The 72,089-nt window shown below is 41.6% G+C and overlaps 1 pseudogene; it reads left to right on the forward strand.

The window, feature by feature from the left end:
• The first annotated feature begins 17,444 nt into the window (after positions 1–17,444).
• On the forward strand, positions 17,445–41,923 carry LOC147635682 (uncharacterized; annotated as a pseudogene).
• Positions 41,924–72,089: the final 30,166 nt, after the last annotated feature.

The following is a 72,089-nucleotide window of genomic DNA, read 5'->3' on the forward strand; positions in this document are numbered from 1 at the left end:
CCTCTCAATTTGGATAATTCTATGAATCACCTCACATATCATGTGTTGTTGCTCCTCTAGATTAGTGGCGCTAGATGTAGATCGTAGGACTTCTAACCAACCTACATGGTATGTGTAACCCGTGTATAGGTCCGTTAGAGTCTCTGTGTGTAGATCATATTCCCAATTTTCATTGAGAAATATCCCATCTAGACTTGGTGTGCCAAACGGTTCTCTTGAAGTGGACGCAATGTCACTTCTTATGGATTGGCTTCTAGGGACCTCTACTTTAGGAAGAGCATCGGAATGTGGTAGCTCAGTAGGGCCCTCATTAAACGAAGTGGGTAGAATATCCACATGGACACTCTTTGGGAGGGTAGGGTCCACATAAGATGTGAATGGCGAATCTACTACCCCTCCTTCCTCATTTACTTCGCTTGTCGCATGCTCAGAGCGTGTAGCTCTACTAAAGGTCTCTATTAAACGACTAAACATGCTAGATCCGGGCTGTGGGGCCCACACTGGCATGTTTTGGCTTGTCTCCTCAGGGTTCTTGGTAGGGTGCCCTTCCATGGCTTCTGAGTCGGAGGATGAGTCACTATCCACTATTCGTGGATCTTGGGTTGCACTCCCTTGGGTTCCAGCCGAAGGCCAAGATGCCAACGTGGAGGGATGGTGTGAGCCTGCGTAGACTGAAACGCTTTCTAGTGGTTCAGGCTCTAGCACCCGACCAGAACGTAGATACATGTGACGTGGATACCCTACGTGCGTTGGTAACTACCCTTGAAACTCACACAAGTGGTTTCTTAGGTGTTTCGCACCCCGTTTTTACTTGTTTCTGTGTTGTTTTTAACCCGTTTTTGACCCCCTTACTTACGGTCAAACTTGGACTAGGGCGTGTGATAGCTCGAAACGAGCGTATCGTTTAAAGGGTCCTAGTGTGCTTTACAGCACCGTGTTCGCCTATCTAGAGCTCCTGTAATCCTCAAAATAGTCCATTTCCTTTGGGGGGAAAGGGCAAAAGCCTATTTGCTTGTGGAGGAAAGGGTGAGGGCTTTATCCCACATGCTCACTTTACTCCTTGGGGAGTGGGCTACATATAGGGCACAACTTCCCATAAGCTCTCACTTGAGAGAAAGCTATGGAGGCTCACTCTCCTATATATATATATCAAAAGACCGAGACCGAGACCGAGACCGAGGCCGGGGCCGTGGGCCAATTGGGGTTCTTTCTTTTCAAAATTTTTTTCTCCAATTAGAAAATCTTTCCTCTCCACATGTTTGGTTCTTTCTTTGAAAATAAAATTTAATTTTTTCTTTTTTACTTTTTATAATTTTTTTATTTTTTATTTTCTGTTTTTTTTTTGTGAGATAAGTTTTCTAGGGTTTCCTTAGGGTTCAGCCTTGGCCGCGGTGCAGTTCGCACACACAGCGCAGATCTGGGGATTCAGAAATCCCTCTCACACGCGGAAACCAGATAACAGAATGCACGCCCACACGCGGAGCGGAAAAATAACAAAAAGAAACAGAAATGCAGAAGACAACTTGCAGAAACAGAGATTGAAAACCACAGAAACACCACAACAGCAACACAGACGCCTTTCCTACAGTAGTGTAAATTAAACTTCATGCAGCAGCAGCCGAGCTGCAAACTGGAGCTTGGTGCAGGGCAACTCCCCGGCAGCAGCGCCAAAAATGTGCGCTTTTGCCGCACAGGTCGTAGCTGGGGACTTGGCGGACACCGTATGCGAGCCACGAATGGCTGCAAGCATACAACCAGGAAGGCAAGCTCAAAACAGAATGCAAAAGGTGTGTCACTCACCGCTTAACTGCCGCCTTGAAGGATTCCAGCGTCGCAGCCGTGAAGGAGGAGCCGTCGTCGCCGCTCTACCGCCTCTCCGCCGCCGCCGTGCCGCTACACAGTGCTCGATCGCTCTCTCACTCACTCTCTCTCTCTCTCACAAACGCAGGAGAAGGAAACCAAAGAGATAAGGCAAGAGCACTCTTGTATTCACAACACATGAGAATGAGGATTTTAGGGTTACATTTGACTCATATAGGTGACTTGGCCGTTCACACTTGGGCGCCCATACATGGCCGGCCGACCCTAACCCTTATCCTACTGATATCCAAGGTGCGCCTCTCATCGGCGATCACCCAATCCCTTCATCCTTAACATATGGTGCCGACAAGCCCGGCCCATGACTCAGAATATTTAAATTAATGACGTAAAATATAGTATGTCGCAATGTCCGCCATGGGTCAACAGCATCACTTTGTCATACACCCAGCGATCCTGAGGTATGCAAATCCCATCTATAGTCGCGGAGGTGTCGGCCCTGGGGTACCGACGAACCAAAATAAACGGATCATCTTCAACTTTTCAATCCAACGAATCTGCTTAAGGTTGGCGGTGAGGTTCCCAATTCGATCTGCTCGGATGAAGAAATATCTCGGTCCATGACTCTAGAAATCTCTACCCCATCCTCTTTCAATACGAGAGAAATGAGGGAGGGACATCTTCTCTAATATCTGCACCATGATGTCACGGAACTCGAAATTCGAGGAGTGAGCAGTCTCGAAGATGCATTGGAAAACTAGAAACTTGGAGTAGGCATCTTCCTCTTCCTACAATCATTCAAACATCAATTCAACTTATTTGTTTTAGTAGGATGTTTTTACTAATTAGCATTATGTTAGGTAAAACATTCATTGCAAAACAATCCTTAAATGGCAATTCCTAGGAGCTAAGATCGGCTCTGATACCAATTGTAAGGGGCCTCCCTTCTAAAATAGAGGAAACACTTAAGATAGTCCACTAAGTCTTAGCTTGGAGAAAATTTCCTATTTATCGACACCTTGACCATGTAAAGATTCAAGGATACGATTCATAGGTAAGACCTAGTCCTATCTCAAAGGGGAAGCGTGATCTTCTAAAAGTCAAATCACCCATAGGGTAATTTATCATAAATTGGGCAACTACTAGACTTGATTTCTAGAGGCAACGCTTTTTTCCTCATCCATGCAAGGCACAGCCGCTGACCTAGTCTTCTAGAATAGAGTTGCCCAAGAACCTAATTATCTAGCGTAGGGCTTTCACTTAATCTGTTAGAAAGTTACTCGACTAATCGGGTCCACCCATCCGTAGGATGGTGCCATCGGGGCATTCCATCCTCCCACTTTCCACCCTACTCACGTGTCAATTTGTTTTCTAATTAATCCTACCACACTGTTTGACATAAATAAACATGTTCCTTAATTATGGCCAGGTTTGTTAAAACAGCCTTTTTACACAATGCAATCATGCCAAAGACAAGATATATTTAAATAAAAAGTTTATACATGAGTCAATTCCATGCAAGCCAAACTGGCTCTCTTATTCTTTTCCTTTATTCTGCCGATGATCTAGAATTCGGCCTTCCAGTCTCTACATGCTGGGCAAAACCCTATGGGACCATACACCTCATCGTCGGCCGCCGCCGCTGGCAAGGACTCAAGCCGGCCTGTCGCCCTCTTAGGCTCCATCGCTTGATCCTCCTGCCCCTCAGAGGGATGTCTACACACTAGGGTGGGCTTATTTACTGCACTAGCCTGGGCCCTTAGAACTAGGCAGCATCATAATCTCTCGCCTCAATCGGCGAACCTTAGTCTCCCAATGGTATGAGGGATACCTTGGGCCAATCCCGGGCTTTGCTAAACGACGCCGCCCGGCTACACAAGCACGGAACGGAGTTAGCGTTGAAGCCAGGAAAACTGCACTCTTTAACGATAGCAATTTCAATGCAATTTATTGAATACAACAATACACAATTCATAACTTCATACAACTTTATGTCATTACTTTAAAAGGAAAAGATACACATTTATTAGCACTAATAAGAAAAAAAATGCTTCTTTAAAATATAACCAAGCTAACTTGGCCACCATTTACTTGAGGAGCTTAAAGCGGGAGGGTTGGAGCCGCATCGGCGGGAGCATCTTCCCTAATTTCGTTGTTGTGTGCTCCTCTCGGGGCAATATTCTGACATTTTCGGGATGGGGCCATTTTGGATGTCGACTTGTAGAGCTCGCTCTGCTGCGATCGAAACGCTTCAGTCAGATCTCAATTCTGAGATCGTTTGCTCACCGTATGAGCAAAAGACTATAGCGTATGAACTCTATCTAAAGGCAAAAATCCCTTATTAATGTCTACACAAATGGAGGGGGGGGAATTGTGAGATGTCCCTAAGACCAAAAACGTGGAGGAGGGCTGAGAGGGCTGCTGTAAGTCTATTCACACAGGGGGGGAGAACAATTAAGGACACTGCCTCCTAGCAAGAGGGGGATGGAGGAAAATTGGCTTATCTACAAAGAGGCAAATGAGGGGGTGTGAGAGGGGTGGCTGCAAGGGCGACTGTACTACAGCAAGTACGCTACGCAAGGACAGACGACGGCACAACAGGGCATACGCTGCACAGGAATGCGTGCTACTTGTGGAGCACCCCGAGGGTTTATATAGTTGAGGGGTGAGGGTACGGGCGTTGCGCAAAGCAAGGACGAAAGGACAGTGTACCGTCAAAGGCTATGGATCAGTGGCCTGCATGGGTCTAGGGGAAAGGTACGGTGTCAGTTGTCTGGGAAAAGAGTGGTACGCATGTACCTTATCTGGTCTGGGACAGCATGAGTGTCCACGTAAGGGTACGTGTGGACCATACAATGGGCGGCCGTCCTTTGGTTCTTGGGCGGCCATCGAACGGGCATCCTAGTAAGTGTGTACGGCCCAAATTTTGGGACGGGGTACCCAAATTTGGGACGCCCGTCTCGATTTGCATGCCAGACCGCCCCGGGGGGCGATTTTTTTTTTTCTGAGAGGTTCTCTTGGTCGTTGGGGTTCAGACCGTTTGTCAATCGGACGCCCGGTCGTGCATTTATTAAGGTTTAAAGGTCGCCGTTTTTTTAACTAAAATGATTGAAATTTGCGTATAGGCTTGATCCGGTGTCCGTTTTGGATGCTGTAAAATCCAATGCTAGGATAAAATCACGCGCAGATTCCAAATTTGGGCTCAGAATTTGAAGATTCTAAGTAGAAATGACTCAAATAATAAAATCATTGATTTTTATACCATAAAACTCATAATTACATGGACATTTCTTTATTAGTGAAAATGGGTATGTTACACAAACTTTGGTTGGAGCATGAACTCATGTTGAGATTGAATAACATTTATAGTTTTGTGCACTACCGTAAAAACATCGCTTCAATCTTTCTTATTGAGATCTTGATTTTCTCAAGGATTGCAGGGTCTAAAACAAGGTGCTTCAGTGTTTCTCATTGATGGTTCTGCAAGGAAGGCATGCGGGGTTATTTATTCCATCATTGATGCATCTCAAACATGTGGTTTTCAATTCATTGGTGAGACATGTGCAGCAATATATGTTCAACAAAGCTTTGATGACACATTTCTCATTCCATTTGCCACAATGGATGCAAGAACAATGTCTCAAGCAATTGGAAGCATCATCAAATGGCCATTGGTCAACCTTGTTACGGACAAAGACATTACTAATACCAAAGAGGATAATTTTGCAAAACTTCTTGTTGATCAAGAAGATCACTTTATAGATAGGGAGAGCTAGAGAAAAGTGTCATCCTCTGGGATGACAACAGATCTACAAAACTTGGCAATGGATTAGTATTGCTGGTCCACCCATACGAGGCTATAAATTATAGAGAACTAGGGGAGAGTAGCTTGGGTGTCATTATAGAAGGATCTTTGCATCCAAGCTCAACTTATGTTTCAGGTCTAAGTTTGGTTAGTTGGCCGATCAGGCAACTCACATTTGAGAATGGTGAACCATTAGTGGACACAGAATCTTCTTCTATTGATGAGGGTATTCAAGATCACTTCATGCAAAAAAATATTGAGAGCCTAAACAATTCAAGTGATGAAAAAGAGGATGATGATGTAGAGGGCAATGATGGCAATAGTTCTATGATGAGATGACAGACACCATGATGCCATGATCACTGACTATGATATCATTGAAGAAGGGACAAATAAGAAAAGGAGCTATGTCCATAGGGTAAGGGTAATGAAAAATTACGATAAAACCCATGGAGCTAGCAAAAAATGTGATGTTGCAAACATTCACAACATCACAACCATTGGTTGTTGTGAGAAGCAATGTTATCAATTTGGAGATAGATCCAAAATCATGCAAGCTACGGTACACTTTTGGGGACAGAGCTATAGTACATGATACACATTTGTACTGGATTGCATTGGCATGGCCTATAGACAAGGTCAAGATGACGAGGGCTTTGAGTTCACATTTGATGGGAAGAAGGTTTGTAGTAAAGCATGGTATGTAATGCATGGAATTGGTAAGTCAACATTCTATAGGCTCAAAAAGAAGTTTTTGAATGGTGCATGTAATGTCAGTCATGGCAACAGTGGGATAATACGGAAGGGCATGACACATGTTGAGATGGCAAAATCAATCATACAGGGCTTCATACATAATAATGCCGATCAAATGCCACATAGGTCAAGGACAACTATGCATGGAGCCCGCGAGACCCAATGTGTTCTACTAGCAATGTAAAAACACGTGGACATATTGCGTGAAGTGAATGACACACTTGTCTCATTCGAATATAAGCCACTGTCACAACCATCATTCTTAAGATTGTGGAACACAGAGTTCAAGACAGTTAGTTTATCAAAAACCAGCACCTTCTCAAAATGCGACATTTATACGGAAATCAAGGTCAAGTTGGAATCAACAAAAAATCAATAGGAGCGTGCCAGATACATGGCACAAAGAAGGGCACACATGTTGCAGAGCAAATGAGTTGTAGAAATCTATACTATGCTTGGAGGAGCTCTTCCAAAATGAACCCAAACAGGTATTTGTGTATTATGCATGATAAGATGAACTAGAGCAAGACTGTCATACCACAAATTAAACCAATTCCTAAATCTCTCAATGGGATTGAGAGGCTTCCAGTATCCTTAATAGGAATGCTCACTCGTGGACATGGACAAACAGGGTCACTTTGCCTTGGGGTTATGGCCAAGTGATGCCAACTTCACAATTTCATCTCTCTCAAAATGTTTAAGAAACTTAGAAAGAGGAGAGCAACACATGTATTGTGAGTCGTGACTTGAGCTCACAAAACTCAGATGCAGAACCACGAACAGATCTTTTTGATTGTGTTTTGTCTACTATGGCCTTGTATCAGCATATGAGTGCTGAAGGAGAGAAACGCATATTGCAATCAGAGCATTGAGGATGCAGATGCAGAGACACATGTAGAAACAAATGTGGATACAGAGGAAAATTGTTCTTCACATATGCAGTCAGTCTTTCATACTAACACACATGTGCAGGGGATAGGGGCAATGGCAATGCCTCAAGTTTAATGCAATAAAATTGAAGGACACTTTTCAAGAGATTGCCAAGGACGTTGTTGCAACTCGTTATGTATTTGCCTATCTATCCCTATTGGTTGCACGAGGAGTGTTTGACACGGTGCAGCTTGGTTTTTTTATGGTTGGTCATGCTCATGAAGATATTGATGCATTGTTTAGTCGCTTCTCTGAGAAGTTGAGGAAACAAACCATTTTCACATTTCCACATTTGATGAAGATCTTTAATGAGTGTGCTAGCATGCATCCAGCACCGTTTCTCCTACAAACAGTGGTGGCAGACTTCAAAGGCTTTGTCAAGGGATGCTTACATGATGGATCCGATAGCTTGATTGGACATTCAAAGCCATTGCAATTCAGGTTTTATATGAGTGATGGAATACCTTTGATGCAATACAAAGTACACCCCAAAAATGTTGATTGGTTACCAGAAAGCGGTATAGAGTTATGGAAGAGAAATGACCAGGGAGGACCCAAGCTTCCTGAAGGTTTTCCAAAAGTATTGCCACCCTTTGAGTATGTTAAGGAAAATGAGAAGGTTGTGGAGGGCTTAAAAAAACATGTCAATTGGTGGAAAGAGCACTTGCAAGAGAAAGGAGACCAAAGTGATTATGCTAAGTGGATCAATCCGGTCCTTGCCTATTGGGAGAATCCTATGCTAAACATGCAAACCCCTAGTGCAAGGGAAGACATTGGATTTCATGACTTTTGGCCAAGGAGTGTATGCAAAAAAGCTAAGCCTCTTAACCTTCAAGTGGAGGATAATGTAGATGAAGGGTTTGATATAAATGAGGACCATTATTGTGGTCCAATGCGCAACAGACATGCCGAAGAGTTCAACCTGACTCTTGATGTGTCTAAAGGAGATTTTGTGCTTGTACAACCTTGTGATGCAAATTACCCAATATGGTTGGGAGTGACAACAAGTGATGTTGATCAAAACAACAACTCGATAAACTACCTATAAGTTCAGATACAATATTGGGCACCAATTTCAAAGAAGAAGAATGCAAGTGATGTGGAGGTTTATAAGGATTGCTGGAACAAGTATTGGCGAGAGAACAGAAATGATCCTCAGTGCTGGGAAGACACTAGTTGCATCATTTGGGCATGGAAGCCCAAGGTTAGATGACTTCAAGAGAAAATCAAGATTCCAAAGGCTATAATACTCAAGGCCAAACAGAATCAATTGAATCAACATGAAAGTAAGGCACTATCACACGTCAGTGCAGTTGAGCAAGAATGATTTGTTAGCACATGGGCAACTAACTTCGTAATCTTTTAGCAATGTTGTATGAAGATACCAAACTCATAGTTCAATCATTATTCAGATTGTAAGGCTTTCTTAAGCTTTTAGATTTATGGTTCACCCATTGTTCAAGAATTTTGATTCAATACAGATGGTGATCTTTTTAATTCTATCACCTAGTCTTTCTTACAACGTAAAGTTACATTGAATATCCTTTCTTTGTTAAAGTTTCTGTGTTTGATGGTCAACTGGAGGCTATGTGATATAAACAAACTTAATTCTTGGTGTGCATGTGTGTGTGTGTGTGCAGGTAAATTTACATCCCACCAACATCATATATACTTGTTACAAATGTAAAATAGTACATAAATCATATCGCATTATTCAAATGCTTGTTGAGAACATCCAATAATAAATCTTGCATATCGCACAGTAAACATTGTATTGGATCTAACAAAGAATTGTCCCTAAATTGTGCATAGTTTCCAAAATTCCTAAATTTGAGTTCATAAGGCTCTATGAGTAGGCTTTATGTATGAGGATCTATGTGTAGAGCTTTATGGCTCTATGCATAGTCTCTTGCAAGCTCTATGCAGCATAAAGCCTATGCATAGAGTCTTATGCATAGAGATTTATGCATAAGACTATATGCGTAGGCTCTATGTATAAAGCAGTATACATAAGGATCTACGCGTAGAGCTTTATGCATAAGGCCTTAGTGAATTCTATTTATGACTGTTTTATGCGTTAAAAGCAGTTGATTCTTATGCATGTATTTGGGTTGGGTTGTATGTATAGAAAATGTAGATTGACCCATCGTAGAGCCCAAATGTCATAAATCTACTCTCTATCATCAACGAACAATTGATACGGGTAGCATGCTTCGTCACAATTTACTTAGGCACATGTATGGTTTAACAAACACAAAGTTAACCCTTTATGTGTTTTAAAAGTCTTATCATTTAATCTTATATGCATGCAGGATTACCATCGGGCCAGATGAGCCCTTTGATAGGTACATGTCTGAGTGGCACGGGTCCGAGTGGTGCAGGCCCATCACCGTGTGACTTTGATGAGCCTACACCACCTACCTCAACTAAACCCACCCTCGCACCCTCACGTCCATCTTCACCACGATGACCACCTAGTAGGGACTCTAGAGGGGGCTAGTAGACATGCTATCGAGGGGTAGCAGCCTGTTTTTATTTTGGCAAAAGTAGCACTGGGTCTCCCGATGCATCTCCCAGCAGAGGGACTCTTCATCTGCTCACTTTGAGCCAGTCCCTAGGAGACGGATTTCACCATTTGATCCACACACCCTACCATACAACATGGATGTGGATGGTGCCCTCATGATGATGGATGCACAAGGGAAGCAAGTCATGAACCGCATGCATGTACTTGCTAACTTGGATTTCATGAACTCCTTCAAAAAGTGGAAAGCACAAGACAATTGTTCAAAGCAATATGTCACATTGATGTGCTTAAGTCAAAGTTACATGTTCCACATGATGCGGGACTTTTCTTCTTGGACGAGTGGATAAAGAGAAGAATCAAGATTTTTCTCTTTAATAGGAGAGCAAACATTGAGAGAGCGGCAAAGAATAATTTGGAAAAGCCCAACGTTTGCACGTAGCTTTATGAGAAAGCACCAACATGCTTTTCAAACAACAAGCGGCTGCAAGTGCTTCTTGACAACCGAAGTGAGGAGCTTCACACTTCGGCTTAGGAGGAAAGTCCTCCTTCATTGCTCGTTTCATAATTACCTATTTACTAATGATTTTCTTCTCCTCTTTCATTTTGTTTTGTACTGTATTGTTTTCCTTAAATAATTGTATATTCTTTTATTTTTTTTGTGTGGAGGGAGGTTGTTTGGCCGCGCGACCCAACAAAGGAGGAGTACGACTATGGCTACAGAGCCTCTTGTCTGTAATTATGGGCGTGGATGTGTACATGAGGCATACACTTGGATGAGTCTATTTTAGGGACTCAAGAAGACGAGGTAAGTAGTGAAACAACTCCTTGTCTTATCTAAATCTAATTGTCTTTTCTTGTATATGACTTATCTTGCACTTGATGGCATGTATGTAGGATGAAGAAGATACAGGTTATGAGCATGAAGCGGTAGAAGGAAGTGAAGAGGAGGATGAAGACGATGATGATGAGCACTCTGAATCTGATGAGGATTCTTATTAGGCACCTCTTCTTTGATATATTTTCTATATGTATGGCTAAAGGCCCAACAATTTGTGAAATATAATACATTTTGGGCTCACTTGCATTCTTCTCAATCTATGTATTTTTCATATTTATGTTTGTATCAAAAAACTTTGATTGTTTTTTAATTTTATAAAAAAAGAGCTAGGGCAGACTGGGAAGTCTTGTGCAGACTTCCCAGTCTGCCCTAGCTTTTTTTTATTATGCAATAATTCCATTGCCTACTGAGCAGCTAAAATAGTAGTAAAATATTACTACTCAGAAGCAGCGATATTTTGCTGGCATTCTCGTTGCTTAGTAGGCGATTCCGTTGCAACAAAAATAATATCTTTTTTTGGAGCGAAATGGGCAATTTTTGTTGTTACACCCTCATTCTGTTGTAGCAATAGAAAGCTTTGGCACCAAAGAAATTGTTAATACAAGGAGGCCTGTTTTTTTGCATTTACAAGGAAAGAGAGAGTGTGATTTATGTCTGTTGTGTAAATGTGGGTGATCATTGGGAGACTAATTGTACAATTGTTGGTTGGGTGTGTGTTTTGTGAATTTTTCATATAGCATTAAGAGCCTACTCAATTATATTCGCTCATTATACTAAATCCTCACATCAACCTCTCATCATCTTTCTTCCTCATTTTCTTATTATCTATTATGTCATTATTTATTGATGTTTGTTTTGGTTTCAATTGTATGTTGGTGATCATCCAAGGTTGTTGCTCTTGCATGAGGGAGTAGAGAGGTGTTGTATAAGAGGCTAGTTCCCTTTGGGACTATCTCCAGCAGAACCCAACACCCACTAACTAGGAATGATACGTAATATATGTGTTGCCTCGACATCTTGTGTTAACATTACTATTGGAATATGTGTTATGTGTGCATCTCCTTTTGTGAGTGTCCGTCATTGAAGAGAACAATTGGTGGAGAGCATGATAGCGTGTGTATGATAGCGTGTGTATGGTTTGGAATGTTAACATCCTCCTAGATAGTGGGTGTGAAATCATGGGTTTTTCTGTCTCGGTGGAGAGCATGAGAGCACGTATATGGTTTGGAATGTGAACATCCTCCTAGATATAGTACGTATATGGTTTGGAATGTGAACATCTTCCTAGATATAGTACGTGGGTGTGAAGTCGTGGGTGCGTTTGAAGGGCCTTGGAGATTGACATTAAGGGATTGATCTCCATTGCATTTTGAGAGCTGGCAGAGCTGCGTACATGAGCTAAAGCCTAGCTAGCCAACTGAGTGGAGCTTGTGTTCGGTGTAGCGGTAACGACGCTTGTAGGCGACTGTTTTCGCTAGAAAAGGCGGATCTTGGCTGAGCACAGTGTGTGTCTGCTGGCTGCCTTGGGAAGGATGCCTCTACGTACGGGCTTCAGTGAATGATGATTAGTGTATAACATCTCCAAACTTTGAGGTTATGAATAGTGGCACAGAGCCCTTGCTCATGTATTGGGGGAGAGTTTCTTACCCTTAGGTCTACCTTCTTAAATGAGCACAGCCCCTATCGCGATGATATGTTAAAAGTTAAAAGTTAAAAGTTAAAAGTTCTCATGATATGTTGAGAATTGGAGCTATTGAAATGCCTTGCTTTAACTCTTTAAAGTTGTTTTGTTGTGTACTCGTTGTGTAGCATGATCATCACCCTTGTGAATAATCCAAATACATCAAATGTGAAGTATCTTAAGCCAACCTTTCCTATTTTCTCATCTATGCACCTCATCGGCATGTACTCTCTACCCCTTGCAAACAATTGTGCATCCTAGGCATATGGGACCACAGTTGGAGAGAGAGAGAGAGAGAGAGAGAGAGAGAGAGAGAGAGAGAGAGATCTGTAAACAAATGCTCTCTTCTCCTAAAGAGAGGGAAGAGTGAGACTATGCCATGTAATATTGTGAGAGAGAGGAAGAAACCTATTTATATATGATACACCTATAAAACATAAGATTTCCCTCCCACAAGAGGCTATTTTATCTATACTCTTATTAAACACAAGATTTCACCCTTCCACGTGGCCAAAGGAGAGGATGGAGAGGGCCAAGGGAGAAAGGGGAATGATTCACACTGCCTATTTCTCAATTTTTAATTTGTGAAATGAGAGATCGCTTCTTACCTAATGATGTCCTTGAGAGAATAAATAGGAGCCTCCCTCTTAATAGGTGACCTTTATGATGAAAACTTCAATGTGTAGGTGTCTCTCTCTTTCTCTTTCTCATTGTAAAAAAAGACAAAGACATTACATGTAAGATGCATTTATTGGAGAGTGAGCACACCTCACCATGCATCCCCACCCATTAAAAGTTAATTTTATTTTTCAAGTTTAAATAATAAAAATTATATTTGTATGTGTGTATATATTAATTTATTCATATTTATAAATTCAGATATATATGTATGTATAGGTATATGTGTATTTATATTCATAAATACACATTCAAGGTATATTTGTCTAATAAAACATGATATAATATATACATACACAAACACACACATACATGTATGTATAGGTATACGTGTCTAAATATAATTAAACATAATTATGTATAGGTATACGTGTCTAAATATAATTAAACATAATTAAACATAATTATGTATATATATATATAAATATGTATGTATATAAATATGTTTATGTGTGTGTATTATATATAGATGTATTGAAGCTCCCACCAAATTAATGCATTTATAGGTTGTAAGCCCTGTCTTTTGTTTCAAGGAAATCATACACACATACAAGACAAGTGACACATGTCACATGTATCTTATCCACACATAAGGGTGGGTTCACACACACTAACACCCTTAGCCCTTCTAGGGGCTAAGGGTGGGTTCACGCAGACTAACACACTTAGCCCTTCTAGGGGCTATTCACACATAGACACAAGCGGGTACACGTACATGATGTGTACACACATAGAGACTCTCAAATACCCTACAAATCCCCCTTCAGAGGGATTTTAGAGTGACTTCACACAAACTTCAATAGTCATAGTGATTTGGGCTCCATCTAAGACATGTTTCCTCCTATAGACTCATAAACTAGCAAGCATGGTTCGGAGGTTAGTGAGCTTGGCACAAAAGTCTTAGAGGCTCAACAAGTATAGCTAAGAGGCTTAAACAAGCATGGACATGCAAAGACTCATTGGTCTAAGGAACATGTGTCAAAAGAGCTTAACCACTCATGACTTACATCAGTCTCATAGAAAATCAACCCCGATGAACCTAAAGAACAATGAATTGAAGTAATGAAGCCTTTTATAACACAAGGTGCTATAAACACAAAGAAATTAACATACATGATGAACACTTATTACAAATCTATTTTGATCGAGCACAAGACCCATGACACTCACACATAAACACAAGGAATAGAAGTTTAATGACGTTCAAGGTTTTTGTTGGTGATGAAGTGCAATCACTTTTAGTAGTGTTTGCAAGCTACCACACCTTCCATGGCACTATGGGAACTTCACTGTGCTACAAGGGAATCCAATTTTTCCAAATTTGGCTGAACTTTAGTTTATGTTGTTGCATGATCCTCAATTAAATGAACTTTTTTCCAAAGTATCATGGTGATATCATGGGCAGCTATGTTGAAGGTGTTGATAGAGTTAAAGCAAGACATGATGAAGGTGTGAATAGAGTTAGTGTGCCTTGTTGGCCAAGTGGGGAAGAGTAGAAAGAGGCATTAGGTTCTGTCACAACAATAGAGAGCAAGCGATGTTAGCAATAGTGAAGTAGTGAGGACAACATATGTTTGGGTGGCTGCACAAGTCAAAGGTGGATAGTTGAGGTGATGATAACCTTAGCAATCAAAGGCGATAGCAATAGGCAGAAGCTATTGGAAACCAGAGGCAAGGGATGTGCTTTCATTGGCCAATATTGTGTTGGCTCTCCATGGCATACAACACGAGCTACATTAGTCAAAGTGCACAGTAGGTGCTAGCACACATCAATAAAACTAGTGGTGTGCATGGAGAGTAGGTACTCCGTAGTGAGCAGAAGGTGTCGACAACGCACAACACAACCCTAAAACATAGCCTACTCTGATACCTTTTGTGAACCTTAAGGTTAGGTTTATATACGCTTAAGCTTTGGAGGGTGAAAATTTTCCATCATGGCTACCGTGTGTGTAGAGTGCTAGAGAGAGATTATATTGCATGACTCAATAGTTTCTTGCTTAGTTGTATTAACACTTACACCAAGTGCTTGCTTTTAAAGGTTTTAAGCCTTATCTTTTGACTCAAGGTAATCACACACACATATAGTAGACAAGTGACACATGGCACACTTATCTTATCCACACCCAAGGGTTGGTTCACATACGCTAACACACTTAGCCCTTTTAGGGATTGTTCACACATATACAGAGGTGTGTACACAAATAGGGGTCTGCGTATGCGTTAGTTTTATTCACAGAGACTTCAAAATACCCAACATCTTTACTATTTACGCACAAGTTTTTGGGAAGGGAGGGGATAAGTGGGGGTTGGAAGAGGGCCAACTATCAGGGTAGAGGAGAGAGAGAAGGGGGTGTGATGGGGGAGGGGAGGACCACGTGTTGGGGCAGAGGAGAGGGGGGGGGGGAAGAGAGAGAGAGAGGAGTGTAGGGGTATGCTGAGAGGAGAAAATTTAAATAAATAATATTAAATATACATTTGTATATTATATATATTAAATGTATACTAATATTTTATAATATAATGTTATATACTAATAATTAAAACATGAAAGTATAAATAAAAAAATTAAAAGACATAAATATAATATATATATAATAAATATTATAATTTAATATAAATAATATAATATGATATATAAATTTACGTGATAATATTATATAAATATATATATATAAATATTTAAAATTTAAAATATATAATAATATAATATAATATTGAGATATAAATCAATATACATCTAGTAAACATATAATACTATTATATATAAAGGCATTCACAAGCAGTTACATACGTGCGTGTAGAGGGGATGCTGCACGTGCGCACACACGCGTGTGTATGTGTGTGTGTATGAGAGAGAGAGAGAGAGGAGTGTAGGGGTATGTTGAGAGGAGAAAATTTAAATAAATAATATTAAATGTACATTAGTATATTATATATATTAAATATATACTAATATTTTATAATATAATGTTAAATACTAATAATTAAAACATAAAAGTATAAATAAAAAAATTAAAGACATATATATAATAGATATATAATAAATATTATAATTTAATATAAATAATATAATATGATATATAAATTTACGTGATAATATTATATAATTATATAATTTATATATATAAATATTTAAAATTTAAAATATAATATAATATTGAGATGTAAATCAATATACATCTAGTAAATATATAATACTATATATAAACGCATTCACAAGCAGTTACATACGTGCGTGTAGAGGGGATGCTCCACGTGCGCACCTCGCGCGTGTGTGTGTGTGTGTGAGAGAGAGAGAGAGAGAGAGAGAGAGAGAGAGAGAGAATTTCTATGTGTATCATAGAGTGTATATGCAAAAGTTGGGTGTGAGAACAACGCGAGTGCATGTGCACGTGCAAGTGTGTGAGAGAGGGTTGTGTCTGTGTATGCGATAGAGACATAGACATAATATTTAAGAGAGACACACACAAATATGTGTCTATGTGAGAGAGTCACACATAGGCACATGCACACACACACATAAACACATCTACACACAAATACACACAAGCATATACGAACATACACACACACGAACACATAGATACACACACTCACACATGCTTCCACACACACAAACACACACATACATGTACACACTCGCTTACACATACAGACACATGCGTAGATGCAGGTAGTAGGTATACACGTAGGTAGTAGGTGTGAAATCGTAGGTTTTTCTGTCGGTGGAGAGCACGAGAGAGCGTGTATGTGAGCATCCTCGTGGGTTTCTCAAGTCGGACACCTCTTGAGGTTGCAATGTGAGGAAGAGAAAGTGAACACCTTCTCTTAGTTAGTCTTAGGTTTTTGAGTCGGCCACCTTTTGAGGTTGTCATATATATATAGAGAGAGCCTTTCCCAAGCCTTGTATAATCATTCTGTCGTTAAGCTCCGCGTGTATTGTGTCAGAACTCCGGTGCGTCTGAAGAGCCTTGGAGATTGACGTTAAGCTGGGATGGATCTCCGGTGTGCTGGCAGAGCTGCGTACATGAGCTAAAGCCTAGCTGGCCAACTGGGTGGAGCTTGCGTTGGGTGTAGCTGAGATCAGGCGGTGACGGGCGCTTGTGTGACTGTTTTCGCCAGAAGAGGTGCATCTTGCCTGAGCACAGTGTGTGTCTGGCTGCTGGGTTAGGACGAGCAAATTTGCGCTGGGAAGGACGTCTCTACGTACGGGCTTCAGTGGGGATAGAATAATCCACAAGCCAGAAGGATGTCATCTATTAGAAAACAAGTAGTGCACTCATCGACTACCGACAACGAGCAACCTGCGTGTGTGCAGTCGCAGGAGCACCAAATTAGGCCGGTTTTGGAACCTCTTTGTACGCAAAGGCCTCCTCGCCAAGTGCGGGACCAGGGTCGTTTGGCCACCGTGATGTCTCCTCCACTAGATCTTATATTGCCGTCAGATCATGGTGAAGCAGAAGTATCTGGCCAGGGGTTTGAAGTGGCGAATAATGTTCAACTAGTACTGCTTCCAGAAAGACTGCAGCATCTTGTGCAGAGCTTCCCACTCCTGCTTGTTCCTTCCATTACATCCAGACCATCCGCATGTCCACCACCAATAACAGCCAGTTTTGTTGAGGCCTTGCACTTTGAGATTCTGCGTTTTGCAAAATTGACTAGGCCTACGTCGGAAATCCAGCTTCACGTAGAGGCTGCCATTGATTGTGTCAGGAAAGGTATCCAAGAGGTGGCCTGAATCAGATGTGGAGGTTTGTATGGACTCTCTCTGCGTCTACATGGGCTAAAAGGATAGATTTTAACAGCAGTGTACTTGTGTATTTTGTTGCAAGATGCTCGATGGGTAGTTTGATGGATTTTATTGCCGTTGGTTTTAACAGGTATATGGTTCCTTCGGAACAGGCTTGTGTCTACAATACAGTGATGTTGATCTAGCTATTGTTGACTCTCCAGCTAAACATCCATTAATATCAACTGCCTCATTATTACGCGAGCTTCGTGTAGTGCTAAGAACGCACGAGTGGTGTCAGAACATCGACCTCCTCGAAAATGGATCGATGCCCGTCCTGAAATGCTTTTGTCAGCCCTTTGCTGGCACATCACCAAACACACTCGATTCAATTGCGGTGGACATAACCATTGCAGGAGGTATGAGCAACCCAATCGCGCCTGGAGCCATGGAGAGTACACCGGATCAAGCCCCTCATCACACAGGTCGTGAAACCCGAGAGTATGTGCTTCACAAGATACGGGAACTACCTGCCCTAGCTCCGTTGGTAACTTAACTTTAACATCTACTTTACTTTGACGTAATCGTTGGTTTAAATTTTTTTCAGCCTGGTAATGTCTTCTGACTCTGGTTATATATGTAATTAGGTTCTGCTGCTGAAGTCTTTTCTGCATCACAAGAAATTGAGTAATGTTTACTCAGGCGGTTTGAGTTCTTTTTCGTTGACATTAATGGTTGCGTTTTATTTGGAGGTACTCCATTTTCTCTTCTCTTCCTACACTTGTAGTCTTCTAACAGTTTTGAAAGGTTGAAAAAACTATGCCCATTTGTTCGAATTAAGGTCATTGTTGTAAATGGCTGGCTTACTCTCTGCTGACAGCGAGTCCGGCAAGTTTGGCCAATCTCTTGGTATGTGTTTGTGGATGGAAATACCAACTGTGATCTGCCTGCATCACCTCCAACGTCTCTCGCGTCGAGTTCATCAACCTCAGGCGGCAATAATCACAACAACTTGCGTGACCGCTTTGTCAGACGAGCAGCAGTTTCCATTGAGACCGGATTACCTCTTTGGGATCAAGGTGGCTCGCCAAACCTGGGAGCTTTACTTCTCGGTTTCCTTCAAATGTTTGGCTTTGAGATGGATCTATCCCATGAGAAGATTGTTTTGAAGGTAGAGATATATCCTTGCTATGTCAATGTTCTTCGAATAGGGTGTAATCCGAATCGTATTGTATGCTCACGTTGGTGATCATCACCATTTTTTGCTGTCTTTGGCACCATTTCGATGATCACCGCAGGGGACTAATGGAAGCCCGGGTGGTATCTTCAAGCGTGATGATATATATACTCCATTATGGATTGATGATCCTTTGCATCCTGGTATAAATATTGCATATGGGTCATATGCCATGGTACGCGTGCAGGTATAATTTTTGTGAGGTGCACTCGGTATTTCCTTTGAGCGGTTTGACTCTCAATAGAACATACTTTCTTGTTACATTGTCCATCATGCTCAGTGCTTGATGCGTCTTTTTTTTTATATACAGGCCGCTTTCAAGGAGATGTTGCAAGTTTTAACCAACTGTCCAATGCTCATGCCACAGCTTCATTGTGATCACAAGGATTGTCAAGAAATTTTGGCAAGCATTGGTCAATTGCCCCATTTAACCCGATTGTTTTCTAAAGTAGTGGATTGCATATGACGCAACTCATTAAGGTTAGCATTGGGAAATTCCTCCATTTGAGCTGATTGTAAATTAAGTAATTATGTGAATGCATATGTTTTTTTTGTAAAAAATCTAATCTAGAATAAACTTAGAAATTGATTTGGTTTCATGTGACTTAGGTTGAATAGAGAAGGTTTAAACCCTTGGGTCGAGCTTCATCAGTTGCTTGCCATAGCAAGGCTCGCTTCTTATCTAAATAGATTGGGGCACTGTGTGAATCAATAAGTGGACCTGATAATATCTAGATTCTTTCTTGTGTACAAGAGTTTATGGTTGAAACTAGTGTGTGTGGATTTTTATGGCTCTGCTAGTTTGTTGGTGTGTTTAGTTGGTTGACTAGTAAACTGTTTAGGTCAACTTATTAGGATCATTAATAAAGGGCATACCTTAATTATAAATAGTGTCTCTTCGAGTTATTTTGGGACCTCTAAATTTAAATAATGTCAGTTGCATGGTTGATCAATTTGGATACTGTAAGTATCGAGTGTAAATGTTCCTTAGATAAGCAAAATGATTGGTTTTCTTAATTAGTTTTCAAACATTTTTTAATCTTTTGCCAAGATCCAAATCATCAAGAATCGCGTACTTTGTTGTTCATTCTCTTAAAAGAAGCACAACTTGGAGCTGGTACATTATCTCAAGGAGCTACAACACATCAAAGGAGGGATTTGCTAATAAAATCTAAAGCATCAAAAGAGAGCAATAGATGACAATAAAAAATCAGCCTAGAGAGGAGAAATATAAGATTTTATAATATTCTGACAAGAATTTTCTTCACGGATTCAACACATGTTTTGGAGGATGTATTCAAGGATTTGCTGAGCACAAATAACATATTTTGAAGCTATGATTAAAAAAAATTATCTACTCTATTAGTAGAAAATTCCTCTTTTAACAGGGTACTTATAACTAATTTCTAGGGCGATTGAGGGATTTACTCTACCATTGGGGTGTTGTAAACACTTATGCATCATCAAAACTGATTTTCCCCTTGGTTTAGTACTCAACACTCTCCCATTTTGTAGAACCTTAGGCCGGCCCTCAAACAAATAGCTCCAATTGCATTAGTGGAGCAGCTTCAACAGTCTTTGGTCTAGAACCCCTTGATCTGTTTACCCAATGGCCACATGCTAGGGGCTCAACTAGATGTTTCTTGGGGTGCCTTGAGCATGGAACCAACTAGGTGTCTTGGAGATTAGATCGTCCATAGGATGTTACCCCCCCCGGAGACATAGAGGAGAGACCTGACAAGGATCTTGGGTAGAGATAGGCTCAACATCAACATCGACTTAGTTATCCCTCAGGAGTGGTTGACTCCCTCACACCTGACTCCCCCACAGTGTGGCTAGGCATGTTTACTCGGCATGATATCCTAGGGGCAGTACTCCACAGAGCACATGAGGACAGTGGTCTGCTCACTTTCTCGATTGGATCCCAATGCAAACTAGAGAGATCTTAGCTTCCTTTGGAGGATTTTAGTGGCTGAACCTTGTAGAGGGTAATGATGATTGTTTTTCAAGCATGAGAATGGCATATTGATCCAACACCGAGCAAGGTGGCCAGTGAGAGATTATGGTGGCCATGGATATGGGAGTGTCGACCTCTCACGCGCATGCAGTGGGATCCGGGAGAGTGGAACGAGCATAATTGAGCAGATCGAGAGGAGACTCTGGATGCCCCCTTCTTCCCATATACTATGCGACAAGGTCGTAGGATCTAGATGCCCGAGATAGATGGCACACATAGATGGCACACCGACAACAATAGCAGATTGGCAGTCTCATGGCTTCTTGCAGCATTTCCTTTCAGAATGTGGAACAGGTTTCGGCCAAGAAAGATCACCCTCTTTCTTTGGCTGATGGCACATAGCAGTTTGGCAGTCGATACTTGGTTGGCAGTTGGTGGTCGACCAATGGCTTTCGTGCTGTAGAACCACCCTTAAGATAATCAAAGACATTGCCTTTGGGATTGCCCAAAGGCTCAATAGATTTGGCAAAGGATTCTCTGCATCTTTTTTATGGATAGGGCATCGACCCGTATCATCACATGGGACACTATCACTTGGGCCTTAGAGGCTAGAGTGGTCATCAGGGCTCATGAGAATGGGGAAGGGCCAGGCCTTTAGATCTCTTAGCATTGTATTGAAACATAGTACCAGTCCCACACCTACAAGCGATTGGTGGTCGGGATCATGCTAGAGATGGGAGATTTGCATTAGCATAGCAGCTTGGCTCATTTGGATTACTAGATGCACCAAGGCCATTAAGGGTACCCACAACGCGCCAACGGAGACCATCAAGAGCATATGGCTTGAAATCATTCACACCCTTTGTGGTCAGTGTTAGATTATCGTAACACCACTATGGGCGTTACCACAGGAGGGGATGGCCTCTGGCTCACCACCCATCCATAGAGGAAGAATGAGGATTGCCCCTCATCCCCCAGGCTATATAGTGTGTGGCTTGCCGTCCACACTAGCCTGGCCTCCCATGACTCCGCATGGGCATCCTCTCCCACTAAACCCCGGATGGCCACATCCTTGGCACTCCGATGACCGAGACGTTCACGCTAAAGCCCCGTCTGGCCATCCGGTCTGTCCGTCGGTCATAGGCATTATAGCCTACGTGACTCTCTCCGGTAACTCAAGTTTATATGCTACATCCCCAATCTTCTTAAGGATTTTAAAAGGACCACAATATCTCGAAGAAAGTTTATCACACTTTCCCGTTTTCATGGTTTTTGACTGCGCAGGAACCTTGAGGAATACAAAGTCACCTTTTGTAAAGGTCACCTTTCTATGTCCTTTATCCGCATAAGTTTTAGCACGATCCTGAGCGCTACGAATGCTCTCACGTGCGGCTCTGAGCATATCATTCATATCTTCAAGGAAATCCTTGATAGATTGAATCTTCTCCTTTTCTAGGCCTATAGCCATCGGAGATCTCGGTTGGAATCCATACATTAACATGAATGGTGTAAATCCAGTTGCTGAGTGTTTGGAGCTATTATAGGCAAACTCCAATAAGGGCAAGTACTCTCCCAATTAGATTGCTTCTTACTTACATAAGAACGTAACATATCCTCTAGAATTTGGTTAATTCTTTCAGTTTGACCATCAGACTCCGGATGATTTCCCGTACTCATACTCAGAGTAGTATCCAACTTTTTAAAGACTTCCATCCAAAAATGACTATTGAACTTTCTATCTCTATCCGACACTATATCTGCGGGCAGGCCATATAGCTTGTAGAGATGTTCAATAAAGAGTTTTGCCAACTCTGATATTTTAACAGTTTTCTTCGTGGTGATAAACTTTGCCATTTTCGTTAACCTGTCCACTACCACCCACACCGAGTCATTCCCTCGACTTGTCTTGGGTAAACCGGTAATGAAATCCATGGAAACGCTTTCCCATTTCCCTTGAGGAATCTACAGTGGATGGAGTAGTCCTCCAACCTTAAGACGTTCATGTTTATTGACCTGGTACTTACTGTATTTTAGCACATAAGTCTGGACGTCCTTAAACAAACTAAGACAATAAAACTATCTTTTTACTGACGTCCTTAAACAAACTAAGACAATAAAACTATCTTTTTACTAGTGCATAGGTCTTCTGAATCTCGGGATGACCGGCACTTGGACTATCATGACTTTCTTTAAGAATTTAGGCCCAAAAGTCACCAATAGTTGGTACACATATTCTACCCTTGTAGAGTAAGTACCCGTCGTCAATGGAGTAATTAGCATATTTCTCCCCTCCACAAAGTTTATTACTCCCCTTTGAAGCCGTGGCAGTCAAAGGTGATGAAAGAATTACAACAGAGCTCTCCGGCTCCAAACTATACCCAGAAGACACGGCTAGTCTCTCCCGACTAACTCTCGCTTCCCTTCCCGATGCGCCTTTGGCCAATCTCTTCGAACTAGCAATCCGTGCCAACGAGGGAGGTGGTCGTATCTGTGAAGAAGTGCGTACGCATACAGCGCGCCAGACCTCTGTAAAAGATGGATCGTGCTCACATAGGCCACATAGTGACTCCAAGAAATCATTCTTGAAGACTGTGAAACTAAGTTCATTAATCTATGGCATGCGACTAAGTGCATCTGCCACCACGTTATACTTACCTTTCTAGTAACGTATCTGAACGTCAAACTCGTGTAGAATCTCCGCCCACCGAGCTTTTCTACCCTTCAGTTCGTTTTGACTTGAAAGCCATTTCAGACTTTCATGGTCCGTCCGGACCTCAAAAGAAGCACCATATAAATAGTGTCTCCACTTTTTCAATGCATGAACTATCGCTAGTAACTCTCGCTCGTTAGTCGAGTAGTTACGCTACGCGGGCTGGGGGCGTCACGTCACGGTGCCGGGGGGGGCTGCGGGGCGTCACGGCACGGTGCGGGGGAGGCTGCGGAGGCGTGACGGCACGGCACCCGGGGGGGCTGCGGGGCGTGACGGCACGGCTTCCAAGACAAATGACTCATTTGGATCCACAATAGTCAAAACACGTGCAACTACTATGGTCACCTTGAGCTTATCAAAGCTCTTTTGTTGGGCTTCCCTCCAACTAATGTTTTTAGTTTTTGACCGTAACTAGTCAGTTAACTGGACTGCGATCTTCGCGTAGTCCTTCACATACTGTCGTTTTGGTAGAACCCCGACATGCCAAGAAAAATCTGCAGTTCCTTGAGATTCTTCAGCGCTGGCCATTTAAGAATAGCCTCTACTTTTTCTGGCTCCGTCCGCGTACCATCAGCGGATATAATATGGCCAAGGTAGTGAATTTTTGTTTCAAAAAATTCACATTTGCTCTTCTTTGCAAATAGTTTGTGCTCTCGCAACAACTCAAACACTAGACGCAAATGCTCTATGTGTTCTTTCTGTGTCATAATGTACACAAGAATATCATCTTGGAAAACTACTACAAATTTTCCCAGATATGGACGTAAAATGCTGTCCATCAGCGTCATAAACGTCGCTGGAGCATTGGTTAGCCCAAATGGCATAACCAAAAACTCAAAATGCCCGAAACGGGTCCTAAATGCTATCTTCGCAACATCTTCTGCTTTAATTCTAACCTGATGATACCCTGATCTCAGGTCTACTTTTATAAAGTATCTCGATCCATAGAGTTGATCAAACAACTCATCCATGCGTGGCATCGGATACTTGTTCTTAATCATTATCTGATTAAGAGCCCTATAGTCTATGCACATCCGCATAGATCCATCTTTCTTCTTTACCAGCGGAATAGGCGATGCCCACGGACTTGAACTAGGCCGAATGAAGCCTTTGTTCAAATATTCCGTCAATTGTTTTTCCATCTCCTGTGCCTCGGAGTGGCTTAATCTATAAGCAGGTTTGCTTATAGGTTTTCATCCTGGCATAACTTCGATGCCATGGTCTACTTCTCTAGATGGTGGTAAGCCATCTGGCAAATCATCAGGATAAACATCTTGAAATTCCTCTAATAAATTCATTAAAGTATCTATGTACTTTTTCTTCAATGTCTCTTGCACCTTGGATTTTTTCTTGTTTGAATCGCATGTATGCCAAACAGGGTTTTCAAACAGTGGGTCTCATCCAAGGAAATTTTGTTTTCCTTGTTTGTCTACGCAAACATCATTTACAGTTTCATCTACAGAAATAGAATTTAAAAGAGGGTAACAAGCATATACCTCTGCTATCTGGTCTCTGCGGACCACTGTGCACAGCTCCATGGAGGAAATAAGTGGTGTGGCAGGGACAGTACGCTCACCCTGCAGGGCAATGACTCTACCTCCATGCTTAAAATGTAGCGTATTATGTAGGTAATTCCGAGCTAGACTAGGGCCCAAATAATACATCCACTCCCTGCCTAGATATACGTCTGCTTTGGCTAAGTGCATGACCTGAAAGTCAAGCGGATCCTCTTCATCCTGCATGGATAATGGGACCCCCAATACTATGGTATTCCATATCATTTTGTCATATCCATTGGCTAGGTCAACAGTATACTCATGATCACTCCGGGTCTCAGTCAACCCCAACTTCTTGACTATTGAGTAGTTCAAGAAGTTGTGGCTAGCTCCATCATTAATAAAAACTGTGACTCTACGGCCACCTATGGTGCCATACATGCGCACCATGTCATGCGGACCTACAGTAGGCTGCCACATCGCTAGTGTCACTGAACAAGTGTGATGCTCATCACAATGACACACTGTCACCTCTCTGAACTTTGTGAAACTGAGAGGGAGTCTCTGCACTGTATGCTACTGCTTAGAGGATTTACCATCTTTTTTGGGCTCGTTGCCACTCATGCTAGCTTTAGGCGTTGGACACTCAGCCTTTGTGTGCCCTACATCGTTGCAATTAAAGCAACGATTTTTCTTTTGCGCTTTAATATACTGCTCTTTCTTTTGGATTTCGCTGTCTCTTTTTTTCCTGGATGGTCACGATTTTTTAGACCAATGACCACCCTGTCCTTCCTGGTCCATCCTATCCCCTGCTTATCACTGCGGAACCCTTTTCTTTTAAGTCTTGACCTCCTCTTCTCACTATCCTCGGCCCTGCTCGAACCACCATGCGCACTACGATGCTTGATGTCATCAAATATCTACGCATACTTAATTGCCTATGCTAAGTATGTCTTTAGGCGCTGTAAGGGCTCTACGTACTCAAGGTAATCATCTTTGAGGCCTCTTTTAAAGCCTCCCAATGTCTGGAATCCATCAATCCCCTTTAGTTTAAGTACTATCTCCCTATAGTCTGAGATGTACTGAGTCAGGGATTTGTTCTCTATCGAGCACTTGTCCCATAACTCCCAGCTTCTCTCCACCTCATTAACAGGCAAAAACTCTTTTCGAAACATCGTTTCAAACTCCATCGAAGTGGCAGGACAAGTTGTCAAACTCATCCACCACTTGTACGCTTTGCCAATTAATGAGAGGCTAGCCTCTACGAGCTATATTCGGCTAGGCTGCTGTCGCAGCGCCACATGCAACTCTAACCACTTCGCTAGAAACATGTTGACAGTGTCCTTTTTTCTTTCCTTCTCCTAGCCACTAAATCTAGGCGGCTTCAAGTCTTTTAATAATACCACTGTAAGAGGATAATTCAATTTCCTATATAGAGAATGGACTGTCTATGTGGATAATTGAACCACAAAAGATTAATTGGTCATTAAAAAATAATTTACATAAAACCTTTATACCCAATATTTATACGTCAATATTATTACAAACTAAAATACTTAAATTCTCTCTCTCTCTCTCTCTCTCTCTCTCTCTCACACACACACACACACACACACACACACACACTTTTTTTTAGTGGAATTCTCTCTCTCTCTCTCTCTCTCACACACACACACACACACAAACAGCTTTTTTGTTACCTTTGATATTAAGATTTTTGTTAATATTAATCAACAAAAATATAATTCCTAATTGAAACTTTGCAACCCTCTCTTGTAGATCCTAAAAAACTAAAAGCGCTTACTTTCACTCTACATTTCTACCTAGGTCACTTCTCTTTTTATAATTGAAACTTTGCAACCCTCTTGTAGATCCTAAAAAACTAAAAGCGCTTACTTTCACTCTACATTTCTACCTAGGTTACTTCTCTTTTTATATCCTCTCTCTATCCCTTCTCCTCAAATTGGTTTTGGCCAATAGGTTTGTCACTAATGGTCATGTCAAAGAAAACTGAACGATTCGAATCCCACAATGATGAGAGCATGTATCAACATGCCATACACATGGTACATAATAAAAGTTCCATTGACAGTCAAATCTCTAAGATTAGATGGCCATAGGTATGGAGTAAAGGAGAAGCGTAGATTTATTCTAAACAATTGAAAGACCTAAATACGCAAATGTAGAAATTAAAGCAAGATGATGTTTCAAAGGACAAAGCTAAAACCCCATCTCTAAACCTAACCATCTCTAAACTCTAATGTAGAAATTAAAGCAAGATGATGTTTCAAAGGACAAAGCTAAAACCCCATCTCTAAACCTAACCACCATAAACTCTAATGAAAACGCATGCCACCTCATTTCACATGCCAATGTCACCTCCAAAGGTGTTGAAAGAGGTTGTGGATACCCACACCCAAGTAGCAAGAGGCAATACCCAACCCCATAGAGTCTAATTACTTATTTTTATTCTTATGAAGTAAGAGCCACACATGGTTCCAAATCCTACAAAGAGTGGCATTACCCAACTCTTGCCCATCGTGTTAAGAAGAGCCACACATTGTGCCATCCCAAGGAGATTTGTTCACATTCTTCTAAAACATGCCAAGTAGCCTAAAGGCTAGAGATCACCATGGTCCCACAACATTCCCACACCACACTAATAGAAACTTTCTAGCTAGAAATATAAGGGAAAGGTTTAAAATAAAACCTTGCAACCATTGCGCATCAAAGATTTTATCATGGATAGGCAAGCTTAAGGTCGGTGGTGAGGTTCCCAATTCGATCTGCTCGGATGAAGAAATATCTCGGCCCACGACTCTAGAAATCTCTACCCCATCCTCTTTCAATACGAGAGAAATGAGGGAGGGACATCTTCTCTAATATCTACACCATGGTGTCACGGAACTCAAAATTCGAGGAGTGAGCAGTCTCGAAGATGCATCGGAAAACTAGAAACTTGGAGTAAGCATCTTCCTCTTCCTACAATCATTCAAACATCAATTCAACTTATTTGTTTTAGTAGGATCTTTTTACTAATTAGCATTATGTTAGGTAAAACATTCATTGCAAAACAATCCTTAAATGGCAATTCCTAGGAGCTAAGATCGGCTCTGATACCAATTGTAAGGGGCCTCCCTTCTAAAATAGGGGAAACACTTAAGATAGTCCACTAAGTCTTAGCTTGGAGAAAATTTCCTATTTATCGACACCTTGACCATGTAGAGATTCAAGGATACGATTCATAGGTAAGACCTAGTCCTATCTCACAGAGGAAGCGTGATCTTCTAAAAGTCAAATCACCCATAGGGTAATTTATCATAAATTGGGCAACTACTAGACTTGATTTCTAGAGGCAACGCTTTTTTCCTCATCCATGCAAGGCACAGCCGCCCGCTAACCTAGTCTTCTAGAATAGAGTTGCCCAAGAACCTAATTATCTAGCGTAGGGCTTTCACTTAATCTGTTGGAAAGTTACCCGACTAATCGGGTCCACCCGTCCGTAGGATGGTGCCATCGGGGCATTCCATCCTCCCACTTTCCACCCTACTCACTCAAGCATCAATTTATTTTCTAATTAATCCTACCACACTGTTTGACATAAATAAACATGTTCCTTAATTATGGTCCTTTTCACAAGGTTTGTTAAAACAGCCTTCTTACACAATGCAATCATGCCAAAGACAAGATATATTTATATAAAAAGTTTATACATGAGTCAATTCCATACAAGCCAAACTGGCTCTCTTATTCTTTTTCTTTATTCTGCCGATGATCTAGAATTCGGCCTTCCAGCCTCTACTGGGCAAAATCCTACGGGACCATACACCTCATCGTCGGCGCTGGCCAGGACTCAAGCTGGTCTGTCGCCCTCTCAGGCTCCATCGCTCGCTCCTCCCGCCCCTCAGAGGGATGTCTACACACTAGGGTGGGCTTATTTACTGCACTAGCCTCGGCCCTCAGAACTAGGCAGCATCATAACCTCTCGCCTCAATCGGCGAACCTTATTCTCCCAATGGTATGAGAGATACCTTGGGCCAATCTCGGGCTTTGCTAACGACGGCGCCCAGCTACACAAGCACGGAACGGAGTTAGCGTTGAAGCTAGGAAAATTGCACTCTTTAAAGATAGCAATTTCAATGCAATTTATTGAATACAATATTACACAATTCATAACTTCATACAACTTTATGTCATTACGTTAAAAGGAAAAGATACACAATTATTAGCACTAATAAGAAAAAAAATGCTTCTTTAAAATATAACCAAGCTAACCTGGCCACCATTTACTTGAGGAGCTTGAAGCGGGAGGGTTGGAGCCGCGAAGCATCTTCCCTAATTTCGTTGTTGCGTGCTCCTGTAGTGGCAATATTCTGAGACTTGTTGACTTGTAGAGCTCACTGCTGCGATCGAAACGCTTCAGTCGGATCTCAATTCTGAGATCGTTTGCTCGCCGTATGAGCAAAAGACTATAGCGTGTATGAACTCTATCTAAAGGCAAAAATCCCTCATTAGGGCCAAAAACGTCTCAAAATGGGCTGTGTAAGGAATTTCGCTAACTTGCTAATTAGTAGAATATTGACAGTCAAAACGGCTCCAAATTTAGCCGTTTTGGATATTTAAAGCGTATCTATCTGATTGAATACGTATCTAAGTACATATTTTAAAATCTAAAAAAATATATCGTTTTCATGCTACTCTTTAATGGCTCGTCTCGAAATTTGTCCTCTTTTAGTGACTTCGCGGCAAAATGACCATTCCCTCCAAACGCGCTCTCATCCATTCTCCAAAAAAATTTCACTCCTCTGCTTCTCTAAGAATTTCACAGGCTACATCTCATTCTCATTCTTCTGTGTCTCTCATGTTCTAATAGCTCTGCTTATATTTTTAGCTCTGTTAGTAATGAGTGATACATCTAATCGTAAGTTTCATTTGAATATCAAGCTTAACCAAGAGTATGCAACTACACGGAGTGTCTACCAAAGATCCCTTTCATGTGCAAATGAAGCTCAACATCTTCGTAACGAAGGAAAGAAGCATATTGACCTATGGACAGATGGAAGTCTATATCCACCGGATCCCAACACAGGAAGGTATCCTTCTTTTCACACACCACATGATTTGATTAGATTTGTTGGTGATGGGGTGGATGGCTTACTTGGTTATAGTTCAAGACTATCTCAATCACATATTAATTATGCAGAATATACTACATATATTCAAAATACTTCACCTTTGAATGCAACAAAAATTATAGAACTTGAAAACAAAATAGTGTCTTTGAAACAAGAAAATGATCAATTGAAAACCTTAAAAGAAACTCCAATAGGGTTAAGAGCACGAGTAAAACGAATGCGGGATGTAGTTAACTTAACAGAGAGATCTGGACAAAGAAAAAAAAGGTTAAAACTTGTAAGAGATCATGTTACTAACCTTCTAGGATTTGACATGTCTAATGCTCAGGAAAGGGTAAGATTTTTGAATGAGCTTATGAATAGGTCGGATATCTTAAAACTTTTGGAACTTCCTGAAAATCAAACTAAAAAAAAACTAGTCTTTCAACATCTATTAAAAGATATGGACTTATTAGTCTAGCCTTCCCAAATGCAAGAAGTTTGTGACACAGTGGGAGTGAGTAGAAAGGGATACAGAGCCATCTCAAAAACCTGGTTCAGGGTCCTTAAGTATTACAAAATCAAAGCTTTTGGGTTGCCTAGACCTCACAATGTTGGAAAATATAGAACTCTGTTAAATGAGGAAATTTCTAAACATTTCGGAGAGTACTTCCATATTGAGAGAACAATGCCATATGAGAGACAAAAAAGAAAATCGTCTTTTGAATACAACGTTTATAATAATATTTGGATGAACATTAGAAAAGTCCAATCTTTTATGGTGAGATATTACAACATAAGAGAAATAGATTGTGAAGGAAAACTTGTATTTGTTTTAAAATTAGATGAAGCTCAAATCCAAAAATGTCAAAAAATGGAAAGAATATCTATATCCCTAATGAATAAAGCATTGGACTGTAGTCAAGGTAAGCTTGATTCTCCATACCAAAACTCAATCAGAAATGGAGCTATGGTGGATTGGATCAGCTCATGTACCAGTAGAGAGTCATGAAATATTAAAGTGGCTCTTCTCACAAACAGACATTCCTTCAATTATTCAGAGCCAAAATACAGGTGAACACCTTCATGTAGACGACATAGGAGATTTCATTGTGGAATGGCATTTGAGTGCCGACCTCAAGGCGTTGAAGTGTATGTTTGGTGTATGTGGAGGAGCAAATACCAAATATCCATGTCTTTATTGTATGGCAAGCACAGGGACAAGAGAATGGCTTGCAGAAAATGAGATTGGAAAACCACCATCCAGAAATAATGTGAATGTTGTCGATTATCCAACTTCTATTAAAATATGGGATCCAATTCTACCAATACATTTAAAAAATGTGCATATATGTACATTGCATGCAGAGATAAGAATCTTGGACAAATTGCTCAGACTTCATCTGGACTATGCATATTCTATTAAGCCAACTAAACTTGCAGATGAGTCCATAGAAAAATGCGAAGCCTTGCTCTCTCAAATGGGTTTCCATGGTGGGGAAGTGCATCTTAAAAAAGATCCTGTTCTTTCTGGAGGTACAGGTGATGTTCTGCAAGATGTTTCAATGGCAGGAGCAAAAGCGAGAAGATTTTTGAGCAACCATGACACCAAACAAGTCAATGCAATGTGGAACTGCTGGAAACAGCTATGTGTCATCACCACAAATGTCAAAAGTAGACCAGATGTAGCCAACAAACGTATGGAAGTTTGGAAAAAACGCGACAATTTTTTCAAAGTCCTTAGACAACAAGTTGGTTCAAATACTTATGCAGATGATTTCAAAAAAGCAATAAAGCTTTTGATCAAAGCTATCATAGATGCCTGGGGAGAAAAAGACATAACTTATTACTTGGTGAGTGTTCAGACTTATCAAAATAGTTAAAATATGTGTAATTTCTTAAATGTACTAACAAAAAATTATCTTTGTAGCATATTCTTTACTTGCATGGACCATATTTTGCTACAGAAGGACCCCTTGCAACATGGAATACACAAGGAATGGAACAGTCTCATTATCAAGCGAGAACTTCCTTTTTTAGATGTACCAGAAGAGGAGGTGGTCAAAGAAGAAGCAATGCACTTAAAGAATTATTCAATTGGTTCTACAGGAGGCAATTACAAAGGATGAGATCAAAGACCCAGCAATCTGAAAATACACAGACACCTCAAGACAGAGACTAATGATTACTAACACTTTTGTATCCCTTACAAAATATTTGCTAAAATATAATCAGTCCTTGCAAAATATTGTGTACATTAGTTTTTGATTCTCTTGGGACTATTTGGCATGTCACCTCTGTATCTCAAAAATTTTCTCCTTCTATAACCTCCAAGAAGATTGATATCTGACACCTCAGCTGCAGCTGCATAGCTAGAGTAGCAAAGAAAGTATCCTGCTCTTGAGGCATTGAAACCTGCAGCATATCCAAAGATTCTAAGAGCAGCAGCTCTCTCTAGAAGCAAAACCTTGTTAGCATTTATTTGAAGGGGAGTGTATCCCATGAACCTTGACAACACCTTCAAGGCAAATATTGGCAACTCAGCATCTTCAGAGAAGTTCATGTGGAATGCACAGAACACAGCCTTATCCAATGTAGGCAAGTAGTGCATGAGAGCAGATGAAGGCCTTCTTGACCTAGTGTCTATAGATTTCACTCTGCTGCCTCTAGCTCTTCCTAGAAAATCATCCTTATCAAGCAATTCAATCTGCAAGACAAAAACCTCAATTTAAAAAAATTACAATCACAATGACAATTTACAAAAGATTAAATGGAAGCTACCTTCTGCAACTCATCCTCAATTACTACTTTGTCTTTCATCAAGTTGCATGAGCCAACCCTTTCCACTTTATCAGAATCTGCCTGAAGCTTGAAATCTCTGCCAAAAGACTCAATACCTAACTCAATAAGCCTATTCTCAAAATCCTCATCTCTAAGGGAAGGTTTCCCCTCATCCACTTTTTTAAGGCATAAGGCAAGTGCATCAGTAGTAGGGATAAATGATTGGTCAGATGTTTGCAAATCAAGTGCCAAAAACTCTTCCTTTGACTCTACTTCTGTATCAATAAAGTCTTTGGCCACTTCACAAGCTTCTGAAATTGCTGCAATACAGTAGTCTTCTCTGATATTAAAGAGACATTGAAGAAAGGATAGAGGAATAAAATCTTTCTCATTGATATAGAAGAAAGAAAGATTTGGAAGAGTAACAGAGGATTCAGATATGCTTGCTTCCTCTGAGGGCTCTTCAGTAATAGTGAAAGCCCTAAATTCTGCAACATCAAGATGGGTACTTTCTCTCTCCTCAGCTTGAACATCAATTTCTTCCTCCTCTAAAATCTCACTTTTCTCTAACTTTGAGACTGTGGTGACATTTAAATTTTCTTCTTCATTCTCTGCATCAATTTCTAGTTGTTGCTCTTTATCCTGTATTTCTGCTTTCAAAAATAGGAAGAAAAGAAAGGAGACATCCTTGGGGACAAGGTTGCAATGCTTTTTATGGATTGGACAAGAAATGGATGAAGGGCATGTGAAAGAGGTTCTATTTGAAAATCTACTGAATCTCTTTGTAACTTTGGCTTTCTCCACTGACAGCTGTGTAAAATCTGTAAGGTGACAAAAATCATGGTCTCCAATACGAAAACAATGAGCTTCAATTGACATTTCAAATTGTTTGTACTCATCTTCAAGAATGTCCTTAAGCTTCAACAAAACATCTGAAAGAGAAAACCTTGGATTGAATATCTCCACTGCATCTACGTATATCTTCATATCATGACCATCATGCAAAATAGCATTCAACAGTTTTTCACTTGGGCTTTCTTCAACAAGTTCATGTCGACCCGCAACACTTTTACTCATTGAGATATTTGAAAAAAATGCTGGAATAGTTCTGATGAGCCCGAACGAAGCGAAAATGAAAGGTCCAAAAGTTTTGGAATTCCTCTATCGCTTGGTGCGGGCTTTGGCAATTCCAAGGTCCCAAAAAAATATAGAGTTTTGCAAAATAGGGCTAGGTAGACACTATGGTGCACAGCTTGATTTGACGAAAATAAATGGGAAAAAAAAATTGAAAGAGAGCTTTTAAGAATATTTGTAGCGTGATAAAACCACCTTAAATAGTGACCGTTTATGCCACGTGGTAAAAATGATTACATGACACGTGTATCCAACGGTCCTTTGTACGATAGATTCGAGGTATAAACTGTTAATTTTGTTGAAAATATTTCTATTTTTCACCGACACTGTATCAAGCGAGATCAGTCCACCTTTTTTCCCCAAACCTCCTTTTACATTTCTTACCCATATCAAGCGATTGCACGTTTCCACGAGATTTGGATTCCTTCAATCACTTCATTCCGGCTTTTTCAAGATTGCCCAAATCAAGCAATATAGCTTATCCGACATTTTTGGATTTGCCTCATCGCTTTGCTCGAGACTGCTTCATTTGTTATTTCCTGAACCATGCGATTATCCCTTTCCAACACATTTGGATTCGCTCTATCGCTTCGTTCGGGCCACTTTATTTTTTTATCTCATTATTCAAATCACTTCCATCAGGTCTCTTTTTTTAAGCTCCAATGGCAAGGACAAAACAGACTGCAAGGAAAGTTTACCCACCTTTGGAGACTGAAAAAGCTGAGGACAAACCAGGACCTTCCAAACAAGAAAAGCCTCTTCCAAAGCCTCGTGCGAGGGCGACAGCAAGAAAGAGATTAAATTATCAGGTGAAGTCCTTAAGAGAGATAAGAGCAGCATAGAAATCTACTAGTCTTCTCATCCCTCGACTACCATTTACTCGCGTTGTCAGGGACATATCAGAAAGGTTAGTTGGTAAAATGAGAAACACAAATCTTGAGAAAGTGCGATGGGAAACCCAGGCCCTTATGTGTCTTCAAGAGGCTGCCGAAGATTTTTTAATCGACTTTATGAATGATGGATACATTGCTGCTGCATTTGCTCATAGGATCACTCTCATGAGCAAAGATTTTGTGCTTGTGTCCAGACTTAGATATAAGTTTGACAAAGCTTTGGAGCCCATTCCAAGTCAAGATATGAGAGCTTTTGAAATTCTTAATATCCCTCCAGCAAGGCAACCCAAACAATCAGTTGTTATTGAAGATATTTCTCATACTTATGGTACAAGAAAAGCTCAGGATATCAAAGAAGAAGTTGAGAAAGAGAGAGAGCAGGAGAAGAGAACAGAGGATGCCATTCTTTCTCAGCAAGCTGAAATTCTCCATGCATCCAATTCAGAGCTTTATCAGAATGTGACAGGTCAAATGATAGTAGATGTGTCCATGCATGGAGAGGATGAGGTTTATTATGACATTGCCCCTGAAGACACAAGCATGCTTGTCAATCACAATATTGAGATATCTGACACAGTCCTCTTCATCTGTCTGAGGTTTGTGTGGATTTGCTTCTGCTTTCTTGATGAATTTCTCAGAATCCATATTTTGTTGACATGTTTTGTTTATGTCTCCAGATGTCTTATGAGGGATCTTCATGAATCAATGGCTGTCCAAGTGACCATTCTTGATCCCCTTGTTACACAATGCCTTTTCAATAGGCAAGGGGATCTTGCAAGTTTTCTAAAAAACTTTGATATGCTTACCTGCAATTACATTGTATACCCTTATGTTGAAGTGTAAGACTCATACTCAATTATCTTTTGCATATAATAGACATTACAATATTCATAACTAATTGCAGTTTTCATCTTATCATAGAGGCCATTGGAGTCTTATTATCTTCAATCTTTTGGATAGAGATGTGATTTTTATGAATTCTTTGGCATCCATTCATGGGAGAAGTAAAATGTAAATATCAACTTTTCCATGGTTTATGTTCCACAACAATTTTTTGTATGTTTTCAATTATATGGTTGACCCTCAATATTTTATGCTTGCAGTGCTGCCAAACTTATCTTTAGTTTTCTAGGTTCTACCTATGTAGACTATAAACTTGAAGATTTTAAGTACTACAATCAGGAAGTTCCTTTGCAAAAAGACTCAACATCTTGTGGATGGATGGTGCTTGCAAATGCTTGGAGATATCTTGAGTCAAGATTTAGAATTGCAACACTTACTGTAAGTTCATGAATGCAAACCATTGATTGATTTAGTGAATACATTTAGTGACCTATTTTCTTATTTTCTTATTTTCTTTTATCTTAGTTGCATGAGTATCCAGATTCTTGGGTAAGTTCATGAATGCAAACCATTGATTGATTTAGTGAATACATTTAGTGACCTATTTTCTTATTTTCTTATTTTCTTTTGTCTTAGTTGCATGAGTATCCAGATTCTTGGGTAAGTTGGGTAAGGGAGAAGGCAGTGTCCATGGTTTTGAACAGATCCATCAATCCATAAGATCCTGATTCCCCCTTTCCACCTAATAAAGAAGCCAAGGATACAACTTCAAAGAAAAGGAAAAGGGAGAAGAAGGAAAGCAATGTCAAGGATGACTCATCCAAAAAGGAAAAGACCTCTGCCAAAGAGAAGAAGAAAAGAAAGAAGAGCCCTACTAAGAGCAGATCTTCCAAGGTGAAAAAGAGCCATTCTAAAGAGAAGACCCATTCTAAAGGAAAGATCCCTCAGGCTACAGAGAAGAGCCCTACCTCTCCTGCTAAAGAGAAGAGCCCTAGCCCTCTTGCTAAAGAGAAGATCCCTAGCCCTCCTGCCAAAGAGATGAGCTCTTCACCAGCTCAAGGGAAGACTCCTATCAAAGAGAAGATCCCTAGTCCTCCTGCCAAAGAGAAGAGCTCTTCTCCAGCTCAAGAGAAGACACCTATCAAAGAGAGGACCCCTGTCAAAGAGAGGAGTGCTACTAAAGGTCTTCCGTTTCACTCTCCAGTTAAATTTAAAATTCAGAAGCGTTGTTTATCCAGCAAAGATAGTAAGAGGGCAAATGTTGGCTCTCCATTAAATTTCTTTTTCATGTTCCCCAAGAAGACTGCCAAGTCTCCAAGGCCAACCTCCAAAGAACCTTCTCCAAAACCAGACCCCAATGCCAAATCTCCCTCGCCAACACACTACAAGACAATGCTGCCATACACGCGTTTCATACACGCGATAAATTATAAACGCGTGTATGGTCGCGCTTGTATTTGAATAGAATCAGGCGCGTGTATTTTAGCATTTAAGTTCACGTGTATATTTGCATTTATCAACGCGTGTATAAACGCGTTTATATACACGCAGTAATACACGCATCTATACACGATAATATTCACGGGGTAATACTCGCTATTATACACGGATAAATACACGCTACTATACACGGATTAATACACGCATGGCAGAGAAAAACTGAAGAAAAACTGAATTCCTTTACAAAATTAAAAACTATTTTCCTTAAACCATCTCATAGTACATTACAGTATACATCATTACACAATCCCACTACATGCATTTACAACAATGAAATATATTCAAAAATAAATCATGCATATGAGATGATAGAAATGTCATCAATTTAGAACATACAGTGACGGATTGGTTAGGGTTCGATCTCATCTTCAATAAGATCCATCCTTGCCAAACGATCAACATCAATATCCATTTGATCAATTGGTAAGGCTACGATTAAATTTATTCCACTATCGATATTCTGTACTCCATTGATAATGGTATCGATGTCCTGATCATCCTCATCAACATCACCATCATCCTCAATGGTAGGGTCATTCTCATGATCATGAGAAATGGCATGCTCATCCTCATTATCATGATCATCTCTTATTTCTTGATCATCGATCACAACATCTTCAATGGCATGTTCGACATCATCTTCATTGCGGCTTGTTACATCCTCCATATGCTCCATATCAGTGAATGTATTATACATCACTTTGGAACGTGGTGCAATAGGGATGACGTACCACCATTTGATGTCATGCACCATTGGTAGATAGATAACCTACTCAAATACACACAGTACAGTAATTAATTAGCATATCAAAAGTCAAGGGGTACGCGAGCTTAGATATATATGTACATGAAACACATTAGTAAAAAAATGCATACCTGCTCACATTGTTGTGGCTGGATCAATTGCTTTGGAACTAACATATCTGAAAAATAAATAAATAGTACGTTATACCTCATGCACGTTCATTTTGCAAGGTATAATGAAGGGTGATTTGAGCATGGGTTTTACATACCTCACAAGCTCGCCCATCTTATAAATACATTTTTTCAAACTCTTATTTGCACAATGGTCGATGCTAGTAGGTAGTATGAACTGCGCACATAAGAGCACATTTATGGTTTATGGCATTACAAAATTTAATTTCAACGTACGTACAAGACTTGGAAAACACTTACTTGAAGCATCTTGTGCCAATCGTGGGACTTCAACCCATATAGTTGCTCAACGCCTCTTTTCTTAGTGGTTGTAAAGGCTCCCTTCAATGATCTCATACATCCAGTGGGAGTACGCAAAGTGGTGATGGCCTGCTTTACCTGCTTCTCCTCTTTCTTTGATATAATCCATGGTGCAGGCGGAAGACAAACGTGCCCACCCACCTCTCGTGGCCAAGCTTGACGCATACATCGTGCGACCCGCAAGTCCTCACGTACGCTAACATTGTCTCGTTTACCAGTAATATGTTCCCAAATACCAGATCCCACATTCTTGAAGATGTGCATAGGATCAAGAAGATGGTTGATCTTAAGATGGGTCCAATATGGCAGCCGGAAAAAAATGGAGTACCTGCACAAGGGATTGCTCTATGTGACCTTTAATCCAATTAGAGACTACACAAAACAAGATTGAAAAAACATCACTATACCTGTTCATGCCATCTGGAGGAAGAATAGTTGTAGACTCCCAAATACGCTTCCAATCTTTTGCACGAAGTGTTTGTGGAGGAATGTTACTCTTACTAGCAACATATTTAGGATGATCTGAGGGGAGAAATCGATGATGATTATCGAATATAGTCTTACACAAACCATCAGCATACTCATGTACTAACGAAGGGCCACAAACAGGACATGCATGTTTACCCGATGTTTTCAAACCTGTTAAAATATAAATAAAAGTTAGAATAATAAAGTCAAACCGTCTAATTAATATATATAGCCAATAGTAATAGAGTAGGGAGGTAATTAGAATTCTTACCAGAACAATCGCTGTATCCTGGAAAGTCATGCATTGTCCACATCCATACCCAGGCCAAGTCTCAAGTTTCTGGGCTCTGTTTTAAAGCTGGGCCACTCATCTTCAATATGCTTCCAAGCAGGAGTGTCTGCGGGAATTCTCCACATGCCATCATCCGATCGATGTGAGGAATGCCATGACATGAGCTCTGCTATGGATTTGCACTTGAACATGTGTTTGATGCGAGGAATTATAGGAAAGTGTCGCAAGACTTTACGAGGTACATCAAAACTCTTCATATCTGTTCTGTACCTTGCTTCACCACAAGTGGGACAATGTAGAGCCTCCTTATGCATCCCACGAAAGAGAATGCAATCATTGACGCATGCATGATTACGATGACGCATTGTCTCATCTTCCCCAGAACTGCTTGAAGAGGTTGATGACATCCTGTGTACAAATCAGAAAACACAAAATCATTATATGTTTTTAATGAAATCACAAAAATCGCGTGTATTGACGCGGCTATTTCCTAAAAATTGTGTGTATTAACGCGGCTACTTCCTAAAAATCGCGTGTATTAACGCGGGTAATTTCTGCAAAACGCGTGTATAAACGCAGCTAAAATATCATACACGCGAATATACACGCGTTTATAAACACGAATATAAACGCGACGGTATGTTTAAACTAAAAATAGCCCGCCTTCCCCAAATATAGATTTTGAACTAAGAAATCGACTCTGCATGCGTTTTTGCCTGTTTTCGCCTCTTCCAACAGCAAGGAGGGAGCAGAGAAAGGAGCACACACACGGGAGAAGGAGGGAGCAGAGAAGGAGCAGAGAAGACTCACTTTTTCAGAGGTGAGTCACTTTGTCCTGTGCCTTGTCTCTTTCGTCAGATTTGTTTACTTTGCTCTTTGCTCTTTGGGTTTGTCCTTTTGCACACGATTGGGTTACTGCATCCTGACAGGGGCGACAATGGTTGGTCCTTTTATAAGGACATTCTGTCTTTGTCGGGGGTCGGTCTTTTCGAAAAAAAAAATTTGCAGGTCGCGTGTAGAAACGCGTGTAAAAGCACGTGTAACATGTCTGCAGAGTCTGTTCACGCGGATATACACGCGTTTCTGGACGGGTGTATACACGCGTTTTTTGACGGGTGTATACACGCGTTTCTGCACGAGACTGTGGCGTTTCAGATTTCATGATTTGCAGGCAACACAACTGACTTGAATGATGATATTTGTGTGAGTCAAGAGACAGCCCATGATGTACATGAAGATGTTTGTTGCAGGTTCTTTATGGATATTCCAGGTTCTTCATCCGATCCATTTGCGTACAGCAATTGGCTGATGGAGATGCTGAATCATTTTGGGCGCCAACCTGGTCCGGTTGAGCTTACAGAGTATATGTATGCCCATCCCCCTCCTTCCCTGCCTGGTGTCTATACCCCTACCGCGAGTATCCAGGGCACTCCAGTGCCGTCTATTCCTCCGAGTCCGACGAGACGGCATGCAGCTTCTCCTCTTCCACGTCCACCGAGGAGACATACCTCGTCCCAGACACACTCACGTACACCCTCACAGCCACCATCACGTGCTCCCTCAGAGCCACCGTCACGTCAGGGCTCACAGCCACCGTCACGTAGACAATCCCCCAGTCGTGACTCCACCCGCAGCAGTAGGAAGAGTGGGAGTGGAGGATGCGGCGGGTGCTTTGGTGGGGGAGGTGGGGGAGGTGGGGGAGGTAGCAGGGCACGCGGTGAGAGAGGAGATAGAGAGAGAAGAGTTAGAGGAGACAGTTCGGAAGAGGAGGAGATGAGAGAGATGGAGAGAGTGGTCTGCTATGATGTGATGGATAGGGGCGGGATAGTGATGGATGCGAGGGGGAGGGAGGTAATGGAGTACATGCGTGGGGTAGTATCAAACTCATATAGAAATTGTTTTATTAAATTTAAAGATCAAAATAGCCGATTCGTTGGGGAGGTGATAGAGGCTGTACATAGTCGGTACCCCAATCCCCCACATGCTACATTCTCGGATGTATGGGGAAGGACGCGAATAAGGGAGATCTTAAGTAATAAAAGATCTCACCTTAAAAAACTCGCGTACGATGACCGGCTAAATGTAGCTGCGGGTGGCTATCCTACCGAGAAACCTGCCACTGCGCACAAACGCGAGTGGAAGGAGGCAAAGAAACGAGCAGAGGGTGGCGTGAAGAGCAGGCAGCATGTGGAGGCACGACGGATCCAGATGGAGACCATTGGATCTTCGCATTTCGGATCTGGCGGCGTCGAGTCATGGGAGGCAGAGTTCGTATGTATCCTGCCACTTTATTTGATTGTTTACTTAATTCATTGATTCTATGATTGTTTTAATCTTACAAATTGTGTTGATTATGATACAGCGACAGGTTACGGGGAGGAAGCCCACAACCCACGATACTGCGTATGCTCGCCGGCATAGCAGACGTGACACGTGGGCCATCTTCAGAGCCGAGGGACGTATTACGGACGTGTAGTTTGAGATGGCCATGAGACCATACGGTCGACAGGTACTTGAAAATTCGTAACGAATGGTTTTGGTTTATTGAATTGCATATATATATACTTATATACTATATATTATTTAAACAGGCACAAGCTGCTGATGATCCACCGGCCGCCGCTGCAGAGGGTGGACGTGAGCACTACTCCTTGGACATTCCGACCGATGTGAGCTCATCTGAGCATGGAGGGAGCACCGAGTCATCATCTGGGTCTGAGTAGTACTCAGACTTATAGTATCACATTCCATATTGAGGATGTGATTGTATATATTTTTTTGTAAACTCAAGCCATGGGCTACTTCGAGATATGGACTCCCTTGTATACATGTATGAAATTTTGATAGTAATATTGAATTGATTGATCGATAGTATTACATTCATGTCTGTCTTGAATCGTGTATTGACAATGTATGCATTCATGTCGTTCTTGTCTTAATCTCCCTCGTGCATATGTTCTTCGTGGATGGTCTAATGGGATGGTCTAATGCACAAAAAAAAAACCAGAGAGTGCTATTGGGTGCTGGAATGCTGGAACAGTATTCAGGCACCAAATAGCACTCTCTGGATTTTTTTTTTTGCTCTCTGTTTGCGTGTATAAACGCGTCAGAACTGCTAAAACTCGCGTGTATCTACGCGGATACCCTGGAAAATACGCGTGTATTAATGCGTCAAAACTGGTAATTACGCGTGTATAAGCGCATCTAAATTAAAGAAACGCATGTATAGACGCAGGTATAAACGCGTCTGGGACATTTGAACTGAACAGGACGCGGCTATACACCCGTGTATAAGCGCGTCTAAAATAAGAAAAAGTGTGTATAGCCGCATGTATCAACGCGTCTGTGAAAAGAACGTGGCTACACACCCGTGTATACGCACGTCTGAGAGGTGCTATACACGCGCTTTTACACGCATGTCTCTGGCCGCGATGATACACGCGCTGATACACGGGCCCGCTACTTTTTTTCACAAGTCATTTTTAGCGGCTAGGAGCGCGGGTATGAGCCCGATCCCTTGTAGTGACACCTGAAGGTCTTAGAGAAGAGTCCAAATTACCACCATTTGAGGAATTCACTCTAAAGTCTTCCTCTCCAACACCTCAAGAGCTGAAAACTCCAGAACTTAAACCTCAATCAGCAAAATTTGATCGAAGCAAACAGAAGAGAGAAAGATTCTCTAAAGATGCAGGGTCATCTCATGCCAAAAGGAAAGTTGATTTTGTTGAGTGATTCCACCAACTGGCTTTTGTTTTGTTCATTTTGTCCATATGAACACACCCTTTTTGGGACAATATTCTGTACTTAAATTCAGTATCAATAATTTGATATTCAACTGTTAAACCTTGTTATGTGTTGCGAACAATCTGTTAACCATTTTTAAGAAGAAGTCAAGACGAAATTTAGCAGAATATATTGATTACATTATTGGAGAAATCCTTTTCAACTATACAAACTTGCCCTTGCAAGTGGCTCAAATACAACTTTTTTTGGGGGGAGACATGTGATGCATGAGGTTACACTCTCCATCCTTGTACTGACAACAATATCATCTACTTTGAATCTATATTCAAGTGATATTTCATCCAGAAACTCAAGCAACTCTCTTACATGTTGTAGTCGCCAGTTTGATGTTACTATGAGTTTCTTGGGATCTATGAATGGATGGACTATGATGTTAAATTCAAACTTTGGACAATTCTCTTCAGAATCCAAAGGGACCCAACTACCAAGCTTGCTTTTCCATCTCCTATAGTCATAGCCCAAAACTAGGGATTGGCGACACAGTTGGTATGAGATAGACAAAGAATTTGGGCTTACTCTACAACTGATATTGTCCCCCATATGAAAAGTTTCCTTGGTACTCCATCCTTCTCCAAGTACAGTGTCCAGATCAGTCAGAGATAGTCTTCTATTAAGCCACATCGTTCTTGTCCTCTCCAATTCCATTGTTTTGAAACATGCCACAAAGACATGTATAGGCAAGAACCATTGAATTTTTATCCTTCTTGAAATCCTTCCAGGAGACATAGCTTTAAGAATATCATCTTTGATTTTGGATTTGAAGCTTGTTATGGTATTTGGATCAGGAACTTCCCATTCCAGTGACATTAATGTGGGAATAGGTATGTCATATAATTCTCCATGAACACCTTCTCTTGATGGAACCCTGTATTCTGCAAAATACACAAATAAATCCACTGATTTGTAAAATGAAGGTGGTTTGTCTGCATACATGACATCTGCAATCCCCTTGTGAATTGCTTTGAATGTGCCACTTAAGCTCTCAACAGGCTGCCACTCCACAGCTGTTGATGGAAAGATAACTGAAATTAAACAAACAACAAATATATCAGAAGGAGAAATATTGTGTTGTATCAAATAGATAAAGTTTTGTTGAATTACAGTAAGAATGGAGAATTGGATGTTCATCCAAGTTCAACACCATGTCTTTGGCCATGTAGACATGTTGAACTTTTGCAAGCCAGCCATTGTCGGTCACTTTGAAGGCAAGAACACGACCTTTCCAATGGGATTTCACTTCATTTCACTTGGTTCTTTTCACCCTGTGGGCACCTTTGCAAGAGGGAAGCATTGTTACCCAATCATTCACACGAAAAGACATGGGTTTCCAAACACCATCTTCTCTCGTGTTATGAAAATCACAAGAAGTTATATTATGTGAAGGACGACGTGAGGACGCCATTGAAGCTCACAGATGAGAGAAAAATAGTGAATCTTTTGAAAGTGCAAAGAAAGGAGAATAAACCATATGCCAAAATGAAGGGAAGGTGGAAAGTAGACGTTTGAAAAAATTTGGTGATTTGTCATTAATAGCGTTGTTTTCAAGGCCTGAAAAGAGGATTTCGTATCTTCCTGCTTGATTTTTTGAAATATAAAATGGAACAAGATGTCACTATTTTGGACCCAAACTTTAATGATTAGCCATCGTAAACGTCTAAATTTAGCCATTTTAGCCGTTTGCCACTAGAATAGAACCGTTAAGAAAACATTTAGAGGAGACAAGAATGTCATACTTTTGTATACGTGTCAATTCACAATTGGACAATTTCTTAATCCTTAGATTAACAAACATCCCTTTTCTAGCCGTTTTTGGCCCTAATGTATTAAAGTCCACGCAAATGGAGGGGGGGGGGATTGTGAGATGTCCTTAAGACCAAAAACGTGGAGGAGGGCTGAGAGGGCTGCTGTAACTCTATTCACACCGAGGGGGGGGGAGCGGGGGGTAGAACAGTTAAGGACACTGCCTCCTAGCAAGAGGGGGATGGAGGAAAATTGGCTTATCTGCAAAGAGGCAAATGAGGGGGTGTGAGAGGGGTGGCTGCAAGAGCGACTGTACTGCAGCAAGTACGCTACGCAAGGACAGACGATGGCACAACAGGGCATACGCTGCATAGGAATGCGTGCTACCTGTGGAGCACCCCAGGGGTTTATATAGCTGAGGGGTGAGGGTACGGGCGTTGCGCAAAGCAAGGACTAAAGGACGGTGTACCGTCAAAGGCTATGGATCAGTGGCCTGCATGGGTCTAGGGGAAAGGTACGGTGTCAGTTGTCCGGGAAAAGAGTGGTACGCATGTACCTTATCTGGTCTGGGACAGCATGGGTGTCCACGTAAGGGTACGTGTGGACCACACAGTGGGCAGCTGTCCTTTGGTCCTTGGGCGGCCATCGAACGGACATCCTAGTAAGTGTGTACGGCCCAAATTTTGGGACGGGGTACCCAAATTTAGGACGCCCGCCTCGATTTGGGTGCCGGGCCCCGGGGGGCGATTTTTTTTTTGTCCGGGAGGTTCTCCTGGTCGTTGGGGTTTAGACCGTTTGTCAATCGGACGTCTGGTCATGCATTTATTAAGGTTTAAAGGTCGCCGTTTTTTTTAACTGAAATGACTGAAATTTGCGTATAGGCTTGATCCGGTGTCCGTTTTGGATGCTGTAAAATCCAATATTAGGGTAAAATCCCACGCAGATTCTAAATTTGGGCTCAAAATTTAAAGATTCTAAGTAGAAATGACTCAAATAATAAAATCATTGATTTTTATACCATAAAAACTCATAATTACATGGACATTTCTTTATTTAGTGAAGATGGGTATGTTACACAAACTTTGGTTGGAGCATGAACTCATGTTGAGATTGAATTACATTTATAGTTTTGTGTACTACCGTAAAAACATCGCTTCAATCTTTCTTATTGAGATCTTGATTTTCTCAAGGATTGCAGGGTCTAAAACAAGGTGCTTCAGTGTTTCTCATTGATGGTTCTGCAAGGAAGGCATGTGCGGTTATTCATTCCATCATTGATGCATCTCAAACATGTGGTTTTCAATTCATTGGTGAGACATGTGCAGCAATACATGTTCAACAAAGCTTTGATGACACATTTCTCATTCCATTTGCCACAATGGATGCAAGAACAATGTCTCAAGCAGTTGGAAGCATCATCAAATGGCCATTGGTCAACCTTGTTTACGGACAAAGACATTACTAATACCAAAGAGGATAATTTTGCGGAACTTCTTGTTGATCAAGAAGATCACTTTATAGATAGGGAGAGCTTTATAGATAGGGAGAGCTGGAAACAGAAAAGTGTCATCCTCTGGGATGACAATAGATCTACAAAACTTGGCAATGGATTAGTATTGCTGGTCCACCCATACGAGGCTATAAATTGTAGAGAACTAGGGGAGAGTAGCTTGGGTGTCATTATAGAAGGATCTTTGCATCCAAGCTCATCTTATGTTTCAGGTCTAAATTTGGTTAGTTCGCCGATCAAGCAACTCACATTTGAGAATGGTGAACCATTAGTGGACACAAAATCTTCTTCTATTGATGAGGGTATTCAAGATCACTTCATGCAAAAAAATATTGACAGCCTAAACAATTCAAGTGATGAAAAAGAGGATGATGATGTAGAGGGCAATGATGGCGACAGTTCTGTGATGAGATGACAGACACCATGATGCCATGATCACTGACTATGATATCATTGAAGGGACAAATAAGAAAAGGAGCTATGTCCATAGGGTAAGGGTAATGAAAAATTACGATAAAACCCATGGAGCTAGCAAAAAATGTGATGTTGCAAACATTCACAACATCACAACCATTGATTGTTGCGAGAAGCGATGTTATCAATTTGGAGATAGTTCCAAAATCATGCAAGCTACGGTACACTTTTGGAGACAGAGCTATAGTACACGATACACATTTGTACTGGACTGCATTGGCATGGCCTATAGACAAGGTCAAGATGACGAGTGCTTTGAGTTCACATTTGATGGGAAGAAGGTTTGTAGTAAAGCATGGTATGTAATGCATGGCATTGGTAAGTCAACATTCTATAGGCTCAGAAAGAAGTTTTTGAATGGTGCATGTAATGTCAGTCATGGCAAAACAGTAGGATAATACGGAAGGGCATGACACATGTTGAGATGGCAAAATCAATCATACAGGGCTTCATACATAATAATGCCGATCAAATGCCACATAGGTCAAGGATAACTATGCATGGAGCCCGCGAGACCCAATGTGTTCTACTAGCAATGTAAAAACACGTGGACATATTGCGTGAAGTGAATGACACACTTGTCTTATTCGAATATAAGCCACTATCACAACCATCATTCTTAAGATTGTGGAACACAGAGTTCAAGACAGTTAGTTTATCAAAAACCAGCACCTTCTCAAAATGCGAAATTTATACGAAAATCAAGGTCAAGTTGGAATCAACAAAAAATCAACAGGAGCGTGCCAAATACATGGCACAAAGAAGGGCACACATGTTGCAGAGCAAATGAGTTGTAGAAATCTATACTATGCTTGGAGGAGCTCTTCCAAAATGAACCCAAACAGGTATTTGTGTATTATGCATGATAAGATGAACCAGAGCAAGACTGTCATACCACAAATTAAACCAATTCCTAAATCTCTCAATGGGGTTGAGAGGCTTCCAGTATCCTTAACAAGAATGCTCACTCATGGACATGGACAAACAAGGTCACTTTGCCTTGGGGTTATGGCCAAGTGATCCCAACTTCACAATTTCATCTCTCTCAAAATGTTTAAGAAACTTAGAAAGAGGAGAGCAACACATGTATTGTGACACCAGGGATTTAATATTCATGTGATCACAAGATTTTTTGTGATAATAACACATGTGAACAAGTTATTCACATGTTCTCATGTTACCGTTCACAAAATAACAGGTCACTTACCATTTGGGAACCCTTTAAAAGCTTGGCTACACATGGGAATAAGCTATTCACATGTTCTCATGTTACCATCTTCACATAATAGCAGGTCAGTGGCCACCTCAGAAGATTTTTTATACCCGACAAAGATAATTTTTTTAGGCCCTTATGAAAGCTTTGTGAATATAACATGTGATCACAAGATTTTTTGTGTTATTAACATGTTCACATGTTCTTGTTTACGTCAGTGAAATCCCTGATTGTGACTTGAGCTCACAAAACTCAGATGCAGAACCATGAACAGATCTTTTTGATTGTGTTTTGTCTACTATGGCCCTGTATCAGCATATGGAAGTGCTGAAGGAGAGAAATGCATATTGCAATCAGAGCATTGAGGATGCAGATGCAGAGACACATGTAGAAATAAATGTGGATACAGAGGAAAATTGTTCTTCACATATGCAGTCAATCTTTCATACTAACACACATGTGCAGGGGATAGGGGCAATGGCAATGCCTCAAGTTGAAGGACACTTTTCAAGAGATTGCCAAGGACGTTGTTGTTGCAACTTGACAATTGTGGTTTTGATGAAAATAAGAATTGTTATGTATTTGCCTATCTATCCCTATTGGTTGCACGAGGAGTGTTTGACATGGTGTAGCTTGGTTTTTTTATGGTTGGTCATACACATGATTGATGCATTGTTTAGTCGCTTCTCTGAGAAGTTGAGGAAACAAACCATTTTTACATTTCCACATTTGATGAATATCTTTAATGAGTGTGCTAGCATGCATCCAGCACCGTTTCTCCTACAAACGGTGGCAGACTTCAAAGGCTTAGTCAAGGGATGCTTACATGATGGAGCCGATAGCTTGATTGGACATTCAAAGCCATTGCAGTTCAGGTTTTATATGAGTGATGGAATACCTTTGATGCAATACAAAGTACACCCCAAAAATGTTGATTGGTTACCAGGAAGCGGTATAGAGTTATGGAAGAGAAATGACCAGGGAGGACCCAAGCTTCCTAAAGGTTTTCCAAAAGTATTGCCACCCTTTGGGTATGTTAAGGAAAATGAGAAGGTTGTGGAGGGCTTAAAAAAACATGTCAATTGGTGGAAAGAGCACTTGCAAGAGAAAGGAGACCAAAGTGATTATGCTAAGTGGATCAATCCAGTCCTTGCCTATTGGGAGAATCCTATGCTAAACATGCAAACCCCTAGTGCAAGGGAATGGATTTCATGACTTTTGGCCAAGGAGTGTATGCAAAAAAGCTAAGCCTCTTAACCTTCAAGTGGAGGATAATGTAGATAAAGGGTTTGATGTAAATGAGGACCATTATTGTGGTCCAATGTGCAACAGACATGCCGAAGAGTTCAACCTGACTCTTGATGTGTCTAAAGGAGATTTTGTGCTTATACAACCTTGTGATGCAAATTACCCAATATGGTTGGGAGTGACAAGTGATGTTGATCAAAACAACAACTCGATAAACTACCTATAAGTTCAGATACAATATTGGGCACCAATTTCAAAGAAGAAGAATGCAAGTGATGTGGAGGTTTATAAGGATTGCTGGAACAAGTATTGGCGAGAGAATAGAAATGATCCTCAGCGCTGGGAAGACACTAGTTGCATCATTTGGGCATGGAAGCCCAAGGTTGGATGACTTCAAGAGAAAATCAAGATTCCAAAGGCTATAATACTCAAGGCCAAACAGAATCAATTGAATCAACATGAAAGTGAGGCACTATCACACGTCAATGCAGTTGAGCAAGAATGATTTGTTAGCACATGGGCAACTAACTTCGTAATCTTTTAGCAATGTTGTATGAAGCTACCAAACTCATAGTTCAATCATTATTCAGATTGTAAGGCTTTCTTAAGCTTTTAGATTTATGGTTCACCCATTGTTCAAGAATTTTGATTCAATACAGATGGTGATCTTTTTAATTCTATCACCTAGTCTTTCTTACAACGTAAAGTTACATTGAATATCCTTTCTTTGTTAAAGTTTCTGTGTTTGATGGTCAATTGGAGGCTATGTGATATAAACAAACTTAATTCTTGGTGTGCATGTGTGTGTGTGTGTGAGCAGGTAAATTTACATCCCACCAACATCATATATACTTGTTACAAATGTAAAATAGTACATAAATCATATCGCATTATTCAAATGCTTGTTGAGAACATCCAATAATAAATCTTGCATATCGCACAGTAAACATTGTATTGGATCTAACAAAGAATTGTACCTGAATTGTGCATAGTTTCCAAAATTCCTAAATTTGAGTTCATAAGGCTCTATGAGTAGGCTTTATGTATGAGGATCTATGTGTAGAGATTTATGCATAAGGCTCTATGCATAGTCTCTTGCAAGCTCTATGCAGCATAAAGCCTATGCATAGAGTCTTATGCATAGAGATTTATGCATAAGACTATATGCGTAGGTCTATGCATAGAGCAGTATACATAAGGATCTATGCATAGAGCTTTATGCATAAGGCCTTAGTGAATATCTATTTATGACTGTTTTATGCGTTAAAAGCAGTTGATTCTTATGCATGTATTTGGGTTGGGTTGTATGTATAGGAAATGTAGATTGACCCATCGTAGAGCCCCAATGTCGTAAATCTACTCTCTATCATCAACGAACAATTGATACGGGTAGCATGCTTCGTCACAATTTACTTAGGCACATGTATGGTTTAACAAACACAAAGTTAACCCTTTATGTGTTTTATAAGTCTTATCATTTAATCTTATAAGCATGCAGGATTACCATCGGGCCAGATGGGTCCGAGTGGTGCAGGCCCATCACCGTGTGACTTTGATGAGCCTACACCACCTACCTCAACTAAACCCACCCTCGCACCCTCACGTCCATCTTCACCACGATGACCACCTAGTAGGGACTCTAGAGGGGGCTAGTAGACATGCTATCGAGGGGTAGCAGCCTGTTTTATTTTGGCAAAAGTAGCACTGGGTCTCTCGATGCATCTCCCAGTAGAGGGACTCTTCATTTGCTCACTTTGAGCCAGTCCCTATAGGAGACGGATTTCACCATTTGATCCACACACCCTACCATACAACATGGATGTGGATGGTGCCCTCATGATGATGGATGCACAAGGGAAGCAAGTCATGAACCGCATGCATATACTTGCTAACTTGGATTTCATGAACTCCTTCAAAAAGTGGTAAGCACAAGACGATTGTTCAAAGCAATATGTCACATTGATGTGCTTAACTCGAAGTTACATGTTCCACATGATGCGGGACTTTTCTTCTTGGACGAGTGGATAAAGAGAAGAATCAAGATTTTTCTCTTTAATAGGAGAGCAAACATTGAGAGAGCGGCAAAGAATAATTTAGAAAAGCCCAACGTTTGCACGTAGCTTTATGAGAAAGCACCGACATGCTTTTCAAACAACAAGCGGCTGCAAGTGCTTCCTGACTACGGAAGTGAGGGGCTTCACACTTTGGCTTAGGAGGAAAGTCCTCCTTCATTGCTCGTTTCATAATTACCTATTTACTAATGATTTTCTTCTCCTCTTTCATTTTGTTTTGTACTGTATTGTTTTCCTTAAATAATTGTATATTCTTTTATTTTTTTTTGTGGAGGGAGGTTGTTTGGCCGCGCGACCCAACAAAGGAGGAGTACGACTATGGCTACAGAGCCTCCTGTCTGTAATTATGGGCGTGGATGTGTACATGAGGCATACACTTGGATGAGTCTATTTTAGGGACTCAAGAAGACGAGGTAAGTAGTGAAACGGCCCCTTGTCTTATCTAAATCTAATTGTCTTTTCTTGTATATGACTTATCTTGCACTTGATGGCATGTATGTAGGATGAAGAAGATACAGGTTATGAGCATGAAGCGGTAGAAGGAAGTGAAGAGGAGGATGAAGACGATGATGATGAGCACTCTGAATGCGATGAGGATTCTTATTAGGCACCTCTTCTTTGATATATTTTCTGTATGTATGGCTAAAGGCCCAACAAGTTGTGAAATATAATACATTTTGGGCTCACTTGCATTCTTCTCAATCTATGTATTTTTCATATTTATGTTTGTATCCAAAAACTTTGATTGTTTTTTAATTTTAAAAAAAGAGCTAGGGCAGACTGGGAAGTCTTGTGCAGACTCCCCAGTCTGCCCTAGCTTTTTTTTAATATGCAATAATTCCGTTGCCTATACTGAGCAGCTAAAATAGTAGTAAAATATTACTACTCATGAGCAGCGATATTTTGCTGGTATTCTCGTTGCTTAGTAGGCGATTCCGTTGCAACAAAAATAATATCTTTTTTTGGAGCGAGATGGGCCCAACATCTTGCTACCCTTCTAGTTCTAAAATTTCTTCTATTTTTGTTGTTACACCCTCATTCTGTTGTAGCAATAGAAAGCTTTGGCACCAAAGAAATTGTTAATACAAGGAGGCCTGTTTTTTTGCATTTACAAGGAAAGAGAGAGTTTGATTTATGTCTGTTGTGTAAATGTGGGTGATCATTGGGAGACTAATTGTACAATTGTTGGTTGGGTGTGTGTTTTGTGAATTTTTCATATAGCATTAAGAGCCTACTCAATTATATTCGCTCATTATACTAAATCCTCACATCAACCTCTCATCATCTTTCTTCCTCATTTTCTTATTATCTATTATATCATGAATTATTGATGTTTGTTTTGGTTTCAATTGTATGCTGGTGATCGTCCAAGGTTGTTGCTCTTGCATGAGGGAGTAGAGAGGTGTTGTATAAGAGGCTAGTTCCCTTTGGTACTATCTCCAGCAGAACCCAACACCCACTAACTAGGAATGATACGTAATATATGTGTTGCCTCGACATCTTGTGTTAACATTACTATTGGAATATGTGTTATGTGTGCATCTCCTTTTGTGAGTGTCCGTCATTGAAGAGAACAATTGGTGGAGAGCATGATAGCGTGTGTATGGTTTGGAATGTGAACATCCTCCTAGATAGTGGGTGTGAAATCATGGGTTTTTCTGTCTCGGTGGAGAGCATGAGAGCACGTATATGGTTTGGAATGTGAACATCCTCCTAGATATAGTACATGGGTGCGTTTGAAGGGCCTTGGAGATTGACATTAAGGGATTGATCTCCATTGCATTTTGAGAGCTGGCAGAGCTGCGTACATGAGCTAAAGCCTAGCTAGCCAACTGAGTGGAGCTTGTGTTCGGTGTAGCGGTAATGACGCTTGTAGGCGACTGTTTTCGCTAGAAGAGGCGGATCTTGGCTGAGCACAGTGTGTGTCTGGCTGCCTTGGGAAGGATGCCTCTACGTACGGGCTTCACTGAATGATGATTAGTGTACAACATCTCCAAACTTTGAGGTTATGAATAGTGGCACAGAGCCCTTGCTCATGTATTGCGGGAGAGTTTCTTACCCTTAGGTCTACCTTCTTAAATGAGCACAGCCCCTATCGCGATGATATGTTAAAAGTTAAAAGTTCTAAGTTCTCATGATATGTTGAGAATTGGAGCTATTGAAATGCCTTGCTTTAACTCTTTAAAGTTGTTTTGTTGTGTACTCGTTGTGTAGCACGATCATCACCCTTGTGAATAATCCAAATACATCAAATGTGAAGTATCTTAAGCCAACCTTTCCTATTTTCTCATCTATGCACCTCATCGGCATGTACTCTCTACCCCTTGCAAACAATTGTGCATCCTATGCATATGGGACCACACTTGGAGAGAGAGAGAGAGAGAGAGAGAGAGATCTGTAAACAAATTCTCTCTTCTCCTAAAGAGAGGGAAGAGTGAGACTATGCCATGTAATATTGTGAGAGAGAGGAAGAAACCTATTTATATATGATACACCTATAAAACATAAGATTTCCCTCCCACAAGAGGCTATTTTATCTATACTCTTATTAAACACAAGATTTCACCCTTCCACGTGGCCAAAGGAGAGGATGGAGAGGGCCAAGGGAGAAAGGGGAATGATTCACACTGCCTATTTCTCAATTTTTAATTTGTGAAATGAGAGATCGCTTCTTACCTAATGATGTCCTTGAGAGAATAAATAGGAGCCTCCCTCTTAATAGGTGACCTTTATGATGAAAACTTCAATGTGTAGGTGTCTCTCTCTTTCTCTTTCTCATTGTAAAAAAAGACAAAGACATTACATGTAAGATGCATTTATTGGAGAGAGAGCACACCTCACCATGCATCCCCACCCATTAAAAGTTAATTTTATTTTTTAAGTTTAAATAATAAAAATTATATTTGTATGTGTGTATATATTAATTTATTCATATTTATAAATACACATATATATGTATGTATAGGTATATGTGTATTTATATTCATAAATACACATTCAAGGTATATTTGTCTAATAAAACATAATATAATATATACATACACAAACACACACATACATGTATGTATAGGTATACGTGTCTAAATATAATTAAACATAATTATGTATATATATATATAAATATGTATGTATATAAATATGTTTATGTGTGTGTATTATATATAGATGTATTGAAGCTCCCACAAATTAATGCATTTATAGGTTGTAAGCCCTGTCTTTTGTTTCAAGGAAATCATACACACATACAAGACAAGTGACACATGTTGTAACGTACCCATCTTCACTAATAAAGAAATGTCCATGTAATTATGAGTTTTTATGGTATAAATATCAATGATTTTATTATTTGAGTCATTTCTACTTAGAATCTTCAAATTCTGAGCCCAAATTTGGAATCTGCGCGCGATTTTACCCTAATATAAGATTTTACAGCATCCAAAACGGACACCGGATCAAGCCTATACGCTAATTTTAATCATTTTAGTTAAAAAACGGCGACCTTTAAACCTTAATAAATACACGACCGCACGTCCGATTGACGAACGGTCTGAACCCTTGCGACCAGGAGAACCTCCCGGACAAAAAAAATTTTCGCCCCCCGGGGCGGTCCGACACGCAAATCGAGGCGGGCGTCCCAAATTTGGGTACCCGCCCCAAAATTTGGTCCGTACACACCTACTAGGACGCCCGTACCATGGTCGCCCAAGAACCAAAGGACGGCCGCCCACTGTATGGTCCACGCGTACCCTTGGGCGGACACCCAGACCGGATAAGGTACATGCGTACCACTCCTTTCCCAGACAACCGACACCGCACCTTTCCTGTAGGCCCATGCAGGCCACTGATCCAGAGCCTTTGAAGGTACACCGTCCTTTCGTCCTTGCTTTGCGTAGCACCCGTACCCTCACCCCTCAGCTATATAAACCCCCGGGGTGCTCCTCAGTCGGCACGCACTTCTGTGTAGCGTATGCCCTGTTGTGCCGCCGTCCGTACCGCCGTAGCGTACTTGCTGCAAGTACAGCCGCCCTTGCAGCCACCCCTCTCACACCCCCTCATTTGGCTCTTTTCAGATAAGCCAATTTTCCTCCATCCTCCTCTTGCCATGGGCCAGTGTCCTTAACTCTTCTCCCTCCCCCCCCGTGTGAATAGACTTACAGAGAGGCTTGCAGCCACCCCTCCCAGCCCTCTCCACGTTTTTCCCTTTGGGCTTAAGGACATCTCACAATCCCCCTCCCCCCCATTTGCGTAGACTTTAGTAAGGGATTTTTGGCTTAAGCGAGGGTTCGTGCGCCATATTCTTTTGCTCATACGGTGAGCAAACGAGCTCGGAATTCAGATCCGACTTAAGTGTTTCGATCGCAGCAGCGAGCTCTACAAGGCGACGCCTAAGATGGCCTCATCCCGGAGACGGCAAAATATTGCCTCAAGAGGCGCACGTAACAACGAGATGGAGGGAGATGCGCCCAATGCGGCTCCAGCCCTCCCTTTTCAAGTCCCTCAAGGAAACGATGGCCAGGTTAGCTTGGTTAATTTTCAAAAGAAGAGAATTTTTCTTAAATTAGTATTAATGAATGGTGTCTTTTTCTTTTAAAACGAGGACCTAAAAGTTATATGAAATTACGAATTATGTGATGTTTTCGATAAATTGCGTTGAAATTGCTATCTTCATGAATTGTGAATGCTATACTTAGAAAATTGCATTGAAGTTGTTATCTTTGGAATTCAAGATTTCTTTTGGCTTCAATGCTAATTCCGTTCCGTGCTTGTGTAGCCGGGCGGCGTCATTAGCAAAGCCCGGGAATGGCCCAAGGTATCCCTCATACCTTTGGGAGAATAAGGATCGCCGATTGAGGCGAGAGATTATGAGGCTGCCTAGTTCTGAGGGCCCAGGCTAGTGCGGTAAATAAGCCCACCCTAGTGTGCAGACATCCCTCTGAGGGGCGGGAGGATCGAGCGATGGAGCCTGAGAGGGCGACAGGCCGGCTTGAGTCCTCGCCAGCGGCCGACGATGAGGTGTATGGTCCCGTAGGGTTTTGCCCAGCATGTAGAGGCTGGAAGGCCGAATTTTAGATCATCGGCAGAATAAGAATAAGAGGCCCTCAGGAGTGGTTGACTCCCCCACACCTGACTCCCCCAGTGTGGCTAGGCATGTTTACTCAGCATGATATCCTAGGGGCAGTACTCCACAGAGCACATGAGGACAGTGGTCTGCTCACTTTCTCGATTGGATCCCAATGCAAACTAGAGAGATCTTAGCTTCCTTTGGAGGATTTTAGTGGCTGAACCTTGTAGAGGGTAATGATGATTGTTTTTCAAGCATGAGAATGGCATATTGATCCAACACCGAGCAAGGTGGCCAGTGAGAGATTATGGTGGCCATGGATATGGGAGTGTCGACCTCTCACGCACGCATGCAGTGGGATCCGAGAGAGTGGAACCAGCATAATCGAGCAGATCGGGAGGAGACTCTGGATGCCCCCTTCTTCCCATATACTATGCGACAAGGTCGTAGGATCTAGATGCCCGAGATAGATGGCACACATAGATGGCACACCGACAACAATAGCAGATTGGCAGTCTCATGGCTTCTTGCAACATTTCCTTTCAGATTTCTAGAAGAGAATGTGGGACAGGTTTCGGCCAAGAAAGATCACCCTCTTTCTTTGGCTGCTGGCACGTAGCAGTTTGGCAGTCGATACTTGGTTGGCAATTGGTGGTCGACCAATGGCTTTCCTGCGGTAGAACCACCCTTAAGATAATCAAAGACATTGCCTTTAGGATTGCCCAAAGGCTCAATAGATTTGGCAAAGGATTCTCTGCATCTTTTCTATGGATAGGGCATCGACCCGTAACATCACATGGGACACTATCACTTGGGCCATAGAGGCTAGAGTGGTCATCAGGGCTCATGAGAATGGGGAAGGGCTAGGCCTTTAGATCTCTTAGCATTGTATTGAAACATAGTACCGGTCCCACACCTACAAGCGATTGGTGGTTGGGATCTTGCTAGAGATGGGAGATTTGCATTAGCATAGCAGCTTGGCTCATTTGGATTGCTAGATGCACCAAGGCCATTAAGGGTACCCACAACGTGCCAACGGAGACCATCAAGAGCATATGGCTTGAAATCAGGGATTTCATTAACGTCTTCACAATTTCGTGATCACGTTAACAAAACCTGTTGTTAACATATTAAAACTTGTGATCACATTGTATATTCATATGACCTGAGCAATGACTTGCCAGAACCCACTAGTCCCGTAACACCTCCGGGCTTCTTGTTTTCCCGGCGGGCCCGCTGGGATAAGTAGATATCCTGGCGGGCCCGCTGGGAAAACCAAAGAACACCGGCAGGGTTCTGTTCTGTTTATAAACACTGCCCGACACCCATCGTGGAACTTTTGGGGAGATAGTCCTTGTTTTGGGGAGATAGTCCTTGTTTTGGGGGCGTGATATCTCTCCTCAAAGTACTTGTAGAGCTCTCGAGTTGCTAGAAGTGTCCTCTTGGGAAGAACGTCCTTATCTTAGGGACTGTCGTCTTTCCTTGTAGGCACTCCTAAGGCTATTGAGCCACTCGTCCTTAGTTCTTTGAATTGGGGGCAGGGTGTGGTTCGTAGCTAATACTTGCGGAGATTTAGGGACAAATTTAGAGTCATTCAGCTTTGCATTTGAGCTACGTAGGTAATCTACCTCATTCTGCTTTATGAATGGTTTGATGGAGCCAAGAGTCTTGCTTAGGGGCTTGTATTGGTTCTTGATACTTGATATAGTTTAGAGTAGACAAGGGTCTATTATCCTATACTAGAGTATTGGGCAAGCATAGATCTTTGATTTTCTTTGTGAATGTTAGAGAAGGTCTATTGTACTATACTAGAGTATTGGGCAAGCATAGATCTTTGATTGTATAAAGTATCCTTAATTGGGTACAAAAGGCATCCTTCATTGGGGGTGCAATGTGCATGATAGTTTCAAAGTAGTTTTGTAGTCAGACCTTGCAAGATAGTTTCGAAGTAGTTTTGTGTTATGTGATGATCTTTTGTATTTGTCAAGATAGTTTCGAAGTAGTTTGTCTGCTAATGTATGTTTTGTAATACATGAGTGACTTTGTTGTTTTTTCATTTGTGTATTCATTGTTATATGCTTGGTTGAATAGGTTATTTGTTGAGATGGAGGACAATGTTGGATCCAATGATACCTCCAATAGAGTCCAAATTCCAAATAGTAGAAAAAAAAGGCACCTAGGATAGAGTGGCAATATGCAATTAACGTTGGTGATCGATTCATAGATTGGGAGTGTAAGCTATGCCATGCAGTAAAATCAGGTGGGGCGCCTCGACTAAGAGAACACTTTTTAGGCGGACCGAAGAAAAAGTCATGTACCCACCCCTCTGCACCTGTAGTGGCCAAACGCATAAGAGAAGAAATTCAAAAGAAAGATTCAAGAAAACATGACACTCCTACCGTTAATGTATCAAGGCAGCAAGAACACTGTTGTTCTAATCATCAAACTCCCACTACATCGCCTATTTGTACTCCGAACGTCAATGTGCAACCAGAAAGTAATCTACCCAGTGCATCTTCCTGCAAGCGGAACTTTGACGTAGGAAATATACCCATGCATCAAACTTCATTGCAAGAAAGCCTACATCAATGAGGTTGGCTCGATGATGCACAACTCGCCCTTGCTGAAGCGATTTACTTTTCTGGGAGTGCTATGATGATGGTGGACAGTGAGCATTGGAAGAGAGCATGGAAGAAAATTGGTGAGTTTGGACCAGGATTTTCACCGCCTACGTACCATGCTATGCGAAATGATCTATTAGAGAAATGTTATGCGCAAGTAAAAGAACGTGTACAAAGAATAATTCTTAGCAATATAGAGCTTTCTGGATGTAGTATAGTAAGTGATGGAAGGTCTAATGTACAAAGAAAACCATTAATTAATATAATGGTTATTTCACCTAGAGGTGAGACTTTCATCCGTGTCGTGGATTCTGCTGGTTCAATCAAAACTGGGGCTTACATTGCTCAAGTCATTGGCTCTGTGATAGAGGAAGTGGGTGCCAAAAATGTAGTCCAAATCGTCATGGACAATGCAAAGAATTGCAAGAATGCATCCAAAATCCTACAGCGACAATATCCACATGTTTTTCTGGTAGGCTGTAATACTCATAGTTTGAATCTTGTATTAAAAGATTGGTATAAAAGTGATGATACCAAATGGTTTGCCTCAATCATCGACACTGCTTGCCAGCTTGTGAGATTCATGCTCAAGAGACAGAGAGTGTTAGATATTTTTCGACCTCGCATGTCAGTTATGTTAAAGCTTCCAGCGGAGACTAGGTTTTGCACTCACTTTTACACTTTTGAGTCTCTTCTTCGAAATAAAGATGCAGTTTGCGAAACATTTACATACATGGCATTTCATGACTGGGAGAGCACTCAACTTGAAAAAGTGAAAGAGAAAATCAAAGTCTTGAAGGCAACGCTTCGAGAAGAAGTTGGTGGAACAGTGTGATGGATGCATACCATGTAATGATGCCTGTTATGTATGCCGTACGAAGTCTTGATCAAAGAGTGCCTAATCTCGAGAAAGCATGGATGCGATGGTGGATTGTCCAGCGGAGTTTGGAGTGTCCTGAGAAATTAGAGCATTCAGTGGTGGAAAAGCAATGGCGTGTACCATTCTCCAGTAGACAAAGAAAAGTCCTATTGAAGTACTTTCATGCTAGATGGATTGGAGCGCATTCACCACTACACAGTGCTGCTTACATGTTAGATCCTGAATATTGGAATATAGATTTGATGTCCAACGTTGAGGTGGTGCAAGATTTTTATAAAGTAGTAAACACTTTCTATAATAATGTTGATGATCGTGTAAAGTGTATAAAGGAGATGACCTCATTTCGATTGAAAGATGGTTTATTTTCCAACTTCCTTGTTCAACAAATGGCTAAAGAGCAACCTGCATGGAAGTGGTGGATGATGAATGGTGGTGAGTATTATGCTTTATTGCGTAACCTTGCGATGAAGGTTCTAAGTCAGTGCTCTTCAAACTCAGGCTCAGAAAGAAACTGGAGCATGTACAAATATATTCACAGTACTATTCGCAATTGACTTCTTGCAGATCGAGCAGATAAACTTGTTTACATGTATTGCAATGAAAAGATCTTGCGAGACATTGAAAGCGAAGAGTATGAAGAAGATATGCCCAGATGGATGTAGAATTGTGATGATGTAGTCGACGAGAACTTTGATGTTGGATGCACGTCGTGCACCACCCTTGAGATAGACGATAATTTAGACATTGACTTAGATGAGCTTAATTTAGCAGACGAGAGGGTAAACAGTGAAAGAATTTTGGAGCAAGATACTGACATAGAGGAAGAAGTCATTTCATTAATTTCATAAAAAGTACTTGTACAAATGATCGTATTTGGAGAAATTATCAATACAAAAGTAGGATTTATGTCTTTCTTAGCTTTCATCTTGAAATAAATTACGAATTGCACTAGGAGTTGCATCTAAAGGTCCTGGTGGTTTATATTCGCTAGCCATGCCGAACATTGTATAAATACCTTGATTTATTGGGACACTGCACAATGCACATGTGGAAATATTTTGCATTTGCCTCACTAAACATATTAAGTGGTAGTAGTGTCCACAAGGTAGTATATACTGGCCGCTCCACCCATCGAATACTTTGTAACATACAGGACATTGGGGGGTGGAGGAACTAGTAGCCTCAGCAGAAACTCCCACAAGATCAGGATGTATCAAAAAATGAGAGATGTGGTTTCCTTGGCGCACAGGAGCAATACGTGAAGAGATGGTCTGTACATCTTGGCTGATCTTTGTGAGCTGCTCTTGAATTCCTCTATTGGCCGGGGGAGGAGTTGACGCTTGAGATAATCGCTCAGCTTCTTTCTCCTTCTCTGCTAGCTGTGCCCCTAAGCTTTCTTTGACCTTGTTTAACTCCAATCCAGCGCCCTCCACCATGAGAGCAAGTTCCTCCCGTGTGAATGTCACTGTCTCTTCACGTATGTCGTGGGTGTTGACAGTGGCCTCTCTGGAGGCGAAGTCCACTAGAGTTTCTAGGATAAATTGTGCATATAGCATCTTAGCAAAATAGAGTGGAGCGTCGGCGTTATGGAGAGGACGATCATACACCTCCAAGAAAATGCGCTCGGCATTAATTTTGATATCATTGTGAGTGCAACGCGAAACCTTCCATCTTTCCTTCTTAATATCGCCATCTGGACATGGCTATATTTCCTTTATCATCTCTGTGGTTATGTGTTTGTTTATGTCTTTCCATTGGACATAAGTAGGATTTGTCCATTTCGACAACCTGCATGCTGTTCTCGTAGCTTCGCGGGCTGTCAGGCCATGTGCAAGGGCCTTCATTCGCTCATATGCCTTCTTGGCTAACTCTTGATGCTCGTTTTCTTGCGCTTCTGCCAAGCAAACGAGAGGAGATATGTATTGCAAAGACTCAATGAGAAATATCCACTTGACTCAAAAAATACTTCAAACAATGTGCGCACATCAAATTTTGAAGAGAAAACATAAACTTAAACACCACAAGAGGAGAGAGATATTGCAAAGACTCAATGAGATAATATTTCAAACAATGGACACATATCAAATTTTGAAGAGAGAGAAACAAAGTGCCATTCTTGAAACTTAATCTCCTGATACTGTATCATTACAAAATTGGGGTGAATGACACCGATAGCTCTACAAGAGGACGTTGTGCCCTCGTTGGGTCAGTATTTAGTGATCTAAAAAATTCCACTACTTGCAAAACAGATTTTCGCTCGTTGCGATTAGGCAGACACATCCAATTTTTGACTCTATAAATAATAGTATCCATGGTAACTTTGTCATAGGAACTATTGTCCATCCACAACTCTTGTACTTTCTGCCAAAAGTCATATAAAGTTTGTAATAAATACCCTAAAGCAAAAACATCAGATGCAGGAGTGTATGCATCTGCTGTTCCGGGGCTATCCACGGCCGTTTATTTCGCTCTCTATCTGCATAGGAGACCGCCTGTGCCACCTTCTCAGGGTTCTTGTCTGCTTCAAATACAAAATTGAGAGACACCCGTTTTTTGGGTGCTCTTAGCAGTAACCCCCAATCGATAATGCAACTGGGCATCCCCCTTGCATAAGTACGGCCCCAATGGCCTCATTACTGGCGTCTATTTCCAAGACAAATGGCTCATTTGGATCGACAATAGTCAAAACAGGTGCAGCTACTACGGTCACCTTGAGCTTATCAAAGCTCTTCTGTTGGGCTTCCCTCCAACTAATGTGTTTAGTTTTTAACCGTAACTAGTCAGTTAACTGGACTGCGATCTTCGCGTAGTCCTTCACATACTGTCGTTTTGGTAGAACCCCGACATGCCAAGAAAAATCTGCAGTTCCTCGAGATTCTTCGGCACTGGCCATTTAAGAATAGCCTCTACTTTTTCTGGCTCCGTCCGCATACCATCGGCGGATATAATATGGCCAAGGTAGTGAATTTTTGTTTCAAAAAATTCACATTTGCTCTTCTTTGCAAATAGTTTGTGCTCTTGCAACAACTCAAACACTAGACGCAAATGCTCTATGTGTTCTTTCTGTGTCATCATAATGTACACAAGAATATCATCTTGGAAAACTACTACAAATTTTCCCAGATATGGACGTAAATTGGTTAGCCCAAATGGCATAACCAAAAACTCAAAATGCCCGAAACGGGTCCTAAATGCTATCTTCGCAACATCTTCTACTTTAATTCTAACCTGATGATACCCTGATCTCAGGTCTACTTTTGTAAAGTATCTCGATCCATAGAGTTGATCAAACAACTCATCCATGCGTGGCATCAGATACTTGTTCTTAATCATTATCTGATTAAGAGCCCTGTAGTCTATGCACATCCGCATAGATCCGTCTTTCTTCTTTACCAGCAGAATAGGCAATGCCCACGGACTTGAACTAGGCCGAATGAAGCCTTTTGTTCAAATATTCCGTCAATTATTTTTCCACCTCCTGTGCCTCGGAGTGGCTTAATCTATAAGCAGGTTTGCTTATAGATTTTGATCTTGGCATAACTTTGATGCCATGGTCTACTTCTCTAGATGGTGGTAAGCCATCTGGCAAATCATCAGGATGAACATCTTGAAATTCCTCTAATAAATTCATTAAAGTATCTACGTACTTTTTCTTTAATGTCTCTTTCGCCTTGGATTTTTTCTTGTTTGAATCGCATGTATGCCAAACAGGGTTTTCAAACAGTGGGTCTCATCCAAGGCTATTTTGTTTTCCTTGTTTGTCTACTTAAACATCATTTACAGTTTCATCTACAGAAACAGAATTTAAAAGAGGGTAACAAGCATATACCTCTGCTATCTGGTCTCTGCGGACCATTGTGCACAACTCCATGGAGGAAATAAGTGGTGTGGCGGGGACAGTACGGTCGCCCTGCAGGGCAATGACTCTACCTCCATGCTCAAAATGTAGCATATTATGTAGGTAATTCTAAGCTAGACTAGGGCCCAAACAATACAGCCACTCCCTGCCTAGATATACGTCTCCTCTGGCTAAGTGCATGACCTGAAAGTCAAGCGGATTCTCTTAGTCCTGCATAGATAATGGGACCCCCAATACTACGGTCTTCCATATCATTTAGTCATATCCATTGGCTAGGTCAACAGTATACTCATGATCACTCCGGGTCTCAGTCAACCCCAACTTCTTGACTATTGAGTAGATCAAGAAGTTGTGGCTAGCTCCACCATCAATAAAAACTGTGACTCTACGGCCACCTATGGTGCCATACATGCACACCATGTCATGCGGACCTATAGTAGGTTGCCACATCGCTGGTGTCACTGAACAAGCGTGATGCTCATCACAATGACACACTGTCACCTCTCTGAACTTTGTGGAACTGAGAAGGAGTCTCTCCACTATATGCTACGGCCTAGAGGATTTACCATCTTTTTTGGGCTCGTTGCCACTCGTGCTAGCTTTAGGCTTTGGACACTCAGCCTTCGTGTGTCCTACATCGTTGAAATTAAAGCAACGATTTTCCTTTTGCGCTTTAATATACTGCTCTTTCTTTTGGATTTCGCTGTCTCTTTTTTTCCTGGATGGTCACGATTTTTTAGACCAATGACCACTCTATCCTTCCTAGTCCATCCTATCCCCTGCTTATCACTGCGGAACCCTTTTCTTTTAAGTCTTGACCTCCTCTTCTCACTACCCTCGGCCCTGCTCGAACCACCACGTGCACTACGACGCTTGATGTCATCAAATATCTACGCATACTTAATTGCCTGTGCTAAGTACGTCTTTAGGCGCTGTAAGGGCTCTACGTACTCAAGGTAATCATCTTTGAGGCCTCTTTTAAAGCCTCCCAATGTCTGGAATGCATCGATCCCCTTTAGCTTAAGTACTATCTCCCTATAGTCTGAGATGTACTGAGTCAGGGATTTGTTCTCCACATCGAGCACTTGTCTCATAACTCCCAGCTTCTCTCCACCTCATTAACAGGCAAAAACTCTTTTTGAAACATCGTTTCAAACTCCGTCGAAGTGGCAGGACAAGTTGTCATACTCATCCACCACTTGTACGCTTTGCCGCAGGCTAGCCTCTACGAGCTGTATCCGGCTAGGCTGCTGTCGCTCGCAGTGCCACGTGCAACTCTAATCACTTCGCTAGAAACATGTTGACAGAGTCCTTGTTTCTTTCCTTCTCCTAGCCACTAAACCTAGGCGGCTTCAAGTCTTTTAATAATGACGAAGTTGTCTCTATGCGGACGGCCTCACCCAGGCGCATCGGCCTGTACTCCTGCAACCACTCGTGAGGCTACGCTCACCCATGCCGCAGGAGCTCGTCTATCACGAGGAGTCAGAGTACTAGCCGAGGCGGCTCAGTGCATCTAACCGTGTGGAGATGCTTTGTAACATCGTGAGTGACTAAGTCAGCCTGGACTTTACCCATATTGTTCACTTTTGCATTAAGATATTTAAAAAGTCCACTAGAGAGTTTCGTCTCTGTCAGGACGTCTGCAGGGTCCAATAGGTCATAATCGTCGTCATCATTTTCCAAGAGGTCCTCCTCGGTCCCCTCGGCGACATCGGTGTTCATGTCATCTGGCTCATCGACCAGAAAGGGGTCATCTGCTATTGCGTCCGCTGCGGGCTCGCTGGGTCCTAAGGCGGGGTCAACAGACGACGAGGGCGCTGGCAGATCACGCGTGATCGACGAGCGCACTCTAGACTGGACAACAGTCGGGCGTATATGGCTTGACAATTCGGTCGGGGTCAAACCCACGACCGAGGACAAGAGACCTGAAAACCCTAGAGAAGTAGAAAGCGGTGGGGACACACTATGCCTAGCACACATTTTAATTCTTGCACAAAGAAAAATGCCAGAACACGAAAATTACAAAAACGCTAATACAATGAGCAGTGGTGGAGAGAGAATAGTCACCCCCCTTACGGTCGCGTGCGACTATCGTCGACTGTCGATTTGTGTTGCGCTGCGAGCCTCTACAAGCATTGCTACTCTGGGATGCTCCGATCCGAGAGAAAGGTGCCTGCAACACAAAAAATAATAATCTCGTGGGAAACTATGCCTGAAACACCCTGGATTATCCCTCTCACCGGGATTATCCCTCCACACTGCCGGGAGAGAGGTGTCTGTTTGATTAACCAAAAAAAAAAATGTTTTTGTCAACTGGCGGCGTTCGTTGGATTAAATAAAAAATTAACAATAGCGCTGGGCAGGTCGGCCGCCCACTGGGTCGGTCGCCGTCAGGACTGGCCGTCGCCACTGCTGGCTGCGCCGGTCGTGGCTGGCTGCCTGGTCGTGGTGGCTGGCCACTTGGTCTTCCCGGCCTTAAGAAGGTCCTGGGGCTGGTCTTCACACCCTGTAAGAAGGTCCTGCACAGGGGTTCGTCCATTCCCAGCCCAAAGCCGATCGTGGCTGGCTGCCTGGGGGGGCTGGTCTTCGCCCCCACACACAGTGGACAGCAAAGTCGACTTCAACTCTAGGTAGCACCGCCTCTCTCTCTTCACAGTCGACTTCTCTCTCTACACCAGACGAAAAGCTCCAGCTACCTCTCTCCCTTCACAGAGGACTTCTCTCTATACAGCAGACGAAAAATGCTTCTTTCGCAAACAAGCTCCAAAGTAAAAAAACGAAATTGCTTACCTGCAATGGAGCGATTGGGTGTGTTCAACGGAGAGAGAGAGAGAGAGAGAGAGAGAATTCTTCCTTCTAGCTATGGCCGCCTCCCTCCACACAGCCGATTGTGCCCTGTAGAGAGATAAGGATAAGATTTTTTTTTCAATGGTTGAAAACCATTGAGTGGGCTCCGGTCCCCGGTCATGCACGGACCGTGACCCAATCAAAACTGACGCTCTAACACCAATGTTAGATTATCGTAACACCACTACGGGCATTACCATAGGAGGGGATGGCCTCTGGCTCACCACCTAGCCATAGAGGAAGAATGAGGATTGCCCCTCATCCCTGAGGCTATATAGTATGTGGCTTGCCGTCCACACTAGCCTAGCCGCCCATGACTCCGCATGGGCGTCCTCTCCCACTAAACCCCGGATGGCCACGTCCTCGGCACTCTGGCCGGCATTGACGCTAAACCGGTCTGCCGCCGCCGTCGGTCAACAGGCCTTACAGCCTACGTGATAGTCAGTGGGGGAAGTTATAGGGAGGTTCAGACCGCATGCGAAAGCAGCGAGAAGTTTTTTTGCAACTATGGAGGCCTAGCCCTTTCCTCACACATAGAGGAGGAGACCCCATTTGGCACTACAGACCACCTATCTGGTTGTTCCCCACCCCTCCCCCTATATGAGATAGCCTTATCCTCACAGAGTGGCCAGTCAGAGGAGAAGCATCACTTTTCCTCAAAATCATTTGACTCCCGCCCTTAAATGAGGCAAGTTTGTAATGTAGCTCTCGTGGTGGTTGTATCTAGCTCTTGATAAAAAACAGAAGCAGGAGGGAGCACACACAAGAGAAGCAAACCCTAATCCATATCCATCAATCATAAAGAAGGAGAGAAGCCATAGTCATCATCTCTCTCACACACACAAAGGAGAACACAACATAGTGTTATGTCCACACTACAAAGTAAACCTAATGTAATGTCCACACCACACATGACCAGCTGGACGCGATCATAAACACACCACACGATATCCATCTACCATACTGTCACTCTGTCAGCACCCATGTGCTATCCTCCAGCTGTATATGAGCTTGACATTTCAACACTCCCCCTCAAGCTCGACATGTCCATCTCTAGGACTCCCAATCTAGTACGGAAATACTCGAACTTACCCTTACCAAGTGCTTTGGTAAAGATATCTGCAACTTGCTCATCTGTCTGTACATATGTCAAATCAACATGCCCATCTAGCACTTTCTCTCTGATGAAATGATAGTGGACCTCAATATGTTTGGTCCTAGCATGATAAACTGGGTTGCTAGCAAGCTGAATACTACTCATGTTGTCACAATGAATGACAACTCTCATATCACTCTGTAACCTGACATCATCTAGCAACTTCTTCAACCACATAGCCTCACATGCAGCTATGGCTGCTCCACGATACTCTGCCTCTGTGGTAGATAAAGCAACTGTAGGTTGCTTTTTACTGCTCCAACTCACAGCTCCACTACCAAGGCTGAAAACATAGCCACTGGTAGACCTCCTGTCATATGCACTACCGGCCTAATCTGCATCTGTATATCCATAGACATGCATGTCTTTTCCTGCCTCATAGAAAAGACCATAATGCACGGTAGTTTTGACGTATCTCAGAATACGTCTCACATCATCCAAGTGAGGTTTGCAAGGACTCTGCATAAACTGACTTACCAAACCAACTGCATAGTTGAGATCTGGCCTCGTAATGGTCATGTAGATAAGGCTACCAACCATTTTTCTGTACATGGTGATATCATCAAGCTCATCACCCAAATCAGCCCTAAGCTTCATGTTTTGCTCTAATGGCGTCAACATTGGTTTGCATGCTGTCATACCATACTTTGCCAGCATGTCAAGTGCATATTGCCTTTGCACCAGCCATATACCCTTGCTTGTTCTAATCACCTCAATGCCAAGAAAGAACCTTAAATCACCAAGGTCTTTCATATCAAACTCTTTGCATAAAGAGGCCTTAACCTCATCAATGCCTTTCCCACAATCACCTGTGATAATCAAATCATCAACATAAATGACTATCATCACGATACCATCATGTGTCTTCTTCACATAAAGTGAAGAGTCTGCATTTCCAACCACAAATCCAATACTAACAAGATATCTGCTGATCTTGTCACTCCAAGCACGAGGTGCTTGCTTCAAACCATAGATTGCTTTCTTTAACCTGCAAACAAAAGTAGGATATTCTGGATGTACATATCCTTCTGGCTGTTCCATGTACACCTCTTCTTGTAGTTCACCATTCAAGAAAGCATTTTTTACATCCATTTGATGTAAAGCCCAACCTTTTTGTGCTGCTAGTGCAATGATAGACCTCACTATAGCCATCTTAGCCACTGGGCTGAAAGTTTCATCATAATCAAGACCATAAGTTTGTGCATATCCTTTAGCAACCAGCCTTGCCTTATGTCTCTCTAGGCTGCCATCTGACTTGCACTTTACCTTATACACCCATTTGCAACCAATTGCATTCTTTCCTTGTGGTAACTCAACCAATTCCCATGTATCATTTTTGTCCAAAGCATCCATCTCTTCATCCATGGCTTTCTCCCATACATGCTCTCCAATAGCCTCTGTATAGCATGTAGATTCCACATGCTTCACCATAGATGTCATGTATGCATAGTGTATAGCAAAATCTCGATATGTCAATCTTTCAACGGGATATCTGACTCTCTGGGATCTCCGCAATGCATGCGGGTCACTCTGTACACCTGTAACTCTAGCATGTGGTGGCACATATCTATCCTGCCTAAACAGGTATGCCAAGCTCCTCATCCAAACTCTCTGAACTAGATGACTCATAACCTGTGATTCCAATTCCTTCGACCTTCTTCTTTCCTTTATCCATAGCACTACTCCCAGTGCTCACACTCTCATGCCTCAAACGTCCTGACCATGGACGTACACTGCTACTCTCAGCTTCTGCTACTACTGGCCCAGACATAGTAGTAGAACTAGAACTTGCTTGTGGCAAGTTCACAGGCACATCTGCCTCAAGTGACTCCATGACTCCCTCATCTTTTGCCTTGTACAAACTAGCAAGCTCATCAAACACCACATCTCGTGAGATGACTACTTGTCTAGTTTGAGGGTTATAACATTTGTATGCCTTTCGATCTTGTGCATATCCAACAAATACACATTTCTCTGCCTTAGGATCCAACTTCCTTCTTCTTTCATCAGCAGGCACATGTACATAAGCTACGCATCCAAAGACTTTGAGATGTCCAATGTCTGGCCTGTAACCTGTAAGCCGCATCTCTGGCGTGCTTCCATGAATGGCTGCTGTAGGTGTTTTGTTCAGTATATACACTACAGTAGCACATGCTTCTGCCCAATAGTAATCTGGCATGCTCTTTTCATTGAGCATTGCCCTTGCCACTTCACATATGACTCTATTCTTTCTCTCAGCCACACCATTCTGCTAAGGTGTATACCTGCAAGTCAATTGTCTTCTTATTCCATGCTTTCTCAAGAAATGCTCAAAAGCTTTTGAGGTGTATTCACCACCTCCATCTATTCTCAAACATTTGATCCAACAGCCATATTGCTTTTCTACAAGAGATTTGAAGTCCATGAACTTTTCCAACACTTCACTCTTCTCTCTCAGAAAGTATATCCATGTCATCCTGCCGAAATCATCTATGAATGTCACATAGTATAGACTGCCTTTGATAGATGGGTTTTGTGCAGGACCCCATACATCACTGTGTACTATCTCAAGTGGCCTGTTACTCATATTTCCTTCTTTAGGAAACCTCAACCTTGCCTTCTTTCCAAACTGATAGGCTTCACAAACATGCTTATGTCCATCATATTTGAATCTAGGCAATCCACTGACAATGCCTCTTGTTTGCATGTTCTTTAATCTCTGTATATTGACATGTCTAATCCTTTTGTGCCACATATCAATGTCTTGCACAATCCCATTGCTTTTAGAAAACATGGTTGAGCTCAATTCTGGTATGCCTGCATCCAATTTGAACAACCTTCCTTCCTTCTTGCCCTTGGCAATCAATCTACAGCCATGCTTAAAATCTTCCACAAAACAGCCATTCTCATTGAATCTTACTTGTAGTCCCTGCTCAACCATTTGGCCTACTGATGCCAAATTCTTTGTAATGGATGGTACACATAGCACTTCTGACATATTCTTCACATTTCCATCATGCATCCTCAAAGGCACACTGCCAACATGTGTTATAAGATGCTGAGTATCATCTCCTGTGACCACATAACCATTTGTACCCAATGGTTGCATCTTCTCAAACCACTCACCATAACATGTCATGTGATTTGAGGCACCCGAATCCATATACCATGACTCATCTCCAGCATTCTGAGAATCCATTGTCCCTATAATGTGCTTCATTGCAAAAAGATGATTTGAACTCCCATCATTGTTACTAGTAGATGCATAATTTCCATGTTGTGGTCTTCCATTCCTGACATCATTCTGCTTTTTGTAACAATCTTTTGCCATATGTCCAAGTTTGCCACAATAGTGACATTCAATCCCATTCAAATTTTGTTGAGGACCTTGCCATCGTCCTCTACCACGAGCACTTGTTCCAACTCTCCCCCTATGGGATTGAAATCCACGACCTCCACGTGGTCCAAATGATGACTGTGAATTCTGAAAATTCTGATTTGATTGTGGTTGAGTAGACCTATCATTCCAACCACGTCCTCCACGGCCTCGAGGGGTAAATCTCCCCCTGCCTCGAGAGCCTCTAGATGAGTAAAAAGCCTGATTCCTTGCATGCTCATCATTACTAGATGAGGATGCACCACCTGTAATATTCATACCACCAAGTCAGCTTTAATTCTTCCACAATGAGTAATGACACAAGCTCATTAAAGTCTGGCATTCCTCCCAACCTTACTGAGATGGAAGATTTGTATTCTTTGCCTAAACCACGCAATGTGAGGGCAACCAAATCATCATCATCCATTGGGGCATGGATTGATGACAAGGAATCTGCATAACCCTTGATTTCCTGAACATACTCATGTATACTCCTATTCCTTCGTGTTACACTATGAATCTGTTGCTTTAGTTGTATCTTCCTTGCACCAGTGTCTGTCTCATACATTCGGCACAATATATCCCATGCTTCTTTCGGTGTATCTGCATCTTGGATGTGAATAAGCAAGGCATCTGTTACACATATTGAAAAGTAATGCAACACTTTCGAAGACCGCTCTACCCATTGCTTGTGAGCCACCAACTGAGCATTATTTGGTTGAGGAGGTAGGAATGGCTCCGGGTCTTCATCCGACACGAGACTCCATAAACCTTTGCCTTTCAAAAAACTCTTCATTCGAAACTTCCACACTTGAAAGTTAGTTC

The sequence above is a fragment of the Cibotium barometz genome, chromosome 9 (genome assembly GCF_041138505.1).
Source record: "Cibotium barometz isolate CiBa-2024 chromosome 9, ASM4113850v1, whole genome shotgun sequence".
Classification (NCBI taxonomy): Eukaryota; Viridiplantae; Streptophyta; class Polypodiopsida; order Cyatheales; family Cibotiaceae; genus Cibotium; species Cibotium barometz.